At 43.2% G+C, this 72,089-nt stretch overlaps 2 protein-coding genes across 4 annotated transcripts; one reads left to right on the top strand and one right to left on the bottom strand.

The window, feature by feature from the left end:
* Window positions 1-16,192: 16,192 nt before the first annotated feature.
* On the top strand, window positions 16,193-25,294 carry C1QL3 (complement C1q like 3). Its single transcript, XM_081882837.1, has 2 exons — window positions 16,193-17,269; window positions 24,635-25,294. Exons 1-2 carry the CDS (start codon window positions 16,682-16,684, stop codon window positions 24,812-24,814), a joined length of 768 nt encoding a protein of 255 aa, XP_081738963.1. The 5' UTR covers window positions 16,193-16,681; the 3' UTR covers window positions 24,815-25,294.
* Window positions 25,295-30,283: 4,989 nt separating this feature from the next.
* PTER (phosphotriesterase related) lies at window positions 30,284-55,891 on the bottom strand. 3 transcript variants are annotated; one of them, XM_081882662.1, is made up of 5 exons: window positions 55,745-55,891; window positions 41,576-42,024; window positions 40,756-41,021; window positions 34,402-34,542; window positions 30,284-30,914 (listed from the first exon to the last, which is right to left on the bottom strand). In XM_081882662.1, exons 2-5 carry the CDS (start codon window positions 42,005-42,007, stop codon window positions 30,704-30,706), a joined length of 1,050 nt encoding a protein of 349 aa, XP_081738788.1. In that variant the 5' UTR covers window positions 42,008-42,024; window positions 55,745-55,891; the 3' UTR covers window positions 30,284-30,703. The 3 variants fall into 3 exon arrangements, with proteins under 3 accessions (XP_081738788.1, XP_081738789.1, XP_081738790.1); XM_081882663.1 differs by having other exon boundaries at window positions 55,741-55,847; XM_081882664.1 differs by lacking the exon at window positions 55,745-55,891 and adding an exon at window positions 43,942-43,991.
* Window positions 55,892-72,089: the final 16,198 nt, after the last annotated feature.

Below are 72,089 nucleotides of genomic sequence, written 5' to 3'. Positions count from 1 at the left end.
GTCCTTAACCTGAGATACCACTTTAGCTAATGGGGCCTCCTGCTGCCGCCACGCAATTTCTGTTCTCATCCTGAAGCAAAGTTCTTAACCTGAGGTATTATTTCTGGGTTAGGGGAGTCTGTAACCTGAAGCGTCTGTAACTCGAGGTACCACTGTAAATGCTTTGGTCCAATAAATCAATAATAATAATAATAATAATAATAATAATAATAATAATAATGTGAAGAGCCATTTCTTTGCAAGTGGCTCGAGGGTCACACTACTGAGTCCATCATCCTGGAGAGCAGACAATAGCTCTCGGTGAGGGAGAGGCCTTTAAACTCTGTAGAAAAATACCTCAGCATTCCACAAGCAGTTTAATGTTAACTGTGCATAATAGGCTGGTGTTCATTCTTCTGCTAATCGGTATCTCTCCCTTCCATTAACACTAACGGGATAATAGGTGCCATGCATCTTCATTAGGACACACACACACCCTTGCAATCGCAGCAGGATTAGGGGGAGACTATTGCCTCAGCAATTCTGAAGACAAAGCCACTTTCCGGACACCTAACTGTGGGTTTACGCTGAAACTTTGGCTATTGAGGCAACGAGCCTGGAAGGGCGAGCGACGGGGGGTGGGGGAGCTGTGGCACTCGCTGGCTGGCACCAGTCCAAGAAGAAGCGTTACAACTTTCTTTTCTCAGCCCATTCATCCACGGTAGACGATGGTGGCATCAGGGCAGGGCTCTGGGACAGGATCCTGCTCAGAACGAGTAGGAAGGCCCTTCAAACACAAGGTTAAGGGGCCATAGAATTACTGGGCTGCTACTCCTTAACTATTGAAACACCCGGGGGCTGTGAAGACCGTATGTGCAGACAGATTGAAATAATTTAAACTCCAAAGCCATCCAGGTTCTACAGTGACTTTGGTTAGGAAATGCATACAAACCTAAGAAGCTGCTTGATAATGAGTCAAACCATCAAGCCATTTAGTTCAGCAATGTGTGCACTGACTGGCAGCAGCTCTCTCCAGAGTTTAGGACAATAATCTCTCACAGGCCTACCTAGAGATACTGGAGATTGGGACCTTTTCCTGACAGACGAACTTTCACTTCAACCCCCATCCTCTCATCCAATGATATGTGAATTAATGATGGGCAAGCCCTCACCAACCTGCCTCATAGGTCATTTGCTTTTTGAAGCCCCTGGTCTTTGTGAGTGCAGATGCAAAAATCCTACACACATGAAAGCAGCCTATAATTAAAAGATTTTAAGAAAGGTTTCTTCCTATTCTTGACTATTATTTTTGTGACTGACCAACAGCTCTTCCTCCCAGGTTCACAGCCTGTGTATAACAACTTTACAACTAGATGGGATTTGTCCTTTCTATATTCAACAGGGCTCCAGAATTTAAAGAACCAAAAAAAGAAATATTTTACCTCATAAAAAGAGCTTATGTGAAGTCTGAGAGGTTAATTATAGTATAACATTTCTATTTTAATTACCCTGTGAGAGATGGCCCATTTTCCACAGGAGACTTCATCCCATTTGAATTAATTGATCCAACACCATCTCTAAGGGTCTTTTCTGGGATATATTGTCTGACGGAAGACTTTCCCTCATTGTCCTCCGAGGTCATGCACATGCCAAAAGCTAAGTGGAAACTGGTTATCCACTTATCTTTTGTTGGGATAAGGTCACATGCTTTTTATTAAACTAAGAACTTGTTTGCAGGATCATTACACCCCAGCTTACATAAATAACAATGCAGCATTTCTATGGATGCGTGGATTGCATTCTACACCTAAAAGGTACAGGACCCCTAAACGGTTAAGTCCAGTCAAAGGCGACTATGGGGTTGTGGCGCTCATCTCGCTTTCAGGCTGAGGGAGCTGGCGTTTGTCCAGACAGCTTTCCAGGTCATGTGGCCAGCATGACTAAACTGCTACTGGCACACAGAGGACCATGATGAGTGCCAAAGCACACCGAAACGCTGTTTGTCTTCCTGCCGCAGCAGTACCTATTTATCTACTTGCACTGGCATGCTTTCAAACTGCTAGGTTCGCAGGAGCTGGGACAGAGCAACAGGAGCTCACTCTGTTGCAGAGATTCGAACCGCCGACCTTCTGATCAGCAAGCCCAAGAGGCTCAGTGGTTTAGACCACAGTGCCACCTGCATCCCTACTATTCTGCACCTCCCCCCCCATGCAAGGAGCCACTTAATATGCACCAAGAGGAATACTTTTAATCAATCAATGTTCTTTTATCTGTTTGCTGTGTTGTAAATTTTCTATCCTGTACGCTTTTATAATTATAAGTTGTTTTGAGACTTTTTAAAGTGGTGCATAAGTGTAGCCAAGGTGAGGGGGGGCAGTTCAAATAAAACAACTAACTGACCAGAGCTCAGTGGAGGGAGGAGCCAACCAACCAGCCCAGTCTCAGGGGAGGGTACTTGCCTGGAGGCAGAGTCCGTAGGCAAAGTTCAGTCCAGTCCTGAGGTCAGGAGTATCTCAGTTCACATAGTCAGATGATCCGGGGGTCAAGAAAGCCGAGGGTCCAATGTCATGAGAAGCAAGCAGCAGCAAGCTCTTGCCAGGAACGACAAATGTTGTTTCCAGCAACTGACTGAAACCCTGCTTAAGAAAGCTGGAGCCAACTGGTTCTCATCAGGAGCAAGAAGGCTAATCAGCAGCAGGTGAAGTCACTTTGCCTCCTGCTCCTTCGGGCTGCTACTGAGCAGGTGAAGCCAACTCCAGGCCCAGGGCATACAATCCCCAGAATTCCATGGGAAGAAGGCTTGGCTTTAAGCACTGTGGGAACTGAAGCACTGTGGGAACAACTCAGCAGCATTTGACAAACTACAGCTCCCAGAATTGTTTGAGGGAAGCCATGACGGTTTAAAGTGGTGTCATAGTGCTTTAAATGTATGGCGTGAATGTGGCCTCAGAGTGGTGTTTTCTTCTTCCAGGAAATGTGGAGGGTTGGGCTCTTCCCCTCTCTCTTTCCGAGGCTTCCCATCTCATTGAATTCCCAACCTCAGAATGCACACCGTATTTCTAATAAACCTAATAAAGCAGGACAAATGCTATGAAAATGTTATAAATCACGGCTCACTGGCCATCCTGTCAAAAGTAACATCTTTGACTTACAGCAGAAGGAAGGAACTGAGTCAACTTTTCTCTCCCTCTCTCCCCTGAAGCATGTTTTTTTCTATTCTGGTGGTGTTTCTGATTTTTCATGTCTCAACTCACTGAGGCATCCATCTTGGGTAACAGTACAAACCGCACCTACAGGTTTGGACAAAAAGGCAAATACTCACCCCTGTCTCCCATCGGTGGCATTTTAGTCCTGTAACCTGGGGAAAATAGGGTGCCCCTCTTTCAGCTGTTAGTAGGAACCTGACTAGTCTTTTTCCCCCTTAGTGTTTTGCAGCAAAGGGTGGATTTCACACACATTTTCAAAGTCATCAATTTTGCAAGGCGAGATTACTAAGGAATCAGATCCTTGGATCATTGATTAGTCTGCAACAGAGCGATGTGTCTTATATGATGGCTGCAGAAGCTTAAAAATATCTTCTCCCAAAATGTGCTCAGACAAACTTGGAATGTTGGACCACCCACCACCTATCTTTGAAAATCAGATAATACAGAATGCTATTAAAAACTTTTATAGGGACGTGGGTGGCGCTGTGGGTTAAACCACAGAGCCTAGGGCTTGCCGATCAGAAGGTCGGCGGTTCGACGGGGTGAGCTCCCATTGCTCAGTCCCTGCTCCTGCCAACCTAGCAGTTTGAAACATGTCAAAGTGCAAGTAGATAAATAGGTACCGCTCCAGCGGGAAGGTAAATGGCGTTTCAATGCGCTGCTCGGGTTCGCCAGAAACGGCTTAGTCATGCTGGCCACATGACCCGGAAGCTGTATGCTGGCTCCCTCGGCCAATAAAGTGAGATGAGCGCCGCAACCCCAGAGTCGGCCACGACTGGACCTAATGTTCAGGGGTCCCTTTACCTTTATCCCCCACAAAAATTGTTCATGTTAGTAACAAAACAAAAGATCCCTTCTTGTCAGGATCTCACGGGCTCTTTCCTGATAAAGGAAGCAGAGCTATTCCTCAGGAGGTGCCTTGCACCAACCCACCAGCCTTGCTCTGATGCATATCCGACAGTTGCACAGCATTCCTGACATAAGTGGGCAGCTTTCAGTAACCGTAGAGTTTGGGGAAAAAAATAACAGCAAAGCACTAACTGAGAAGTATACTAATTATCTTGGGTAGAGAGGTCCTTGCCAGCTTTAAAAAAAAAAATCAAGGCATAAAAAAGCAATTATTAAAATTAATGCAACTTACCATGTGTTCCACTTCTTGAAAAAGCTATTTTTGGCTAGAGTTGCCATCTGTCCCATTCAGAATGATCGGCTCCCGAGTTTTTGCTCTCTGTTCTGCCTCCTACGATTCCCACGTGGAGGTCTCCAAACATACTCGCTTGGAAAGGAAAACTCAAAGAAGTTTGGGCTTCGGCACCAGCTGAACTTTCTTGAAACTGGCAACTGTAAAAGGGGATGAGAGGGAGGCGGAGAAGGAGAGGGAGACACCAGCCATCTAAGGAGCTATTGCTACTTTCCCAGTGAAGGTAAGATCTCCCTTCAAGGCCTACGTCAAAGGATCTCCTCAGGGCCTCTTTAAACATGATGGACCCTTAAATACATAAAATGTGGATGTGGCAAAGTGTATTACAGTATATGACTCATGGAGCCACTCTGTCAGTTTGTAGAGGTAACTGAATGGCATTCCTTATTGGGCACAATTGGAGCTAATCCAGTTTTGTTATTGCTACGGTTACTATTGCTACAAGAAGCATTAGGAGCTAGTCTGGCAAAGCGGTTAAAGAGATAGCGTGGGGCCTGGGAGACTGGGGGTCAAATTCCCCACCCAGCCATGACCTGCACCCTCGGATCCATCACTATCTCTCAGTCTCACCACCCATCTTGCAGAGTTGTTGTAAGGAGGAGGGGAGAGAACCGTGTGGCCAACCTGCACTCCTTGGAAGAAAGATGGGGATAGAAATCTAATAAATAAATTAGTACAGCAGCAACAAAAATATGTTTTCTCTTTATTAGACATGAATTCAAAATAACATATTGTTTGATGTAGCAGCCCTCAGTTCCTGGGGTCTGAATGTATGGAAGATGTACTAATATTAAGACTGTAACTTATTGGATGATCATTGCTTGCCTGATGCATATTGTTGTTGTTTAGTCATTTAGTCGTGTCCGACTCTTTGTGACCCCATGGACCAGAGCACGCCAGGCACTCCTGTCTTCCACTGCCTCCCACAGTTTGGTCAGACTCATGTTTGTAGCTTCGACAACACTGTCCAACCATCTTGTCCTCTGTCGTCCCCTTCTCCTTGTGCCCTCCATCTTTCCCAACTTCAGGGTCTTTTCCAGGGAGTCTTCTCTTCTCATGAGGTGGCCAAAGTATTGGAGTCTCAGCTTCACGATCTGTCCTTCCAGTGAGCACTCAGGGCTGATTTCCTTAAGAATGGATACGTTTGATCTTCTTGCAGTCCGTGGGACTCTCGAGAGTCTCCTCCAGCACCATAATTCAAAAGCATCAATTATTTTGCGATCAGCCTTCTTTATGGTCCAGCTCTCATTTCCATACATCACTACTGGGAAAACCATAGCTTTAACTATACGGACCTTGGGTGTTCAAAGGAAACACCTCGTGCACTTAATGAATCTAGTGAAAGCAGCTTTTGGCTACGCCATTCACATACCCTCAGTAGCTGCAACTTTTCAATTAAAGTGGTGTTTCCAGCTGGTCTTCAAAGGCATACACTTCGCATGTAGCACATCCCAGTAATCTCATCTGGACATTACCTGCATATGGATAACGGTGACCCTATTTTCTTCGGGGAAATGTTGGAGGGTATGGAGGGGTTGCACTTTACCAGTGGAAAGTGCTTATTGCCACTTGGCCTCCACTGACAAAACTGGACCAACCAGCGTTGCCAGAGTGGTTTTTTAAATAAGTAATTTATTGATTTTATAATAACAAAACAAAAGGAAAAAATGAAAAAATCATAAACACGTTTTTAAACCATTACTTTTTGCTTGACTTCCCTCCACCCACCTTCTTGGTTTCATTATTTTAGACTTGTTCAAGCACGTCTATAATGCCTTATATTTTTAACAATCCAATTTTAAAACCTTCTTCATCCTATTACAAGTGACTTAAAAAAGTTATACTAATGTAGAAACCTATACACAAAGCTTTAAAAGTATGCATTAAACATTGACCTTTTTAAAATAAACTCAAAGTCTCTTTCTTTCTTGGGCTTCAAATTGCTAATTTGTCCTGCATAGTTCAATAGTTAATTTTGCCAATCTTCTTTATCTTCTTTGACGGAGGCTTCTACCTTCTGCAGGAGCTGGTCTTGTCCTGGCATCCACTCTTAGCTACAGGCCAGAGTGATTTTTTAGGGCAGGGGTAGGGAACTTCAGGCCTGAGGCCCATATGCGGCCCTCCAGCCCTCTCTATCTGGCCCTTGGAATTATCTCCAGGCCACACCCCCTCTGCAGCCACACCCATTTTCTCTAGGCTGAACCCTTCACCAGCCTTGCTAGGCATCCTCAGGGTTTTTTGCCTTGCTGGAATGCGCCCTTGAACTCTGCTAAAGCCTCTTGTTCCCCTGAATGGAGGCTATAAAGGGGTGTCTGAGTGTGTGGGATAAACTAGCCCACTGAACAAAAACAAAATATATAGTTATCGCTCTGCCCACTCTTGCCTCTGGCCCAACCCACCCCTGGAAGACTGCTGGGAAGATAAAGAGGCCCCAGACTGGAAAAGTTTTCTACCTCTGCCTTAGGAGGAATGCAAACCCACCCAGAACAATTTTTGAAAACCCATCCATTCGAAATGTTTTGGTTTTTTTGCATTTAGCGGTTTGCTGCTTTCCTGCATGCTTCAGTCTAATGCTGCCATTTTATAGTTTTAATTGTTTAGTAGTTTTAAATGCAGTGTTATTAACTGGGTTTGTTGTGTTTTGCACTCTTGATGTTAAATTTTTTATTTTTTGGCTCCATAAGTACACACATTTATAGAAAAGCAGCAACAACAGTAATGATGGTGATGGAAGACTATCCTTAACCCAGTCCAGTCCTGCATGCTGCACCAGAATAAATTCTCCAGAGAGGCTGGGTGTATCATCCCTTCATGAGCAAAGAAAACTACACTAGTACTGATGTTTAGCATCAAGAGTGTAAGTCCAGGAAAAGGGTTCTTTGGAAGTGTTATGTACTGAAGTTCTCACCCTGGGCCAGCAGGGGGATACTGTAGATAGTTTTCACTCAGGTCCACATATGCAAATAAGGGACTGAAAGTGACGTTCAGTGATTGGATAGTTACAGAAGTTGTTACTGTTGCGTTGTAGTGGAGCTCTATATAATCAGGCTGACTGAACCCTTCAGTTCAGTTCTGTTCTGGCCTGTGAATAAACAAGAGCTGTTTGAAGAATCGCTGTGTCGTCTGATATGTTCACCCACAACCTAACAGGAAGAACTTTGCAAAAGTTCAAAATACCCTTGGCACTTATAGGGATCCAATCCTCAGCAGCTTAGTGGCCTGTTCTGTATCTTGAAAGAGGATTCCCTGGCTTGAAACACTCCGCTTTATTATCACCCCCACCCTCTCTTTTTTAGCCCTACAAATGAATAATTAAAATGATTGCAATTTGCAAAGTAAATTACACCATTAGCAACTCAGGAATTAATAAGCAGGGAACAAAGAGAATAATATATTGAGAGGCTGACAAGGGGAAAAATAACAATAAATCTCCTGGCAATTCACCACTCTTAGGATTTTAATTTTGAGTTCTCCACTCCCAGCTATCCATTCTTATTGCACATCCATCAAATTCCTGATGAATATAAAGGATTACCATATTTCATGTGTAAGGTTGCAGGTAGGGAGGAGCAATAGCGTGGGAGTCTAGAACTGCAGATGACACAATAGAGGGCCTTATCCCTCCTGCTACTTCTGAGTCCCCATCATCTCTGCTTAAAGGCACCAGTATCCAAATCTCCATTTCAAAGGCCCCCGCATTCTTACTTCATGGCCAACCACTCCCCAGGACTCACTTGTTAAAGTGCCGTAGCTTTTAATAAAAGGCCCGTGTGCTTTATGCCACAGTTTATTCATAGATTTTAGGGGTTCTGTTTAATTTCAGTACCTCGTAAGAAGCATTTGTCTTCAGCCCCCTTAATATTCACTGTTTACCTCCTAAGGGAGAAAGGAAAAGGAAAGGTAAGCAAGCAATATGTTCCCATTCGTCAGGTTAACATCCTTAGGCCTCAGGTAAAGAACATATCTGTCCTATTGTGTTGCTCCAAACAGTGAAGAATCCAAGCAGAGAATCACTGCATTGCAAAATCAATCCCAGTCCAAAGAAAGATGATTGAATGTAGGCTTGGAGGTTAGGGGAAGTTATTTCTTTTTTTAAAAAATCTATCTATCTTTACAACAAACAAAAACAATTTGAAAAATTACACCTGCAGTTTTTGATTACGGTAAATTGAAAGAGAAATTTAAAATATTTTTAAATGTTTGTGATATTTTTCAGAAGAGGTCACTTATAAACAACAGCATTGTGGGATATACATAGGGTGTTGGGGAGAACAATAATGAAGACTGCAGCTGTTTGACTATTTTATTGTCCCAGTCTCTTGTTGCTTCACTGGCTGTGCTTCTTATTTATTATGGGTGTGGATTTGACAGAAAATGAATGTCATGAGTAACAAATGTGTATTAATTCGTGTTTTTCCATTATCCTGTTTAGAATATTGTATATTGGGGAGGGGACTATTTCCTTTTTGGAAACAGCTGTCAATTTCAGCAGCTATCCCTTTGCAGTTGCCATTTTACTTTCCCAGAATGCTCTAGATGCTGTGCCCTTCCAGGGCCGTGCAGGACAAATTCAGGCCTAGGGGCCACATCTAGGGTCTATCTGGTCCTCAGGATTCCCCACAGGCCACACCTTCCCATCAGCAACACCGCTCACTCACTTGGCCTCACACCCAAGTGTTTTTGCCAGTCTGGAACGTGTCCTTAAACTCAGATAACGTCTTTTGCTTCCCTTAATGAAGGACAGAGAAGAGGATGTCCATGTCGAAACAAAACTGCTCTACGAAGACAACATTGATATGCATTGCTCCACCCAATTTTGCCCTTGGGTCTGCCCGCCAATGGTATGTGCCCTTGGACATTTGCACAGGAGAGAATGTGGTCATTGGGGGTATAAAATTTCCCCACCCTCTTCCATGGCTTTCTAAGGGAAGGGACTGTGACTGCCATTTCCCCCACCACCACCCTAGAATTCCTCAGAACAATGCAATAGCCAAGGCATTCTAGGAAAACAAAATGGCAGCCGCCAGGTGCTGACTGCTGAAAGCAGCTCTGCTGCTATAGCTCCCATAGGTGAAGGCACAAAAAACTGCAAAAGAAACAGGCAAAACGAATGATGAAGGCAAATTCAAGTGAAAGCTTAGGTGCTGTGCTTTTGCTCCTCCGGGCAGAGTGGGGCATAAGGAGACCCTGCAACACCAGTCCTGCCATGGGGAGCACAAATGATGAGTGAGTGAGTGCTTGTCTGTCTGTGGCATATGTGTATGTGTGACTGTTCAGCCTCCTGTCCTGTCCTCCCGAGCTGAGTGCATGAATGTGCTGTGCATGTGTGAGATGCTCACAGGTTGGCCTGTGACCCTTGGGACCAGGGCCAACCCTCAATGGGACCCTCAGAGGCTGAACAGGGTTAGACACCACCGGTTGAAGCAAAAGGAATGTAAACAAATGAATAATGAAACTAACAATGTTTTAATAATGAAAACAAATGAAACAAAAAATAATTTATGGCACACCCTATTATTTGTGTCGGCTCTCTATTTGTCTTTTATTTTGCTGTATTTTTTATCCTTTGTTATTATCACATTTATCTTGGATTTATTATTGTAATTTTTTGATTCTGTAAAGGGTAGGCTTTCTGCAGTTATTTAACATGCTGTAGTGCCCCACATTGTTCTAATCTCTTTGTAGGCTATCTAGATTATTTATTTCTTGTTTATAGAATAATTTTCCATTCCCTTAACTTGGCTCATTAAGTATGTGCTCTTTACCTCCTGACTGCTTAAGCCTAGTTTTGTATGTGTGTAGCAATATGTGCAGGTCCCAAGTATAAATGTTTCTATGGTATTCGTGTTTAGTAATTAAACTGTTTTTAAAATGGGTGGCATTTAAATGGGTGGTAATCCTATGGCCGCTTATCTGGGAGTAAGATCAATTTTGAGGTATTTCCCATTCAGCTCAATGGGAAATACCTCAAAAATCATGCATAGGATTGTGCATGTCTGCTGCTTTCCTATACACACCCCCTGTAGATGCAATATGGAACATCACAAGCCCCATTTCGGTCTATTCAAAGTATGGCCAATTCTGGATCCAATCCACTGAGTTTTGCCCAGTGGGCTTTTCTCCCTTGGAAGGAGGCAACACCGTGAGAAGAAGACTGCAGAGATATAACCCATCAGCTAGAATATATATTGTGTTTGATGATGATGATGATGATTAATTTCTACCCCACCCATCTGGCTGGGTCTCCCCAGCCACTCAGGGCGGTTTCCAACAAAAGATTAAAAATACATTTGAATCCCTCTCTCTATCTACTCTATATTAACAACATTTAAAACTGGATACAAATCACACAAGGGTCTCAAAAGTACAAATGTGAAACTGTCCTCACTCTGAATAAATGGGAGGTGCATTCTTAAAACAAACAAACAAACAAACAAACAAACAAACAAACAAACAAACAAGCAAAAAACCTTTGGCCAAAAAAGAGAGAGCTGGTCAGATAAGCACAAGGGATCGTACATTGTTTTTATTTTAGTGATAGTTGTAACAAGGGCAAACTTTAAAGGGAAAGAACTGAAAAAAGACTAGAATTGTAAATATGTACAACTGGTTGGAAGATCAATGTGGTAGTGGAGAGAGAGAGAGAGAACGGAGTCACGAGGACAGTAGTGGAAGGGGAAGACAGAGGAGGGAAATAATGCTATTTATAAGAGCAAAAGTATTCCTAAAACAATGGTTTGTGATCATTTCCCTCCAACCACTTTACAGCAAGCTCTGCAAAGAAACTTGGATTACACATGCTGAGCTCTTTTAGCATATCCAAAGTTAAAAAGGCAAAAGGCCTTTGAAAAGGATGCAAAAAACCCCCACTGTGTCAAATACTTCTTAATAAATGAAGCCTTTATCAAAGATTATGGATATCAAAGGTGACTGTAGAGATGAAATCAGAGGAAAAAGCAAGAGGGAGTTGCAAAGAGTGCCACATGTGCGCTTCAAAGAGGACTCTGAATTTAGAATGGAAGTGTGTACTTAGTACCTGTTGCAGTACAATTTTATGAATGCCTGTAGCCATCAAATATACTCCATGGCAAAGCAATGACATCAAGTTTGTTGTTCTGATGGCATCCATTTTTTGCAACACCTATTCAGATATTATTATTTTGAATGAAGCAGTAAGAGAATACTAGCTGCAGTAAGAGAAGAATACTAACTTTGCACATGACTGATTCATCTTCATGTGCTGAGTGGTTTATCGTGTGAAAGGTGGCTCCCAAACATTTTTATTAAGCCCAGTAAACCCCAAATTGTATATCCTAGGGTGCAATATGCATCCCATGCTAAATCTTCCGAAGGCGAGTACTTGTTTCTTCAGGTCATCTTGCTTCCTGTTGGTGGTTTAGAGGCCGTTCCTGCAACCTTTCAACAATAAATTGTGCTTTTTTCATGACACCAAATGAATATTTGGTTGCACAAAGGTATGAGCAGCAGTATCTGAAGTGAGCATAATATCTGAAGTGTGTGTGTGAAGACATGGAGGAGAGGACGGACTGAGAACTGCAGAATCAGCATTTGAAATGGTGAAATATCTGCCTGTCCATCGAAAACCCCTTGAAAGTGGGAAGAGGCTGTGCTCACTTGCAGGAGAAAAAGCTGCTCTTAGATGCTCAGGCATAGTCCAATACATCTTGCAACCACACTTCTCTAACATTGGACAGTGGTACCTCGGGTTGCATACGCTTCAGGTTACAGACTCCGCTAACCCAGAAAGAGTACCTCGGGTTAAGAACTTTGCTTCAGGATGAGAACAGAAATCATGCTCCGGTAGCGCGGCAGGAGCAGGAGGCCCCATTAGCTAAAGTGGTGTTCAGGTTAAGAACAGTTTCAGGTTAAGAACAGACCTTGGGAATGAATTAAGTACTTAACCCGAGGTACCCCACTGTATATCTTAGCAATGGAAGTATCTGAAACATTTCCTTATCCTTGAGGGCCACGTTCTTTACAAGCTTGTTGAATTAGAGCCTAGAATTTTTCCATTTGTCTTAATCAACTAAATACATAAAACAGGATTAACTTGAGGGTAGCACAGTGGGGTGGCTTGTTTGCCTAGAGCTGCTGCACTCTGAACTTAGATTAGTGCAATGGATGAGAGTGTGTGTGTGCATGTATGCGCACCTTCAGCTGCTCAGGCTCTTTGAGCAGAGATGGCCAAAGATACTTTGTTTCCTGAAGTGGACAAGATTCTCTCCACCCCACAAATAAAAAGCAACTGGGCTGACTGCTGGATTTTAGTTCAGCACTGGCAGTGGGACAGCACCTTCCTCTGCACCAGGCTAGCTGAGGCAGTCCCTGCGAAACAGGCACCCCCCCAAACTCTCCCCTCCAGATGTTTTGGGACTACAATTCCCATCATCCCTGACCTGTTAGCTAGGGATGATGGGAGTTGTCGTCCCAAAACATCTGGAGGGCCGAGTTTGGGGGTGCCTGCTGTGGAACATACAGCTCTATCTCCCGGCAAGGAGCTGCTGCTCCTGACTCCAAACATCTGTTGCCTGACTCTGTCTAATTGTAGAGCCATCCCTGACCCTGGCACGAATAACGTGGACATATATTTGGAGCCATTTCAACGTAAACACAGATCTTGAAACTAAAAAAAGGCAAATGAGATCTGCAATGAAAAGTTTCAGTGCAGACTAGTGCTCCTATTCAAAATTACAGCTAGTCAACTGTGCCCTTTCCTGGAATACTCCATTCCATTTCCCTCCCCCATCATTTGCCATTTCTCCTCCCCCAGCATCTCATGTATCTACTGATCATGCTTAGTCCACATTTTGATAGGGGAGTGGGGGCTGCCCTTAAAAAAAAAAATTGTTTCTACTTCTGCAAACCTTGGGATTCACCCAGCATGTGGATATTCTAATCACACCGTACAAATAGCATAGAATCTAGAACTCCCTGCAATACTGGAATCGTTTGTCCAACGTGGGGCTTGAACCCATGACCCTGAGATGACGAGTCTCATGCTCTACCAACTGAGCTATATTCTAATCATCATTCTTGTTTCTCAACAAGATGAACCCTTGACCCTGAGATGACGAGTCTCATGCTCTACCAACTGAGCTATATTCTAATCATCATTCTTGTTTCTCAAAATAGCCCCATTTGGGGTACCCAGGCATCCAACAAAACATTGCAGTGCAGAGTGCTCTCCGATGTTCCACCAGTCAGGAAGCCACGCCTTATTTGCCTTTCTCTTCTGCATTTTTTTCATCTTTAAAAGTCAGTAAATATCCAATCATCATTGAAACATGCTGTTTCCCCCCACGTTGCCCCTTAGATTTTATTCCCTATTCTCCCCCCCCCCCCGTTTTTTTGGTACTTCTGCAACTTGGAGGTTCTCTCAGCCTGCTGACACTTCCCTCTTATGTTTTGGCTACATAATGATCCACATTTGAGGAATGGTTTTGTCAGTAGCAGTGTGGCATAGTGGTCAGAGTGCTGGACTAATGCAATCCCCATTCAGCCACTGCTTCTCAGCCCTACCTACACAGGGTTGTTGTGAGGATAAGCTGTAGTGGGGGGGGCATGTTCACCCCCTTGAGCTCCTTGAAGGAAAGGTAGGATATGACTGCAATAATAATATTTAATGATAGATTGTGCATACTTTTTATAGCTAAATATGATGCTCTGAAAACTTAATATTGATGCAAGGAATACAAAAAACTGGTTGCACTTCTGACTTTTCCATCTTTCTCTTTCTTTACAAAGAAAACCTTCCTTTGGGGAGAAGTTGATGTAGCATAAACAAGACAGATGCCCGTTAAAAAGAAGAAGAAGAAGAAGAAGAAGAAGAAAGCCTTTCACAGGATGGCCTGGGAGCTTGAAGCAAAGGGATCTGGCAACTGGATTGTGTCTTTGCAAGATAACAACTTTATTAAAGGTTGAGCTCTGACAAAAATCAGAAAAAAGGGCGGCGTTGGGAATATTTACAAATGCCAAAAGCTGAGGCTTTTATCAGCAGCACGCTGTGGAGATAAGGAGCTGGGCTGGTCCATCTGTGGCCTGGTGTGGCCACACACTCTTTGCTTTTTGATTCTCTTAGGGAAGAGTGCAAGGAGCCGCTGACATTTCTACTTAAAAGGAAGAATCGATGGATCTTTGTTTCCCCACTGGCTGCTTCTTTGACCTTATTGTGTTACGGAACAGAAGAAAAAGAACGGGAGTCCACGGGGGGCGGGGGGCGGTATTATAAAGAAGAGATTCGTGCCATGCAAGCCCCAGACAAGATCACAGCTTTCTGATCAACACTCACCGGGGATGGTGTTATTTGCTTATTTGCTGCTTTTGCTCATTTCAGATTCTTGCCCCGCCGTAATAAGTCACACTCGTTCAGCCATCATCCCTGTATTGACAGGCAAATGTCACCTGCATTTGATTGACGTCCAATTGCTCCTGAATGCAGAAGTATGATTTAGGAATCAATTTGGCCTATTTGTTTAAGGCAGCCCTGTTCTGCCTTGTGCTTGGAAGGGAAATGGTACTAGCTTGATATCTGTTGCAGAGAACTACCAGTTCAAATTATGGAAAGCTGGTGGCTTAGTCACCTTGCCGGAGAATGACATTCACCCCATCTCCAGTGGGGAAGACAGGAAGGAGCGATGGAAGGCAGTATAAGAAAGGAGAAGTCAGTTGAGCAAACACTACCTCTCTTTGGGAAAACGTGCTCAGAGTTGGCACAGAAACTTCTTCCTTGTCTTTGATGTATATCGCCTTTGCTGGAGGGTCTCCTAGCCTGATATATTTAAAGAAGCACTATTATAAAGATATTTACAGTGTTGCCTAAGGAAATATTGTTAACAGACGACTAATAATAATAATAATAATAATAATGCAGTGTCTGGCCAAAGAGCAGTGGAAAGTCCTTTGTATCCTACATACTACCATAGTTCCGCATTTAATTTCCTGAGAAACAGACAGAGGGTATTTTTTCCATGTGTTTTAGATAGATGCAGATTTAAACCAGGAAAAACGTCCAACTCTGTGCATGACAGTGGTTGGAGCGGGTGTTGTTTCCAAATGGCTTTTTGCTGGGTGAACTGTAATACACTGCCCTTGTATTAAAAGTGATATTTCACATGACAGACAGAGACCGCTGGGGGAACTATCCAACAAGAAGTGTGGGTGACCTTTACATTCTGGATCAGTGATCTGAAGGTTATCCAAAAGGTGCTAAGTAGATCTCTCTCTCTCCCCCTCCTTGATCTGCTCCAGGAAAAAAAAAGAAAGAAAGAAAACGGGGTGGGGGAACTGTCATCACTCAGGGCTCAGCAAGGGAAATGCTCACAATTTCTCCGCTCAGCGAGAATAAAAAAAAAAAAAGTAAGTCGGGGAGGGGGGTTGTGGAGGGAGAGAGGGGAGGAAAACATTTCCCCACACTTGTCAGAGAGATGCCAAACTCTGGGCGAGTGGGATGAGCCGAGCAGATGCTGGGATGAGATGCCAAGGCAGCTCCCCTTTCCCCTGCGCTTTCGGGCGCTTATAAATTACCCCGGCGGCGCCTCTGCCAGCCTCCTCTCGTCGTGGCTGCGCGCGCTCCGACGAGCCTGTGGGCAGCTCCCGGCAGCGGCACCGAGCGGCTCGCGGATCCCGGCAGCTCCAGCCAGGAAGGCGGCCAAGGCGGACGGCGGGGAGCGCCCCTCTCTCCTCCATCCGGCTGTGGCGCGAGCAGGATTTCCCCAGGAATCTCCGATCCCGATCCCCTCGCCCAGCTGGTGTAGCTGACTGCTGAAGAGACAGAATGAATGAGTGACGGAAAGAAGGGGTTGGAAAAAGGAGAGGGGGAGAGGTGAAGAAAAAAAAAACCACGCGGGAAGGCAGCGAGAGGCGATCGGGAGGAGCAGAAGAAGGGAACTTGATTCGAGCTGGCACAGGCGGGGGGGAAAAGTCGATCGCCAGCAGCAGCATAAAAGTGTGCGCGGCTCCTCTGGAGGGGAGCAGCGGCGGCGGCGGCGGCGGCAGCCACAGGTGCCCCCGACGGGGAGCGAGGCTCTCGGGACTCGGCCTGGGGGATCGGGCGAAGGAGCCCTTCCGGCGCGCTCCTCCCGGCCGCGAGGAGGAGCACGAGGGCGAGCAGCCCCCTGGGACGCGGGGAAGGTGCCCCGCGAGGATTTCGGCTCGAGGAGGTTCCCGTCCCGCCATCAAGATTTTGTCCAAAAGCAGGCAAGAGGATCGCCCTGCGCTGAGCCGCCTGGTGGGCAGCAGGCGGCGGCTGATCGCGGCCGGAGCGCTGGGGGTGGTCATGGTGCTGCTGCTGGTCATCCTCATCCCGGTGCTGGTCAGCTCGGCGGGCACGTCGGCGCACTACGAGATGCTGGGCACCTGCCGCATGGTCTGCGACCCCTACGGCGGCACCAAGGCGCCCAGCACGGCCGCCACCCCGGACCGAGGCCTCATGCAGTCGCTGCCCACCTTCATCCAGGGCCCCAAGGGAGAGGCCGGCCGGCCGGGCAAGGCCGGGCCCAGGGGGCCGCCGGGGGAACCCGGCCCGCCGGGGCCCGTGGGCCCGCCGGGAGAAAAGGGAGAGCCCGGGCGCCAGGGCCTGCCGGGCCCGCCCGGGGCGCCGGGCCTGAACGCGGCCGGGGCCATCAGCGCCGCCACCTACAGCACCGTGCCCAAGATCGCCTTCTACGCGGGCCTCAAGCGGCAGCACGAGGGCTACGAGGTGCTCAAGTTCGACGACGTCGTCACCAACCTGGGCAACCACTACGACCCCACCACGGGCAAGTTCACCTGCTCCATCCCCGGCATCTACTTCTTCACCTACCACGTGCTCATGCGCGGCGGCGACGGCACCAGCATGTGGGCAGATCTGTGCAAGAACAACCAGGTGGGGAGAAAGAGAGGGAGGGACGGGGAAGGCCGCGGGGAGGGGAGTCCGCTTTAGGGGCGCAGCAGCAGCAGCAGCAGCTCGGATCGAGGCCCAAGAGGTCAGGCTTGCCATCTGTTTTTGTTTGCATGCGTTGTGTTTCTCCTGGTTGGCCAGCCAGGTGGAAATTCAACAGGTGAGGAGGCAAAGGCGAGAAGAGCGCGTTTGTGCCAAAGCTGCACCTGTTGAATTTCTGCCAGGGGGAGTTTGCCAGCCCCAAACCCAAAGGAATTCAGAGGAGCGCCGCCTGGAAGTGGTAGTGAGTAGAAGAGAGGCAGCCTCAAAGCCGGGGAGATGGTGAGATTTGGGAAGGTGCCCAGCGCTTAATTCCTAATGTTAAGAGATCTCTTTTGCCAAACTAGCTTGGAGACTTTTAGGAGCTGTGAGTGGTGAAGAGATGGGACTCTGCGTTTATATATACTTTAAGACACTCTTCCTTGTTCACGGGCTGAACCTGAACGTGGCGAGGAAGAGGGGGCGGGGTGCGACGGACAGACAACCCCGGGATCGTTAAAGAGGTCCCGGGGCTCCGCCTGCCCGCTCAGAGGAAGGAGGAGCTGCGGGAGGCTCCCAGGAGGCAGCACAGTCTGGAAATGGCAAGGAAAAGCCACAGGGATCGGCTGCAGCGTCCTGCTGCCCTTACACCCGAGGCAGCCCGTCAGCTCCGTATGTGCAAAGTACTGAGTAAGCGTCGCTGCTTCCCGAGGCGACTCAAGTTGCGCGAGCTGCTCCCTTCTCCCAGCCCCTGCGGCTGGATAAATGGCAAGGAAAGGCTTTTCCCTCCCCATATGAGGAAAGGCTAAATTAGGGAGGAAGCTGTGCCCACCCATAAGACAAATCCACGTGGACGCCTTTCCTTTCTCCCCTCCTCCGCGAGGGAAAACAGCGGAGGCTCCACGGGACGTCGGGCGCGCGTCCCTATGAAAGAGCTGCGGCTGGTGGCAACCCCAGGATGGGGGGCTTGCGACCCCCATCGACGCGAAACTCCAACTCCCCTCAGCCTCAGCTGGCAGGGCCAATGGCCAGGGATGATGGGAGCTGCAGTCTGGCACCCGAGCCTAAGTGGCGCGTTGGAAGGGGCGGTTCAGTCAGTCGCTGGTGCCTCGGGGGCAGAAAGGTTGGCAGGATGAGCCCGAGGGACCCCCGGTGCAGAAGGGCGGGCTGGCCGCCTTTCGCAGCAAAAGCGCCCCCTGCCCTCCGCCCCCCATTAAGTACAGAGAGTGAAAGTGCCTAATTGAGGGGGCTCAGTGGACCGTGAGTGGCAAAAAGCAGGCGGGCGCCGGGTCAATCAATTCATGGCGGGGAGGGGGAAAGCAGTCCTGAGAGAGAGAGGGAAACGGACTCGTGCGAAAGAGGAATCCGGGAATAGGAATCTGGGGCGGGCGCGTCCCCACTGGGCCACCCGCCTCCTCCCTTCCCGAGGTGTGAAGGCGGCGTCTAGTGGAAACCCAGCCCGCTTGTGCCCCCCCCCCCATGGTGGTCGTTTCTGAGGCAAGAGAGAGGACCCCCTCCCCCCGCCTCGTTTAATTGGGTCTCTTAATAAACGCTCCTCCTCCTCTCCCTGCCCCCAGCCGCCTTCTCAGTCACAAGTGAGCGAGGCCACAACAACAACAAAATGGGTTTACAAGGACTCAGTGGACGCGGCGCGAATCCGGCCGCGCTCAGTCATTAAGGGCAGAACAACTCACCTCGGGGATTTTGTTGGCCAGGTTGCAAAAAGCGAGGAGAAAGAAAGTAAAGAGCGCACGGCGCGCAGGCGTAGTTTTTACGTTTGTGGCTTTTTTGCGCGTGTGTGCTTTAAATGGAAATTAAAAAAATTACTGGTATGAAAAGCAGTCCCGTCGAGAAATGCTTCCCCTCTCCCCCTCGTCCTGCCTTCCTTTCGCGCGTCGCCGGAGGGCGAGGGAAAAGCGCGGGCCTTTTGCTGCGCGCCTTCCTCGTGGCGCCGGAGTCGGGCCGGAAGGAGAAGAGGGAGGGGATTGTGTTGGGGCGGCTTCCCGGGGGTGAGGAGAAGCTCCTGAGCAGTGGAAGAAGGAGCCATTTCGAGACGGGGGAGGCTCTCCATCTGCTCCGACGACGGAGCAGGTTGGAAAGGATCTCTCTGGGGGACCCACCCACGCCTCCTCGAGAAAGGAAGAAAATGGCCGGCGCTGGGAAGGCACTGGCCTCAAGGGAATGGGAACTTTCCGCCCCAGATTCGTGGCTTTAGGCATAATAACCTGGAGAGTGGCCAGGGTTTTGTTTTTTTTTAAAAAAAAAACAACAACACCAAAACTTTTTTTATATATACAAACGCAGCATTTACAGATGGAAAGACGGGGAGGGTAAATGCTAGAATGACAAGCATAAGTTCAAGATTCATGACGCCGCTGGCACTGCACTAAACATAACCCCCGGCATTACAACCCTATCAAAATATGCTTTTTATTTACTCAGCAACAAGTCCTGCGGTGCTCGGTGTGGCTTACACATGCACAGGGTCGCATAGGGGAAGGAACTTTCCAACCTCTGTTAAGAGGAAGGTCTGTGAAGAGGAAAGCTTTTAAAACAACGTCATCTTTGCTTCCAAGTTTGGCACCCCTTCCCAGCCACACTTCAAGGCTTCACTAGGCCAAACATTAAAAGATCACACATTTCTATAAAGTGAAAGGCATATGTAATCCATTTTAAGTAGTCAAAATGGTGGCACAACTGCCTGCTTCCTTTGGCTTTAAAGTGGCCCCCAGAGATCTGACATACATACCACACACAAACACACTTGCATTAATTATTGTCTTTGTAAGCAAGATTGATAATGGCACAGGGTAAGATAAAATGAGTCAGAACGTGAGCCTAGAAGGGCTTTGTTGATGCAGAAGTCCAATAGATTGTTTATGGGTGAAAATAAAGTATAATAAACATTACAGATGTATGCACAATCAATAAACATTTAATCCTAAAAAAGGGAAAACCAAAAAAGGAGTTTGATCAAACTATATCACATGCCGTAAGTTTAGAAATAAAGTAGCTTTTCAAACCTTTATCAGAAAGTATGAATTTTACATTTACTTCTAAATAGTTATTTTATATCAATAGGGTGCTAAATGCTGTCCAGTAAGCATAGATTACACCGTTTTTCCCCAAAGGGCTTGCTGGTCATTATTTTCATGTTTACAGCGACTCACCAGACTATTAGGGGTTCACTTTTAATAATTTATTTTCATTCATTACTTTATATAGCCTTAATTATAGGTAGCACAGTGAACATGATTTCACAGTATTCTAACCAAGGTTCCAAAAAAGCTGAAATATGATACTGCGTGTTTGTAGAAAGTGCCTGAGACTGAAGAGATTTTTTCCTGAAAGGCAGAATAATGAAGCTGAAATTGCTGAACACTGGTACTGGGGAATACCAGTGTACCGTAACCAGATGAGAGCTCTTTCAGTCACTTCAGCTTTGTGTTAAACGGCAGATCACAGATGGAAGCATCAAAGGCTGGTATATTAATCTGATACGCCACTTAACCTTTTGTTTATGGTTTCTCAAAAGCACTGTAAAAATGAAATTATGGGGACATCAGTAGAAATTAATCAAATTAGCAAACACCTGCCATAAATATTGCTTTTAGAGATGAGACCACATTGTTAAACATTAAATACAGCACAGCAAATTGCCATGTCTCACACGTACAACCATCTGGTTCAGGAAAAAAAACTTTTTAATTTTGGTTATTAAAAAGCATTATTAACACATGATAGAAATAAAAACAGAACACAGTAGAGTGCATGGCATATTTTTATGATCATAAATATTAAAATAAGCCTGAACATAGACTAAGTACATAATTCCAGACATTTATAAATTGCTTAATTTAGTCACTATACAAACAGAATAGACAAATATTGATCATGCAGCTCTGAACTCAGTTTATATTTATTCAGCCATAAGAAATTCTTAAGACATTTTTTTCATATTGGTGAGTAGCTTTAGTTTGGGGGACTGTTTGATCTGATGAAGCTGGCAGCTAATGAACTTGGACAATAGAGTTTTCAATACAAAATATTGGTGGGACTGGCCAAAAAGAGAGCAGGGTGTTAATAGATTCAGCATGGTAATGTAGGAAAGCATGAGTACTGAGAGTGAATATGACTCGCAGGGTTGGGGGTGGAATCATTCAAGAGCAACATTTATTGAATATCTCAAGGACTCCCATGTAACACATTGCCTTCCTTAACAGTTAGCTTAAATATAGAAGTGCTGAAGCTATAACATAATTGGTTTGTTTGCAGTTTTAATGTCCCTGTATACTTGTATAACTCAGTGAGGCGAGCCATTGTGAAACTTATGTAACACACACATTAATTGTTTTTAATTTTGAGGCACCTTTAACGTGTGCTGCAATTCACATAGGGTTTTTTCTAAGATTGTCCTTATAGGCTTTAAAAAGAAATTACATTGGTTGCCAAACAACAACAAAAGCGGCAGAGTCTTGCAAAGGTAGCACACACATTGTATGGGATCAAGGTTAAGTCACAAGGCATTGTAGCTACACACAAAATGACTGCAATCTGCAAAGTATTTTTAGGAGTTCAATCAATAAATCTTTCAATTCTTTTAGTGCAGACAATGTCCATTGCTGTGGAGAGTGCCCACTGCCTTTACATAGTGTTCATAGTGATATATGAAGCACATTTAATGCTAGAGCCAATAGCAAAATAGACCTCGTGCTTTTTTGTGGGGGAGTGGGGAGGATTCATCAGACTGTAACATGAAATGCTACATAAATGCAACGTGCAGCATTTAAATAGTGCATGAATGGAATTTGCACGATAATTTAAGCAGTCCAATTGAATAAAATGCAGACATTGGTTGAACTTAAAACGCTGTGATAATAATTCAAACCAAACCAATCATCCATTCTTCCTCTTTACTATTTGTAATATCAGTAATGATCTCAAAACAGGGTAATTCCTAGGGATGAATATTTCTGGGATTAATGGTCTGAAGTCACCTGCTCCTCCCAAGCACCCGTTAACCCTTAGGAAATACACAATTTGATAGTTTTTGCTTTATGAGTAGCCAAGGCAGATCACTTCAATATGTGTCATATTTCTGAAGGTACGAATCCAAAGTAGAATTGCCTAGGATATTATACAGTATATCAGCTTAAATTAGAACATTTGTTAAGCAATTACAAATCTTTTAAGCCTTTCCAAACCTTGCTATATGATGCACAAGAGGAGGTTTTTCCTGCCTCTGTGATTTCTAAGCTTCCTAATACCTTATGAGATCTAGCATGGTGAAAAATCTTATCCATTGTTAACATTTCTGAATTAATGTGGGATCATATCACATGAAAATTTAATTTGAAAACCTGTCATTTATACTTTTGAAAGGCATCTGTGTATTTATTATTTTTTTACTTACTGTACATTTTTCAATTCCAAAAAGATTTTTAAAAAATATATCCAGGAGATTGCATGCCAAGTTATGCATTATTTAGTTCAGGTTTGCAAAAGCACTAAATCACCAGCAGTCATGTATATCTGTGGTGGAATAAGAACAGGCAACAAGGCAGATAATGTGTTATACTAACATAAATCGCATACAAATAAATAGTTAAATATTTTGCTACTGAAACCAAACTATAAGTTTTCTAACAATTCTGTTAAACTGGTCTACGTGCAGTTCTGCTTCAGTGGGCTTAGGATTGTGGCCAGATTTGTTAATTATATAAAATTCAATATGGCATTCTTTAAAACTCCAAGACACTTACAACTCTAAGCTTGTAGACACTGCATAATTAAGAATTCAGGATTTTAAAAATATAATCTCAAATCAGAAAAGCTGGTGTGATGTACATGTTCCCTGCATTAGTTAAATTTTCTGAATGGCTTTCAAACTGCATATATTCCATGAATGTGGAGGTAGTTGATTTTGTAGCTTGCTCCTGCTCCTGTGTTGCATCTTCTTCGTACATCAATTTAAACTCTGCCTTCAGCATGATGTTCATTGATTCAAAGGCATCAAGGGGTGGTTTTATTATATACTTACCCCTCTTGACATCTCTATGATAATCTCATATCCTTTTTCCTACAATGGGCCTGATTCTGATCACGAACCAAGCCAACAGGAGTCAAGTGCAATGTTAGACGGATGCATACCTGTTGAATCTGATATGAAATCGAGACTGTGGCTGGCTTCTCCTGCCTCCCCCAACCCCCTCCCTCTGCTTAGGCTCATTAGGTGGGATTGTGCTGGCCCAGTGGAATGCTAGCTTATTCCTGTTTCATTTCATATGTTCACAAGCTGCTTTGAAAAATTCCCCTTTGTGTCAGAAGCAATTTGTCATGCATAGTGGGAGGCACAGTTCAAGGAAAATAAGGTGCAAAGCACACCAGGCTCACAGAACTCAGCATCATTCTCTAACCAACTGAACTATCGCTGCTTGTTTCACAATTCTGTATATTTTGGCTTAAGTCTAGAGCACTGATCTGGTGAAGAGACTAGTGTTGTACTGGTTCTGAACACCTCTTAGCATTACAATTCTTGGGTTGACCTTGGGCCTGTCTGTTTCTCATCCTAACATGAGAATAATAATCCTCACCTATACTACCCTGAGCAACCAAGAGCATGGGCTATGTACAGTGCCGGATTTACGTATGAACTAAACAAGCTACAGCTTAGGACCCCACCCTCTTGCCCCCCCCCCAAAAATGTAAAGAAAAAAACCCCTAGATGTACATTTCCAAAATATAAGATAAAAAGCAAATAAAATAAAACCTACATACAGCAACAGTGTTTTGTGTTGTGTAGGCTCCTATGATGGAAATAATGGGCCCTGCCTGCTAGCCTTTTGTTATGTCCAAATGGCTTTAGATACCTATTAGGTCCATAAATTACTATATAGCATATATTCAACACAAAGAACAGCGACAATTTGTTGACAAAGAACAGCTGGACATATAAAGGGCCCCATTACCTTCAGTAGCTTTGGCCTCATCAAACCTAAATCCAGACCTGGCTATGCATATGGGAAACGAATACATAAAATAGTGTTTCTAGTTATTAGAAGTGATTTTGCGAAAGGTTACAGGCATATGTTGATAGACGGTAGTCATGTATTATTCAGTCAAACAAGCTGATGTTGGGTGGCGTAAGTTAAAATATTTTGCTATGGCTGACTCTTCTGCTAGTCTGTAATATGTCAGTAGCCACAGTGGTAAAGGCAAAACCTTTTTCTACCAAGAGCATTGGAGCAAGCCACCCATGCACTTCCGTTCCAGAGAACTGACGAGTATTATAACTGCAAACCACATATTCTCATTGTGTTTTGTTTCATTTAGGTGCGAGCTAGTGCAATTGCTCAGGATGCAGACCAAAACTATGACTATGCCAGTAACAGCGTCGTTCTACATTTGGAGCCTGGAGATGAAGTCTACATAAAATTAGATGGAGGGAAAGCACATGGAGGAAACAACAACAAATACAGCACATTTTCTGGATTTATAATTTATGCTGACTGATAATTAAGTGAAACACAAAATCACATTCTTCTAAGTGATGGATTCATGTGGCAAAAAACACAAAATCGACGAATCAAGAACCCCAGAGGATACTGGCCGAGGGACACCTCATTAACGTGGGGCAAAATGCTACCTGACTCACATCTGTACAACCCAGAGAGTGTGTTTTAAAAAAATATAGAGCAAGTTAAACAGATGTGTGATCCACAATCGCCAAAGCAAAATACTCCTTGTTGTTAGTGTCCATGTGAATGAAGTCCTATATAGATCACAACTTTTATAGAGGGGGAAAAAAAAACCTTTAAAGCACTGAATTATTTCTTCGGCATATATGATACTTTTGGTGTGCTATGATCTTGCTGCTTTTATCCATCCATCAGCTTTGGTACTTGTGACTTACCTGCTAACTATGATGCGTGTGGATCCAACTCATAGTATGTGGTGAGGAATGATTTTACAATAAAAAGAAGATGTAATTGAGTTTTTGCTTATTCCCTCCGAAGGAATTATTTGCCTTGTCCTTATATGCCCTTAACTACCTAGAAATAGAAAATTAACCTGCTTCAAGCCTTAGCTCTAATTTAACTGTATATAGATGCAAGTCAGGGGTTGAAAATGATTGTAGCACAGTTGTGTCTCGTTTTCCATTTTTCTCTGTTGCTCCAGTCCGTTGATTTCTTACACACATTTTGTAGCTCCAGCATATGCAGAAGGAGTTGCATCACCCACAAGGGTTGACCCATTCATCTCAAGAGAGGGAGCAAATCTCTGTATAAACTCCTTTATGCAAATAATTCTGCTGCCTCCACTGAAGTGAATGGGCAGACTCTGCATAAGCAAAGGGGCCACATGCACATGGAAGCACTTGCAGTGCTCTGAATCAATGTGCAAAAGAGAGAAAACCATAGAAGAGTCCAGTTCTGTCATGCAGTTTCCATTAGGTAGATGATCTGGTGTTCTACCTTTGCTTTAAAAGCCTAGTCAAGTGTTACAAAGACTTCTTCCCACCATGTGGGCCATCTTTTTGGGGAGACCATACCCTATTTCCAGTATCATATGCCCACTATCAGCAGTGTCTCCAGGTGCAACATTTTTTTCACAGGCACGAATAACCATTGGCCTATAAGGAAAAACCCTAAAAGTGGATACTCGATGCTGGGGGAGCAAGTGTTGTCCCAACATGTTGCCAAATGCAGCCCATTTGCTTTGCCCTTCAGAACTTGATGACGCTTGAGCCTGATCCTACCTACATTTCTTGGGCTCCATCCACACTTAGCTACTGCTGGATGGGAGTGTCTCCTTTATGGTGCTAACACACGCAGCATGTAAGGTCAATACAAACAGGTACAACTGTTTATATAGCTTCTCACACAGGCAGCAGGGTGCCAGTCACACTGCCAATGATCCAGTGCAGTCCTGTCTGTAGGGTTTGGTATATTTGCACACATAAAGTTAAACATTTCGTGCAGGTACATGTGTATGGGTGCATATACGGAAAGGGGGCCTTGAGCATAATATTCTATGCATGTCATCTCAGAAGTAAGCTCAAGTATGCATGCATGGGATTGCAGCCTTCATCATGTTAGAATGTGAGAGATATGATTGTTGGTGCCTGGCTATTTATCAGATGAGTAAACCATTTTTACACCCTAGTTGTAGAGCAAGCTGTCCCAGCATGTGCTTAGGATGGTTTATGCAAATAAACTGTTCCACTGCAGCGTCAGAAAAGTCCTACAGTTCGATAGACCATCAATTACATTTAGGATGGTGTTGTTCATGGGCAGAATGCTTTTCAATCATCTTATTTCTGTAACAAACCTATAAATTAATAGCTATGGAATTAGAAGGTGGAGTATATGGTATGCCAAAAGCCACCAACAGAACCCATAGCTAAGTGCTGGAATATACAGGTCCGCTAGTGTTAAAGCAACAGTATTTATCATTATTTATATATCATTTTCCCCTCAAGAAGATCAATGATGTGTGGTAAATCACTATAAAACATAAAACATAGAAAGCAGCAGCCTGATTAAACTGATTTGCCTTCCTAAACACATGTAGTAAAGGAGCCAATTCAACTCATTACACCCTTTTTACCAGGGACACTTGCTCTCTCCTGCACCTGTTAGTATATAGACAATTTCAAGACAGCTGTTCTTAATGGACTATTTAAAGTCCGACTGAAATGTGTGTTCAAGAAACAAACAATATTGGATGAAGGCTTCTAGTTTCTATTTCTTTTGACATAAATGTTTTAAGATTTTATATACAGTATGACAAAGCATCACTGTAATGATTACAAAGGGAGTAATGAGGATATATTAAGATGCAACCCTTCTGCCCACCTACCCAAGATACTACTGCATGGGACTTGCTTCTGAGTAGGCATGCAGGATTGCACTGTAAGAGTGCCAAACTAAAAGGATGGGCTACTTCTTACCATTAGTCCAATACAAAGGCCTTCAGAGTGCCAGATTGCAGAATAAATAATAGGATTGTTTAATATATGTATATTATTAAAAGGTAATAAATTATGCAAAAGGAGATGTTCTCAAATGTGAAACAAAAAAACCATGTTTACTTTAAACCTATTTTTGTTATGTCAAGAGGTTAAAGAGACTTTTCAGTTGTATTTCCATGAAAAACCATTTGACACAATTTATGCTTCTGACAGTTGTTGTTTTTAAACCCACTAAACAATTGAAAGCAGAAATTATAGGGGGAACTCTAAATTGGACTGCTCAAGTCCACCTTTGAAATGCTTTCCTAATTGCTTGTTGTATTCACTCCTAAATGCATTTACATGAAAGTAATTTCCACCAAAACCCAGTTGTAGTTAACTCTGGGTATAATGGTTTTAGGATCAACACGTTGCAAATATGGAGCTCGCTTAAATGAACTTATTTTAATATTTTGCTTATAAAGAGAAATAACAGCACAAGCCCATTAACAGAAACCATGAAAGCTCAACTTCCATTTGAAAGTATGTTCAAGTTTCCAAAATATCATTCCCTTATTTCATAATGCAGTCTTATTTTTTAAATGTTTGTAAATCAGATATTAAAAAGGTAGATCTATTCTCCAAAAGGAACTTTGTAATTATGTCATTATTCCATTCTCTTCTCCCTCTCTGGAAGGCATTCAGATTCATGATGCTCCACCATGCTATTTATATATAGCAAAATATGTATCCAACAGCACATATTCTTCTCTCAAAATAAGAGTACTTTTCACTAGATTAGCCGATTCTGATTAAATTATCCTAATGATTGTTTGTGAGTTGACGCAGTAATTTTTATTTCATTTTAATGTAAGCATATATGAACTGAATGTTTCTGCTTTGATGAAAAATACATCTGACTTCATCTACTGATTTCACAATTGATTTGATGGCGAGTACACTTGGTATACATCAATTGACCGCAAAACATTGGAGATTTTCCCCATTGTCAAATAGCGTGTTTCAAGCAAGACAAAAGTCATGAAGGAGCAGATTCACCTATGCAGAGGGGCTATTCCCCCACCCACCCACCCCCTGGAGAGAAGCTTCCATTGCAACTCTGGATGCAATAGAGAGTGCTGCTTTTTTTGGAAATGTAGAATAATGTTTCCACTACACAGGTGCAATCCCTTTTTCTATGCAGTTCACTCAAATGTGGCCTATAACTAGACATGCACAGCCAATATGAAATAATACAAGAAATTTATTGCCACAGGATATCAAATGCTGTGCACGCTTGGAAATATAATAAACGACGTTAGATCACCAGACTGTCATTTTAAACAGATATAACACTTCTTCTTTTTTTTAGCAAAATCAGCATTTTTCTTTGGTTAGAACCACAGAAACAATAAAAGGCAAACTTCTCTTTTAAATCATATCTTGACAAACTGATTTGTAAATTATAAGCTTTGTTACATTAGTTCGTTATTGTTATTACATATTTTGATTTTGGGCATTGTCTCCACAATAATTTGTGACACAAGCATTTCTAAAAGTGAAATCTTGCTCAACTGCTTTGTTTATAAAATACATCATAAATGTTGGGGGGGAGGAGTTAGAAGTAAAACAAAAGTTTAGATCACCTAAGTCCATGGGCCAATAGCTGATGCAGAAATGAGCATGTTTAAGCCTGTTGAAATCAAAGCAAGGACACCTCATTCTGTGTGCCTGTGGCTGCTGATTTTCAATGAGATTGAAGTGCATTCAATTGAGGTTAGTGTGTATTGGAGGCTTTTAAATGCTTTTATTCACCCTGATAGGGTTTTGCAATCCAGCCCTTAAAATGCTATTTAAAGATATTCTCAATATGTAATTATACATTGTGAACATTTTTAAATTTTGAACATTATTTTGTAAAAAAACTAATCATTAAATAAAGAGCAAATGGATACTTAGTAGGAGCATCGGTATTAGGGAAAAATCATTTTGGAGGGAGGTAATTTTAGCCAAAAATAACCCTAGGCACACCTACTTGGGAGTATGCTCCATTAAACTAAGTGGATAAAGATTGTGCTTTTAAGTGGAAATCCTGAAACTACAAGCGCTTTACTTGGGAGTAAATCCTGAATGTCTGAATGCACATGCATAGAAAATTCCTAAAGTAATACAGCCATTACATCATCTTCAAAAGACCCACATTTTTTTAAAAATGCAACCTCTATATTTTATTGGCGCCCCAGTCATATTTTTTTTGCTTTCTTTTTAAATTTCAATTCAAAGTAGCATTCACACAAAAAATTAAAAGGGAAGGTCAAAGGAGGCACAGGGGTTAAAGTGTTTTGACCATAAATATCAGGAATACAAATATACTGGGCAGCTAACTTTGATGTATGTTTCATGGAAAGCTGACAAAAGTATTGTATTTCTGCTTCTATTCATGGTTCCTCCCTTCTCTATAGCAGATCTCCTGCAGATCAGTGACACTAAGACAGGGATGGGGAACCTTTACCCATCCTTATATTATTAGGACTCCACTCCCAGCAACCCCAGTTAGCATCTAGCCAGTGGTCAGGAATGATGGGCATTGCAGTCCAGCATCTGGAGGGTAACAGATTCCCCACTCCTATTTTCAAGTGTCACCTGACACATCAGAGTGAAGTTGAAAATAAAAAACGAGGAATTTCCTGTGCCTGTGCAGAAGTGCCTTAGGCATGCAGCTGGGGTTTACAGGATCCCAGCTAGGATTATGCGTAAATGTTCCAGCAATGGTGCTTGGGCCCAACTCCAGAATGAGTCCGCAGAAGCCATAATTACCATATTTTTTGCTCTATAAGACTCACTTTTTCCCTCCTAAAGAGTAAGGGGAAATGTGTGTGCGTCTTATGGAGCGAATGCAGGCTGCGCAGCTATCCCAGAAGCCAGAACAGTAAGAGGGATTGCTGCTTTCACTGCGCAGTGATCCCTCTTGTTGTTATGACTTCTGAGATTCAGAATATTCTTTTTCTTGTTTTCCTCCACCAGTCTTGTGGTCTGGTGCGTCTTACAGAGCAAAAAATACGGTACTCCATCAGTCTAGGCCCTTGGCACAGCATGATGCTGTTCTCAAGGCTGTTGTGAGTATCCGCTAAAAGCACTGCATGAAGGCATCCCAGCAGCTTTAAGCAGTTTTATGGTGATTTTAGAAATAGTATGTGGAACAGAGCTATACAGTTCTACCATACTTGCCAAGCAAATACTTATTACAGATAAAAATTGCCCCTTAGCGAAGCTGTGTAACTGCCCCCACTCCCTGTATCTGAAGGGACCTGGACACAAACAGGTATACTATGGCTTATCCTACTCTTAAGACGCCAGATTTGTAGGACTTTAGTTTTCTTCAAAGAATTTAGGTTTCAAATTTCCAGTTTCACAGAAGGAAATCTAGCCACAGCAATACTTAGAACTCCCTACTTGAAAGTCAACCATCGTCTGGGATTTCCTACCAATAGCTTATCAATCTTTTCTTGCGATATGCCTCTGATTAACATTTTTGGTACTATGTTTTCAAGTATGTGAGAATATCCATGACCCCCATATTTCTTCAACCTATTTTTTGTGTGCACGTCATGAGCAAGCAAAACTCTGTCTTCGTAGTCTTCATCAATCAACATCCGAACCCTGCAAAAATACAGACAATACACCTCTGTCAATGTATAGTTCATATTAATCTGATAGTAATGCAGAAATAATTATCAGGTACAGACTCACACTATTTTAAATTAAATGACCTACTCTTGTGTGTTTTAAAAGAAATGTAACAAACTAACATTTCCCTCCTTCCTGAGGAGGAACAGTTTGGAAACTTTTGCTTCTGTTTTTGCTTATCTGCTGTTTGTCATATCATTTGGACCAACAACTGCGATCAGTTTCAAATAAGCAGTCTTCAACACAACAATTACTGAAAGTGGCTTGTCTGAAACTTACCACAGTTTAAGATGGGCTACAGGTCTGGGGTCCAAGGGACATGGCAGATGACATGGCAAGCTGTAGATAATCAAAAGTGGAAGTAGTAGCTTCTGAACTCCTCGTCCTGGTTCCATGGGAGGAGGAACAGGGAGACTGCACAATCCCGAGGCTTGCTGTGGCTTGTCCCTGCTAGTTGAGCTAAACTATAGTTTAGCATGATATGCAAACACAGCTGCTATGCCTATAAATTGGCTGAAAATGATACTCGCCCAACACTTTGGTAATTGCCTGCCTAGGCACCAGCTATTGGCAGAGTTGTTATGACATAATGGAATATTTATCCAAGTTATAGAATGCTTTCAAATAATGCAGCTTCTGTGAGGGAAGTGAAAAATCAGTTTGGCTGGGAAACATCTAGACAAAAGGAGAAGTATGCATTTGAGGCCTGGCAGCTGAATGGGGAGGGAAGTTGTCTAACAGCTAGGAAAACTGAAGATGAAATGCAATGCAACACAGACAGCCACCACCCACCTCCTGAAAACCTTACAATGCCTGTGAATGAAGTCTGAGGTTTGGCGATTCCATGCCCAAGATACCAGCAAACAGAACTCTGCACACTCTCAATGCATGAAATCTATAAAGAATAGGCATCCAAGAGTATTCTGTCTTAGATCTGACTACATAAACCTATGACCAAATACAGGTGTGATGAAGCAACAAGACCTAGTCAGCCAAGGGCTTATTCACGTGAGAAAGTTTGCTTCCTGAAATCCTGTGTATGAGATGACAGAGCTGGATCTCTTATTAGCACCTTGCTAATTCAGAAATACTGATGGGTCAGCACAGTCCAGAGAGCAGAATTCTGTAGTTGGACATGGGTGGTTTGGGGATACTCCGTTATTCGTTATTATGAACACTGTAATCATAGTGGAATGAATCAAGATTATCTGATCACAAGCATTAAGAGTTGCCTATGTTGCTGACTATTATCAGTGAGGCTGAGCTTTACGTGATCGCTGTAGCCACATCTGAGCTAATAAGCAGCAATATATTATTATGAATGCAGTATTACAAGAGCATAATCGCTTCACCCACCTCAAACATCCTTAAATTGACAGATTAATAAATAAGCAAGCCAGCAATGATTTTTAAAGAAAACAACTTTCTTTCCACATAATTGCTCTCAAAACTCACCATAACAGAACTATACTTTTGAATATTTCAGTAATAATTTCCAATAATAAAATGTTGAGAAGTTATCGTAAGACACTCCCCCCCCCAAAAAAAAACTCTATACAATCCTATGCTGTCTCAAGGGACATATTTAAAGATGCACATGCAAATCTGGATATTTACAAATCTTTTATTCAGCGTTAGTGGAACTGAACATGAGTGAAGTCTGAAAAATACCTTTCCCTCTCCCGTGTTTATACAACCAGACACAGAGGTCAGCTTGATTTGTATGACTATGATGAATACAAGTCAAACATGAGCTGACTATGAATTAATAGTAGCCTGCCAGTTTTCCTAGCATGCTCACCAACAATAAACTGAATGCACAAAAAGAAGTTTAATGGCATCTCTAGCATAAATGCGCAAATCGTTCTGGGTGAAAGGCAATCTTGTCTCCCTATAAAAACCTACTGCTACTTTTGTTCAATGCCAGTTTCGGGAAGGAATTATGAGGGAATTGTCATGGTGAGGTGTATTGTGAACTGTCGCCACAATCAATAGCAAAAGCATTACTGATAATAATAGCCTTTCTACCTGCATAACTTCCAGTCGTATCTGTCCAAGGAGCGCTTTCATTCATCACAAAATTGGCTCCAGATTAGTCAAGAAGCAGAGGTTTTAGGAGCAACTTCACAGTGTGTTTATTTAACTCGGCATAGGGCAGGTTGACAGAGTAGCTGAAACAAAGCTCAGTTTTACCTAGCTTAACTTATTTTCTAATGAGAGCGGCAGGATTTTAGGCAATGTGTTATTATTCTGTGATGCGCAATCATGCTTTTTTTACAGCGTCCCCATACACATAAGAGCTAAAAAGACGACGCTGGTTTGTATTGACAACCAAATAGTTAAGTAATGTGTGTCAACAGCCAGAGTGCCAGTATTTATTTTGTGTTGAAACTTCTGTGGAAACATTTGTTCTTGTCCCATCGGTTCTTGATTCGCTTTGCTTTTTGTAACGTTGTGAATTTAGTATTGATAGGTAAGCATAGGGGAGAGGAACAGACTTCCTACATTAAGAAGGTCTACTGCAGATGTACGAATCCCATTTTCTAACCCTGGTTAGCAGATCAGGAGGGGGCTGCAGGACTGCACATTCCCTCTGCTTCCGCATTCATTGTGCCTGCACTTCCATGTACAGCCTTAAGGCAGGACTCAGGATTGTGACTGTGGTCACCTTAACCATGATTAAATCATAAGCAAGTTTTGAAGCTGATTTGCTAACTGTAGTTAAGGAAGATCTTGGTTGGCATTAACCAGGCATAGGCAAACTCGGCCCTCCAGATGTTTTGGGACTACAACTCCCATCATCCCTAGCTAACAGGACCTGTGTTCAGGGATGATGGGAGTTGTAGTCCCAAAACATCTGGAGGCCAAGTTTGCCAATGCCTGGCATTAACCCTTAACCATGAAGTCAAAATGGAAGCTTAAGAAAGTTACAACCTCTGTTACAATGCTGGTTGTGCCAATTTCTTATCAAACAGGGTATATCTCCTGGCTGAACCCTTCCCCTATAGATGCTTTCTCCCCATATATTGTCTCCTGGACTTTTGGTCTCAGAAGTTTGAATTCCCCCTTTATGCCACAGCTGTGCTTTAAATGGTTCTAGCATTGCTACAGGATATTGAAATTACAGGACATAAATATTGTGCTGCTATAACACCTGGTTTGGCCTATGGTGAAAGATCTCAGGGAAAGAGAAGGATAAATTTTAATGCAAAGGAATGTGGATGGGCTCGCCACTTCTTATTTCTTAACCATGCTTAGTGACTGAGTGTTATGTCTGCCCTGGACCTTTGTGATTTAAGACATTAAACTAAGTAGAATACCTATCCATGGAAGTCAGGGACAATGAAATGCCATGCTAGCGCAAGTTACACACAGGCTCAGTTTGTGGTACTTTCAAAACCTGGACACTAACAACATTGCTATCTCCAGCAGACGTTTCCATGTATATCGGAATACATACCTTAAAATTCTTTCATTGTCACTTGGCATATCGATATCAGGATTCATTTGGTACAAAATGAATTCTGTTCCAAAGAGGTCGTACTCTAAGTAGCATCCAAGCTCAGCAAACTCCAACAGTTTCTTCTCATCAAATATAGTCCTGTACAAATCACAGTATACACTATAAACTTGCTCAATGCAATTCTCTCTCGTAGCTGACTTGAATCATTTAACCTCATTTGACAATAGCCTTCAAACACAGCAAATATTCCTTCATAACGGATTCATTCATTAGAAGTCAGCTGCACAGCACAATCCAGCATATACAGGGCGAGTCTTTTAAAAGAGGCCCCGTGGAACATGTGTACTCTATATCCACTGGGCCTCTTTTAAAGGACTCACCCTGTATGTCTGCTCTGATGTAAGTCCCGTTGAGTCCAATGGGATTTACTCCTAGGTAAAAAGAATTGCAGCCTACATTACATAACTGCAGAGTTTCTGACCCCAGATATGCTTAGAAATATATATATATATATATTACACATACAGGTATCAACAGACTAGCTAGTCATCATAGTTTGATTTCTTACTTATTTTTTACTCTTCAGCAACATTTATAGTGTAAAGTCAATTAGCAAAGAAATTGTAAACACTTCTTAAAATAAAATTAATTTCTTGAACTTTCTCCCCATATTCCTATTTTAGGTTGGTTCAGAGTATTTCCGGTCTCGTCACCACCGTAACATTTTGCTGATAAAACTTTTTTTTAAGGATTCATATACATAACCAATAAGTCTCAGGTAGAATTACAACCTTGTTTAATTTGTCACCAAGCCTTGAAATTTGAAAACATTTCAAGCTACAACATATTTATCCTTATAACCATCAAAACAGTGGACTGTATTAAATTACATTTTATCTTTCCATTTTGTGAACTATTGGAAGGGATAGACTTTGTTGTGGAATTCTATGTCAATATGTTTAAAAACAAAAATGGATAGAGACAAAATGTGCAGTCTCTCAAACAAGAAGCAGAGACTATCAGTAGTATTCAACTAAGTTAAAATTAATCTACAGGACTAAGTTAGGTCCATTAATTTGGTTGGTCACTGTCAGAACAAGATAGTGGACTAAATGGGCCACCGGCCTGATCCAGCAATCTCTTCTTATGCAATCACAGTGTGTCTGCTCTGAGTAAATCTTAGCTGAATGTCGCACAATATTTCTAGGTTAAAAATAGCAACCTATAACCGTCAACCCAGTGGCATTTAAACTCAAGTTGCCCGACAGCATGAAGATACATCCCTACTTTCACATTACAGGGAGGGTTGGGAATTCCCGGGAAGGGAGGGAGGGGTTACCACCCACCCGTGGGTAGAGGAGAGGGAACTCTGTAACGAAGCTACGGAAATACTCGATTCGAGGTGGCAGGGTCACCAGGTAGAGTACTTGGTAGCCTGGGAGGGAGAACCCAGGTCGGAAAACACTTGGATCCCTGCTGAATCAATCACTGACGGGTATCTGGTGGAAGAGTTTCATGGTTTGTTCCTGGATAGGCCTAAACCATTAGCTAGATTCTGGGAGGAACAATTTGGACCCACAGACGATGAAGGGGACTTTGTGGGGTTTCCCGCCTCCGAAGAGGAGGAAGGGGATGTGTCCGAGGGAGAAGAATCAGACTGGGAGGTTCAACCAGCTGGAAGAGATCCGAGGGAATGGGAGGCCGGTTTTGAATCCTCAGAAGATGATGACAGTTCTTTCAGGGGGTTCCCCGCATCCTCGGTCGAAGAGAGAAAGGAGGAAGTATCGGAAGATCACTCCGGGGGTGAGGGGGGTCCTGAGGAGGGGGTGGATGTCAGGGAACTGCCATCAGTACTGGAGGGAGAGTGCAAAAGCCAGAGGGATTCCAGAGAGCATCCAGGGATCAGGAGAAGCAGCCCATCTTCTGGGGAAGAGAATCAGCGTGGCACCAGTGGAGAAGGGGGCAGGTGGGGGAAGTGGTGAGGCGGTCCCATGACTCCGTCCTGGGACCAGCGGGGAGAGTAGAGGTCCTCCGTTGCCCACGCCCTCCCTGCGCAGAAGGCTTCCGTGCAAAGAGGGTAGGCGGAGACTAGGTGTCAAAGAGCTTCTTTGCTGGAAGAAGTTTAAGAAACGCCCACTCACAGATTCTGCCAGCGACTGAGTCAGCCACGGGTGAGTGGCGGTCTGGACAGATAAGGTTCACTTTGGCAGCCCAGCCAGGTGTTTGCACCCAGCCAGGGAGATAGGTATCTGCTTACGCATGAGCAACCCCTTAGAAACCATCACAGGATGTTTATTCAAAACCTGCCGAGGAGTCCAGTTCGCTTTGTTGCGTCTTCAAATACTTTGTGAAAGGTTCCCATTCATCCTTAAAGTCACAGTTATCCTTGTCCCGTAGCTTATGAGTCAATTTTGCCAGTTCTGCATAATCCATCAATTTTTCTTGCCATGATTCTTTAGTTGGGATTTCTTCAGTCTTCCATCCTTGTGCTACCAGAACTCTTGCGGCTGTTGTCGCATACATGAAGATGTTTTTCAACTTTTTTGGCAGGTCTTTCCCTACAATCCCCAACAAAAATGCCTCGGGTTTTTAAACAAATGTGAAATGGAACATTTTCTTCAGTTCATTGTATATCATTTCCCAAATTTTTTAAATTACTTTACAATCCCACCACATATGATAAAATGTTCCCTCCTTTTCCTTACACTTCCAACATATGTTTGAACTAGTTTTGTACATTTTCCCTAACTGCACTGGTGTTGTGTACCATCTGTACATCATCTTCACATAATTCAATAGGGAACAATCTGTAAATTTTAAGTCAGTTTTCCATAATTTAACTCAATCCTCCATCATAATGTTGTGACCTACATCTTGTGCCCATTTAATCATAACTGATTTTAACTCGTTCCAGAGGTCTGTTCTTAGCCTGAAACTGTTCTTAACCTGAAGCACCACTTTAGCTAATGGGGCCTCCCACTGCCGCCGCACCGCCAGAGCACAATTTCTGTTCTCATCCTGAAGCAAAGTTCTTAACCCGAGGTACTATTTCTGAGTTAGCAGAGTCTGTAACCTGAAGCGTATGTAACCTGGAGCATATGTAACCCAAGGTACCACTGTATATATATTGCCAATAACTTACTGCGTACATTTGGCATAAATGTTGGCAACGGACAGAGCAGAAACAAGGAGGGTTTGCCCTTTGCCCTCCATGAAGTGCTGGATGTGGGGTGTTGTCAAACTATTTGCATTCTTCTACCCTTTCTCCTTTTCTTGCCTGACTACCCAAAATACTATATGGGTGAAACTCAAACAAATCATTCTCACCCAGGTTACCTTGGTGCTCCTTCTACTTAATGCCACAAAGCCATTAACAGTTAATTCAGTTGCATCATAGTCTGTTGCTATGGAAATGACTGATGTCACAATTTCAATATTGTGACTTAACAGCAGGATTAAGTAGAAGGAACAGATGGAATGAGTGAGAGAAAGCTCTTGTTCAAACACAACTGGCACCAGCAGGACACTCATTATTGCCAACTGTAATTAATAATAAAAATCTTGTTTAAAAATAATAATAGTCACAGTTTACATAGAACCACAGATTCTTATCCAATGGACTTTCAAAGTACTGTGCAAGTAGTATGGCTTTCATTTACAGCTCAACACTAGAAGCCAAAATTGCTATGTAAATGTACTTATACGCTGTAGTACCATGGCAATATTTTGTATTATTATAATTTTAAAATCACGTTCATAGGAATATGCTTTTCTAGGTATAGGTGTGAACATATATTAAAAGAGTTGGGGATTTATTTAAATTAGGCCTGTCAATAGCAATCGGCATGGTTACCTGAAGCAATCAAGAATTAATTCTAGGCAATCAGACAAGAAAGTAGTTGCAATCTGGAAGAGAGTTTGTGTTTTTTGTTTTGTTTTTTAAAATCATTTAGGCTTCTGTTTTCTCATAAATGCCTAAGCATGAGTGGAAATGTAGGTAGTAGCATACATTGTGTTTCATGTAAAGCACATTTAAATTATACATGTATGATCAGTGAAAATCATTTTACATAGTGTGCTATAGAGCACTCACAACAATTCAATGATAAGTCATATGACTACAAATAGCTTCCAGCCTTCAGCAATGCTAATCAATACATGGTCATCTGCCAACTAATCATCAACCACACAAGGTCATATAAATGTGGCTTAGCAGAACAGATAATTTTTTTTAACTGAAGGCGTGAAGCATCCACTACTTTGCTCTCCATGGACGTTCTGTGACTTTTGTTTACAGAGGTAGTAGCAACATCTTGCAGTTGTAGCAGGAGAGGATTCAACCGATGTGATGTAGCTATTTAAGGAGGTGTGGAATTGTTGCAGTTTGGGGTTTTTTTGCAACATAGTCTGGAGAAAGAGGAAGATCCATTCTTATCCTGCTCAGGGAAGAGAGCCAGGCTATTTAAAGCTATCTGATCTGCAGATACATAGTTCTCCAGCGTGCCCATGCCAAATGTTGCCACGTACTGGAGGGGAAGGCAGATGGCCTTTATGCAGCAGGTGGAACCAGCTACCAGTTAGGAACATGGGAAGCTCTTCTTACACAGAATAAAACCTTTGGTGCCAAAAGCTCAGCACCGTCCATATCCGCAGTTCTCAAGCTTCTATTTGCTGACTATCTGAAAACTGCAGAGGGTCTTGGTGTACCACTTTATACCAGCTAGCTGACAAAATGCAACCAATTCAAATATAGGTGGTATTTACCTAAAACTATAGTTAAATTAATGGACATTAAGTTTGTTGTTGTTGTTGTTTAGTCATTTAGTCGTGTCCGACTCTTCGTGACCCCATGGACCAGAGCACACCAGGCACTCCTGTCTTCCACTGCCTCCCGCAGTTTGGTCAAACTCATGCTGGTAGCTTCGAGAACACTATCCAACCATCTCATCCTCTGCCGTCCCCTTCTCCTTGTGCCCTCCATCTTTCCCAACATCAGTGTCTTTTCCAGGGAGTCTTCTCTTCTCATGAGGTGGCCAAAGTATTGGAGCCTCAGCTTCAGGATCTGTCCTTCCAGTGAGCACTCAGGGCTGATTTCCTTAAGAATGGATAGGTCTTGCAGTCCATGGGACTCTCAAGAGTCTCCTCCAGCACCATAATTCAAAAGCATCAATTCTTTGGCGATCAGCCTTCTTTATGGTCCAGCTCTCACTTCCATACATTACTACTGGGAAAACCATAGCTTTAACTATACGGACCTTTGTTGGCAAAGTGATGTTAAATAAACAGGTTGGCTCTGAGAAAAACTTAGCAGAATACCCCATTTGAAGAACCTCTATTTGCAGCACCTAAAGGGCAGCACCTGTTCAAGAATTCAGACAGAGGTTGAACCTGGGACATTCAAAGCACATGCTCCACCAGTAAGTTATGGTTCTTCCCCTTGCCGCTTCAACTAGCATGCATGCACACAAATGGGCTTATGGTGCAACCCTATGCATACTTACTTGAGGGAAAGCTCCATAGAACTCAGCAGAACTTGCTTCCAAATGAACATGCACAAGAAGTTGGAGAAGTGACCGTGATGTGACATTGATGTTCTAATAAGTTTTGAAGGGGGTTGTGCAACTTAATATAGTTCAAACACTGTTATAAGTGTTGTATCTCAGCACAATATCTTAGTTATGGTGCTGAACGTTTCTCTGACATAAATGGGTCTTGATAAACGCAAAGCAGACTTTGAAAATGTGATGATTTATTTAGGTGCTCAAGGAGCGACTCCCCAACATGAACATGAACTCTTATTCTAATGAGCACTGAGATCTACAAACCATTTAGACTGCCGGCATTTTGGAATGAAAGATTTGTAGATGTCAGTAGGACTAAGCAGTTTTTGCACATACATGCCACTTTGAGGATTGTCACCAACATCACTAGAGTTTCAGTCTGGCAGTATGGTATGTATCTGCATTAAAGTATTCCCTGCAATTGCCATATTTTGGGTACTGCAATTGCTTGAACTGTTACAATGCTTGCTGTAATGAAGTATCAGAACACTGATAAAACCTGTTTAGGTTCAACCTGCTGTGGGTTTCTTAAAAGTTCCACTGTCCAGGAACAGGAGTAGTCAACCTTTTTATACCCACCGCCCACTAATGCATCTTTCTTGATGGTAAAATTTCCTTACTGCCCACCAGCGCTCGATGGAAGGAGGATTCAGCTTGTGCCATAGAACCCCCTACCGCCCACCTAGAATCCTGAAACGCCCACTAGTGGGCAGTAGGAACCAGGTTGACAACCCCTGGTTTAGAAGCAGAAATATTTACAAACAATCCAACACCAGAGTGGCCCATTTACCTGTCCATGTGAGACATGACAGTTTTTGAGGTATCAGCTCCAGCTTCCTGCAAAATTCGAATGATCTGGAAAGGTGAATCACTGTTCCTGCCAGGGTGGATGATGACAGGGCAGCCAAGCTGTGACTGAGCATGTGCCGTTGCTTGTAGTACTTTGTTTTCACTTTCTGTCAGAGGCCACGAGCAGCCAACTTCTCCTATGACCCCACACTTTATGTCGGTTCCATCGGCTCCATTGAGAATTTCATTAACTATAACCTCTGTCAGCTGTAGAAAATAAACATTCTTTTAGTTAAAGCTCTCTGTGCTGCATAGTATCAAAACTTAAGTAAAACAATGTCGTTCCTAATTTCAAGGTTGCCATGGTCAGTATCTTTCGGCCTTCAAATGCCTGAGTGAGCGGGAATGTTTTTATATTTCTCCTGAAAGTCAATAGACACACCTCACCAAGGATGGCATTGAAAAATGGCAAACCATCACCAGAGGGTGTGGGCAACAGAAGCTTAGCTCACACATGCATCCTAAGATACTGTGCATGAGATTGCAGGGTGCACTGTGATAACAGCAGCCAACCTACTGGTTTTCAGTTCATTTTCTCATGGAAGGATCTTGCCGTGTCAGGAAAAGCTCTTCTACCATAGAGGTGAATTCCTCTGTATCCAACCCGGTGTATTATGCGCGCGCACACACACACACACACACTCTTAATTCCCAGTTTCGAGGGATTCTATTTTAATTATGTTAAAGGCAAACAACATATATTGAGGTATTCAGAGGTTGCCAATAAGAGCGCCCAACTTTCAGTACGTTTTGAGACCCACCTGCTCCACAGACATCGCTCGTGTTTCAGGAGAATGCGTGGCACCCACATAAAAGCCAGCGCCAGCAATAATATGGACACCGGTTTCTTCCGCAAGCTGCTTTAGGGTCTTCATGTCTCTCCTTATCCCTGTGGTTGTATTTTCCACTATGGTCCCACCACCGGCAGCTTTGAACTGCAGCAGTTCTTCCTTCACAGCACTTGTTTCTTGATGCAGCAGGAGGTTCTCTTTGTGGCTGTAGGGATTCTGTTTCAGCCAAAACAAGTTCTTCATCTCAATGGATGTTTCAGAGAGTGATTCTTGGCCTGAAGGAGGTGGGTAGTAACAGCAAGTGTAATCCATTGTCAAGTGCTCGTGGGTCATTGTGTAGCCAAGCTGGCTAGGCTCAATAAGGCCCCAAACAGTCTGGACTTTGCCCTTCAGCGAAGGCATCTTTAAAAAGGCGTATTCTAGGAAAATAGACAGAAAGATGTTAAAGACCCTTACACCAATTTTGCTCCATGCATCAAAGAGCAGACTAAACTAGTTTCGATGGTGAGTTCCCTTCTTTTGGCTGAGAAGGGTGGTTTAGACCACAGCTTAGACCATTGGGTAGGCTTTATTTCGTAATCTTTGATTGCAGTGAGGGATTCTGTAAGGTCTTAGAGTAATATTTTGTATATTGTGGATACCATCCCCTTGCTGTGTCCCTCTGATGTCAGGAGAAGTTTTTCAAAGGTGGCCAGAGGCCTAGTAGTTGCTGTTGCTTTTACTGTTGGGTTATTTAAGAAGGTGCGCTGTTGGTGATGGGTCAGCCAAGGTATTTGAGTGTCCTCTAGTTTGTCTTATATTTCTGGTGTTGGTATGGGTTTGCCATTTTCACTGCATGTCTATGACAGCAGTGTCTCACACCAAATGTAACTGACCTATAGAAAGGACTCTATGAACTGAGAACAGAGATGTTGTATGTACAGTGGTACCTTGGGTTACATACGCTTCAGGTTACATACGCTTCAGGTTGCAGACTCCGCTAACCCAGAATTAGTACCTCGGGTTAGGAACTTTGCGTCAGGACGAGAACAGAAATCGTGCTCTGGCGGTGTGGCAGCAGCAGGAGGCCCCATTAGCTAAAGTGGTGCTTCAGGTTAAGAACAGTTTCAGGTTAAGAACGGACCTCCGGAACGAATTAAGTACTTAACCTGAGGTACCACTGTACCCTCATTGTCTATGAAAATCCTTCAATAAAAGAAATCTTTTAAAGAGCCAGAGAGAGGGCAGGCTACACAAAATGAACAAGGATACTTTAGAAGAAAATCAAGATTGGCTGGCATAGCTTGTCCTTCCATCTGAAGATTCTTACTAAATATTCAAAAGAGTCATCAAATCTATGTCATGTAGTTATAATGCTGGCCAAATCTTTTTATCAGTGTACAAACTAATGCACACTGATGAGTCAAAGCAAAACTCAAGGCTTTATGGAAGGACTTGTCACCAAAACTGGATGATGAGCCTTTTTGTTTTGCAGTCAGTTCAAACATTACTAAGTCTGTATATATGGACTTCTTCTCCCCACCCACCTCCAAGTCTGTAGCTTTATAGTCCCAAACACAGTATCAGAATAGTTTGTCAGGCTTTGGGGTACTTTGGGAATAGTGAAGCACAAGCAAGACATCGGTACAGAGAATAGCTGATAAAATAAGTGAATCTAGGTAAGGCGAAAATTCCTTTTAAATTATTGCCTATACCTCTGTCCTGATGCTGAAAGTACTTGCTGGCTGTTTCTGTGGTACAAGGGAGAGGAGAAAAATATGAAGCAATCTTAACATCTTCGCTCTTGCTACAGCATGAAAACAACCGGGGGGGTGGGCAGAAATTGTGAGGATGAAATACTGGCTTCTCTCCAGAATTTTTGTTACATTTTTCTTGCTTCGATTCAAAGCCCTATGGGAGGTTCACACCGAACTGCTATTGTACAACCACAAGTCCTTAAAGATTCAGTAAAGCCTAAGTAGTTGGCCTTGCAACAGCAAGACTACCCAAGTGGGAATGCAACCGCAGGAAAAGAGATTGGGAATACAGAAAAGGATGCCAGAGCATTAGAGACCTTGCATTTCTAAGTGAAGGGAAAAATACATCAATATGCCATTGTGTTAGGCAAGCTGTCATCAAGGATGAGGAAGAAAATCTGTGCAACTCAGGAAAAAAAATTAGATAGGAATAATCAAGGAGAGTATGAACTTACAGAGAGCCTTCAGTGCAGGAGACTTTTCCAAGACAGATGCTGTTGCTTTTAGGACACAACTGAGTTATGGATACTAGTATCATGGAAGCACCATAAATTATGCAAAACAAATGTCTGTATGCAGATTTGTTGAACTTGCACAAACCTTTCTGACAGATGAGTATCAAGGCTTCCTTAGCACCAAAGGTGGATCTTTCTTTTCATTAGAAATGAAACATATCGCAGAATTAATAATGGATTTAAAGAAAAACATTATTGCAATTTATTCCAGAGTTCTAAAAAGTCAAGGGCTTAAATAATTAAATAAACAGCAACATTCGTTCATTCAGTACTCCTCATCAACTGTTAATGTCATTGGCTTTCTCAGCCACAAGCTAAAAAAAGTTGGTAATTGCCTGGTTCTTTCACTTTATCTACCAAATATCATTTATCACTAAGAGCCTGATCCCACATGTTTAGTTGTAAGTAGAGCCCACCAAGTGCCATGTAACTTATTCCTAAATAATCAGAGTCAGACTGCAAGCCTAAGTATCAACGCATCTTAGGTGTGCATCTTTCCAAGCTGGTGAGACATTATGGTAGATCTGTTTAATGGAGAGCATTTGTTAATTGATACTGCTCTATTGCCAATTAGAGACGTGGGTGGTGCTGTGGGTTAAACCACAGAGCCTAGGACTTGCCAATCAGAAGGTCGGCAGTTCAAATCCCCGCAACGGGGTGAGCTCCCGTTGCACGGTCCCTGCTCCTGCCAACCTAGCAGTTCGAAAGCACGTCAGGGTGCAAGTAGATAAATAGGTACTGCTCCAGCAGGAAGGTAAACGGCTTTTCCGTACGCTGCTCTGGTTCGCCAGAAGCGGCTTAGTCATGCTGGCCACATGACCCAGAAACTGTACGCCGGCTCCCTCGGCCAATAAAGCGAGATGAGCGCCGCAACCCCAGAGTCGACCACGACTGGACCTTTACCTTTATTGCCAATTAACATTATTAAGTAAACCTTGAAACTACATTTCCTTACCATTTAAAAAAAATGTAGTGTGCTTTAATTTGGTTTTTAATATGCAAAGTTTTTAAGCTTACTAGTAAAGCTCCTCCATAGTAGGCTACAACATTTAAACATCAAGCCTTACTGCTGCTGTCTGACTGTGTTCAGAGGCATGAGGTCTGCTCTTGCATACCCTCCACTTCTACTATTTATAATTAACTCCCAACTCTCACTTATTTTTAAGTTTACTTTCCACATTAACACTAAACATAGCTGACTGCCTTGCTCAATTCAGATCTGCCTGATGGTAGATGCAAAGGCTTGAGGATATCTAGTTATAAACTCCAGTCAGCCAAAATCATCAGTTATGAAACAAAATACATGTTTAATGATGTCCAGAGGATAAGACTAACTGGAGCATACATTATTGATTAAACAGAAGCCTTTCCTGTCTGCCTTTTAGCGCATAATACCATAAACATTGGTTTGTTACTGGTAAAAAGCCCTCCAAGCAGATAGTCTGTGGTTCCCCTTCCCTCTGAGAATGCAACAGATAAGCTGGAGTCAAGAGGGCAAAGAGCCCAAGAGGCTCGTTTCTCCAGCAGGCCCATTTTTAGGGCTGCGGAGAAACAAAGCATCAAATTGGCACCCTTCCATAGCGCCATAGGATGACCTACTCAAAGTGTACCACTATAAATATCAAGCACCAGCAAATAAGCAAATGGGAGTCTGTATCACCCAGCAGTCAGTGAATGGTTCAGCTGTTTTCTGCGAAACCTCACCTCATGCAGAAAGAACACCTGCCGATTTGCCGTTGCATTTATCTCTTGCATAGAATCATACAGTACTGCATGGCTTATCTACCTTAGAAAAAAAATGCTTTTATTGGGAATGAAAGGGCAGGTGTGCCTGTCCTCTTCTAAAGAAAAATATCACTGGAGGACAGAATGAAAAAGGAATTTGAGTCTTAATTGGAAGGGCTCTCAAAAGGTAAAGATAAAGGGACCCCTGACCATTAGGTCCAGTCATGGTCGACTCTGGGGTTGCGGCGCTCATCTCGCTTTACTGGCCGAGGGAGCCGGCGTACAGCTTCCGGGTCATGTGGCCAGAATGACTAAGCCGCTTCTGGCGAACCAGAGCAGCGCATGGAAACGCCGTTTACCTTCCTGCTGGAGCAGTACCTATTTATCTACTTGCACTCTGACGTGCTTTCGAACTGCTAGGTTGGCAGGAGCAGGGACCGTGCAACGGGAGCTCACCCCGTTGCGGGGATTCGAACTGCCGACTTTCTGATCGGCAAGCCCTAGGCTCTAGGATTAACCTACAGCGCCACCCGCGTCCTGTCTCAAAAGGTGCTCTAGTCCAAATCACTGCCAAGGAAGGGAATCTGTTGCTACACCATTCCTCATATGGGTAAGCTTCCAACCTCTGCTTTAAAATGTCTAACAAAGTAGAGTCTATCACCTTCTTTGGAGGCAATCTGTTCACTGCTGAACAGCAAACGCCACCAGAAAGTTCTTCCTAATGCCTGGTGGAAATTTCCTTTCTTGCAATTTGAACACACTTGTTTAGGCCCTATCCTCTGGAGCAACAGAAACAAATATTTGAAGATGGCTACTATTAATCAGCCCTTCTGTTGCTAAACATACACACTCCTTCAACCCTTTCTCAAGGGATTTAAGCTTCTGTCTCCCTTGCAGTATGTGGGTCAAAGTACTGATTTGTTTATTGAAGGTAAAGAAATATTGCTTTGCTAGCGCAGATTCCTGGTTCCAGGAGCAGACAGAAGTTAGGTCACAAACAGTGCTTACAATCAACAAGATTTCCAAGGGGATTTCTCTAGTGCAAAGCATTAAAAGCAAAATACATCTCCTGTACATTCTGATTAAACTTGAGCTGTCTGCCCTGGCTATTAATTGACTACTTTTGATGGGAGCTAACATTCTGTTAGAGCAGGCTGTAGTTCTGGTGAAAATTCAGTGACCCTACCCATGCTTACAGTCAAGGCAAATAAGGAAAGAAAGGTTAATGTGATTGCATAACATGGAGTGGCTTTCGTCATTTAAAAGAGATGTTCTCATTTTTAAACAAACACCAACTGGGGAGTTAATTAGATTTAAACAATATGCTGAGCTCAACATAACTTATTCTGCATGGCTCCTTTTCATCTCTGATAAAACTACACTGCACAAAAACATTTTAACCACCGAGGTGTGTGTGTTTTTCATCTAGTTTTCTGTAACAATGAAGTCAACAGCTGCCCCACTATTTCGGTTTGGGAGATTCATGGTACTTCTAGCAACTGGTGGGCGCTTGTATGTCTTGAGTAAACAGCATAACCCATGTGCGAGAACTTGCACAATCTGCCTTGAGCACCGATTTCTGCCACTGGATCTCATCCTGCTTCAGAAGTCAAGTTTGAATCATTACATATGCACCGTTTCTCAAATGTTACACCATCTTTGTGGGTTGTTTACTTGCACATACTGTCAAATGCAAATATCAGTAGCTGAACATAACATATGAATCAGCCCAAGTGTGAAACACACACACCCCAACTACATTCTGTAGTTCTGACTTGACCCAAAATTCTATTGAGCTTCCTGTGAATTTTTCCTATAATTAAACATGTACACAGCAGATAAGGGATCAGAAAAACCTGACCCTAAGCCAATACTCACATTCCTTTTTTGTCAAGAGAGTCATACTTGAACATGAGAAATTGTATGTAAGGTAACTTAAGAATACTGATGCAAGCACATGCAACTTCTTCTTGGCACAAAGCTTGATTGTGTACGTTACTGGAGAAAAATGTAGAACCATAGATTTGGAAGGGAACAAAAGGACATATAATCCAAACTACTGCCCCCAAAGAATGATCCATTTGTTCTGACCAACCTGTCATAGGTCAGTCCATTCCGGTGTTTTTTAAAACTTGGTTGCACTGCAGACCACTCTTCTACAGTGTTTGAAATTAGCCGGGCGTCAGGCACGTTTTACACCTGGCTATCAGCCACTTGCAACCATGTGAAGATGCCTGGGCACTAAAACGGCACCTGACGTCACCACCTCCTGGAGGTGCATGCCTGGGGAACACTGGATCTTGACTGTTCCCTCACACTAATGCCACAACCTGTAGATTTCTATCAGCTATATTTTATCAGCACAATCAGAAGGGATTTCAGGAACCAAAATGCTTTCTCTGTGCAGTCTCAGCAGGAGCAGGGAACAACATAACAGTGAATGGTTGTAGCTTGTATTCGTTTACCCCACCCCACCGCCCTGCTCACGGTTGTGAAGAATATTCGTGTCACCATTAAGAAAAGGATGTTGGAATAGGCTAATATATTTGTGGACAGTCCCTGGATAAAACAACCTTTCTTCTTTCAGTTCTCAAACTTCTTAGCCTAGCTCAAGGTTGTCATCTGAACTAGCCAGACGTTTAACTGATAATCAACCGCAGCCAGTCCATCATTTGAAAAACAAAAGATTAGAACTGTCTTGCCTCAAAATGACAATTGCATATTCTGTTTTGGAGACTGCAACCTTGTTTTAAGGAGCCATTTGCTTCGATATCTCAGTTTCTAACACTTCTCTTCTGGCTAGACAGTTCTTTGCAGATCACATTTTCTTATGTTCCAGCCACCACATAGGAGGCTAGTAAAATATTTTGAAATTAAAGCTATATTCCTTTCTATTCCCACAAAGCTGCTCTAAATATGTAGACCCTACATAGTTAGCAGCAAAGGAACAAGAGAAGCTGGTATTCTTTGCTAGATTCATCAGACGAGACTAATCTGGCAAGTTAACACTCTGATCTAGAAAACCCCGCAGACAGAATCGACCTGAAAGCACACCACAAACAATTGATCAGTCACCATAGTTTAACAATCTATTATAAATATAATCCAGAACCATGCCCACAGGCAAAACACTTAGGTGACAGTACTTTTTATTTTCAAACAGGGGTATTAATTTCCAATGAGAATAGAACGGTTCCTCAAATTATTATAGCAGCGCAAACATCTCTCTACCAAATAAGGTTTGTGCCAGTGGAGTAGTGTGAATATCAGCACCGAGTCATTATAATGCTTTTGTAAGGAGTACACTCCCTAGGTTAATTTCCTATAGTAATCTCTTATTGCTGTACTATAATAATCGCGCACACAGTCTCTGCAGTCATTTCAGCTTGGCAAGCGCATTTTAATGCTGTTAGTCCAGGCTCTCTATAGTGGCATATTAAAAATGCATTTTGTTGTAAATGCGATGCAGAACAACAATGCTAAATCCAGATTGCTATGACCCAAAATGCTCAGTACAGGCATGTCCCAGTAGCTATTTATTGCCTTCTATGGGGTGGAGAGATAATTGCAGCTTGCTCTTTTGGAAAGATGAGTTGTCCTCAATCCGGCCCCCTCCCTGGTACTTTCACAGAGTTATTTACATAGTCGTGCAAAAAGCATGTCTATGCAAAGTATTGTATCTTGGTTTAGAACTGTTATTTCTTAGAGACAGCAGTAAATACTTTAATGGCAGGCATGGCGCTCTGTCATTGACATTTAATAAGACCTGCAAAAAACTGAAATGGCTTGAAGAAATTTCACAGTGGAACTTTACTGTACATATCAGTATGTTAGTAAAGGTGTGAAAAGCAGTGAAATGCAAACTGTAGAATGGAAAAGTCATATTGTGAGAAATTGCTTAATTTTAAAATTGCATAATTTCAAAATGCTTTAAGTTCAAGCAAAACAAGGACCTGTGAGCTCATGGAGACATTACATTTTTTAAAAGTACCATGGGCAGCAGCTTAACTAGCAGAAGTTCAACCCCACTAGTCAAATTCTGGAGCAATTGCATGATTATTGTTTCATCCTAATGGTGGGAGAGTGTTGCTGAGGGATAATACGTTTTTTCCTCCCATCAGTAAGACTATTTGCTATTTTAGAGGCAAGCCAACAAAACACATGCTCCCCACTGCTGAGGTGAAGTGGGACATTCACTGTCAAATAAAATCTTTTTAAAACAATGTAAGGGATAGACTTATTGATTAAGTCTACACACCCACACCATTTTTTTAAAAAAAGAAAGAAAGCATGCAGTAGAAGAGGTAAGTATTCATCCAGAAACCTGTTTTAATAAAACCCAAAATATACTACTTCTTTTTTAAAGGCCAACTTGCTCAGGTAGGGGGCGAGGGTGGGGAACAGAAACTGTGTCCCTTGTAAGATTAGGACTGCAACCCTATAGCTACTTGCCTGGGAGAATTCAGTCCCCACTGAATTCAGTGAGATTCTCTTCTGTGCAGGCATATATAGGATGGTGCTGTCAATTAGAGCTCCTTACTTAACGCCACTATGTTTTTCCAGCAGCAGCACCCCCGCACTTATACACATTCCACTTGTGTGCAACCATGTTTAAGCAGGTTGTCATTAGATAGACAGACAGACAGACAGGTGTTATTTCGCCAGGGGCTGCTGCTTGGAAGTGAGCAAGGGAAGGCATACTGGGCTGCTCTGCAGTGAGGGAAGGCATGCCAGGCAGTGGCCTGAGCGAGGGAAGACTTGGGACAGGCTGAGCAGTGGTCCTGAGCAACTTCCAGACAGCAGCCCCAGCAGCAAGTGAGTTTCTTTCTCTCTCTCTCTCTCTCTCTCTCTCTTCTCCCTGCACACCATCCCTATTAAAGTGGGGTGCTCTCTACTTTACGAGATTTCACTTATGCTCACGGAGGTTCAGAAAGTAACCTCCGCATAAGTAGGGGGCTGCCTGTACTCCCATAGTTCTAGTTTTTCTCTGTCTCTCCTTCAAGCCAATCCAAATTTGCAGGCCTTCTCAGAACTCCCTGCTTCCTACTCCTGCCAGAAGCGCACCATGGCCAAACTACAAGCCTTGTCATGATGCCCAAACCCAGGTTCCCCCCCCCCAAACAAACCACAAACTGCAATTGGATGACATCAACAAGTCACGGTTTGTGGTCCTGCCACAGCACAGCCAGGAGAAGGGAAGGGGTAAAGTAGGAACTTTTGAACAGCATGTGAATGAGCAAGCTGCTCATCACATTAAACAAACCCAAATGGAGCCCCCGAAATGGGGTAAAGTCAACCTGTCAACACATTTATTGAACCAGCCAACAGACCTCCAAATAAAACTTCTGTAACTGTTAACACGCACAAATGAGATACAGGATCAAAAAATCTATTGATGGGTAAGACAAAGTTGTTACATTTATTTGGATGCAGATGTAGCTTGCTCTCAACAGGAATTTTGCTACAGTTTCTGTAATAAACTTATTTGTATCAGAAAGAAAGGTTGGGGGAAACATAAAGTACACATATCCTTCTAGGATACAAAATGATTACTGGATCAAGCAATTCTTTCCAGAGATTTCTATAAAGGTTGCTAAACAACAACAACTATAAAGGTTGCAAAACAACAACATGGCTTACTGTTTCTATTTATTCTGAGCCACAGGGACATAACCTTATCAGAGAGTTTCCCTAAATCCAAAGCAGAGGAAAGGCTGAAACCGAATGGTACAGCACCTGCAGAAAGTGCCTGGTTCAATTTTTTTGCATCTCCAGGTAGCGCTGGGAAAGATTCTGATCTGAAAACCTAGAGAGACATTGGAAATCAGGGTTGACAGCATTGAGCTAGTTGGAAAATTGGTCTTCCTCATTATATACAGCTTCTTATGTTCTCATCACCCTTATAGTAAATTAAATAACTCCATTTTTGCTTCTGGGACTGCAAAAAGAAGGGGGATATTGGTAGGATGTCCAGATGCCAAAGACAGGACTCCTGCAACTCCAATAGTTGTAGACAAGAGGGTATTTTCAGCAGATAGACTAAGCTACAACTGAAATTCCTTCTTTTGCATCCTATTTGTTAGATTATGTTTGGCTTGATTTAAGTTGATTTAAGCTGTGCAATTCTGGAGTAATATTCAGCAGAAAGTAGGCTAAACATATCTACTCAAATGTAAGTCCCACTGAGTTCAAGGGAACTCAATCCTACAATCCTCCCAAGTTTTTGTAGGATTGCAGCAGAATGGCAGAAAGCACACCAGCTGCGAAGAGATATATCACATTTCACGCTTTGTCATAAACTGAAACATTTCACTCTCTCAAACACCTGCGGAGTTCCTTTTGACTGGGAAGAGAGACAATGAGTCCCAGATCTGGTTTAGCCAGAATAGTTGAAGGTTCTCTTTAGCAGGACTGCATCAATTTAACAACCAAATGAACCAGAAGTAGCAAAGAAATGGTAACACTCAGAGTGAAAATATATTTGGCTATAGAAATCAAGATGGCACAAATTTATTTCCTCCTAAGATAAGTTAGAAACTTTTCTCTGAATTCTTAGCCGGACTGAGATAGTACAATTCAAACAAACAATGAATTATTTGCTTGTGGTTTAATATTTAATTCCTGTAGGTAATGCTAACAGCTGGCTATTTGGGACAGCATGTTAGGTTTCCAAAGAATAACATGGAGTCATTTGAAAAAATTAACAGCCAGCCAGAAGATCTGCACTGAATCAGATAATGAAACAAATTGATTCAGTTCCTTCAAATGGCTTCTTATTCCATTTTCCTCTCTGGCACAGCACTCATCCTGGATTTTTCTTCTCTAATGGACTTCGTGACCACTATTTTCTTCTTCCTAACTATGGTCAGAAGCAGTCAACTTTGTGTGCACTGCATTAGCCGCTAATTTTATGAGTTAATTCTGGTCACCTTTACAAAATGTAATTAAACATCTGACTGCCACTGTTGCCACCTCTAATTAAAACAGCAGAAGTGATTGTGACAATGGTGTCACTACGGAAAACAGTATGTCCATTAAATCTTCTAATGTAGGAAAGAGATTAATAATAACAATTGACATTTATATAGCCTGTTTAATACAACACCACTTGACAGGAAAACACAAAAGTCCAGATCACAAGTTTTGTTTCCACCATCCCTGAAGCATAGCCACATAGTGCAATCTTGTTTGTGTTTACTCAGAAGTAAGTCCCATACTGTGTTCACTGGGGCTTGTTGAGGATTGTAGACTTAATCTCTTGAAAGCAGTGATCAGACAACAGCTTAGGACAGAAAATCGAAAAGGATCACAAAAGCTGTAGGGAGAATCAAGGTGAAAGAAAAGGAACTGCCTGTTCCTGATTGATCTGTTCCTTTGGAGCATGTTGTACCTCTCTGTTTCTACATCCCATTCATGACTATCATCCCACCAGGTTTCAGGAATGCAAGTTCTTCTTGCTCGCTTCCCATGCTCTGTGCATTCATGTAGAGACAACTGAAACAATGAAACATTCCTCCAAACACTGTTGCCTCTGTCCCCCTCTGATGGGAGTCCCTTGCCACAACCACGTCTCTTCCTTCTCTGAGGAGTGATACGAATTGTTTTGCTCACTGCACCTTCCACAGCCACCTCTGTTATTGTTCCTCGGGCTGAGAATCAGGTGAGAGCATGGAATCAATTTTGCAAAGGCACCATCTGCCCTGCACTGTGAGGAGGAAGGGAGGGAAAGGGAGGCACAGACAACATCAGGGCCAGCTCCTGCTGGGCTGCATACCACCACCCTGCCAACTTACTGGCTGGGGTCAGCAGATATTGTTAAGAGGCCCTTCAGCATTAGTTTTAGGATCTATGACAACATTAAACACTTTAGCATTATTATTATTATTAATTTTCTTCAGGCACACATTTGTGCACAGTACATTTTAATTACAGACTGTCCAACAAACCCAATATGTTTTGCTTCTGTCCTTCAGCTCTCATTGTTGCTTGCCTCCTATTCTAGACAACAGGCACAGCAATCAACTGGTTCAAACTTCCCTCAAATTCTGGAGCTCTCAGGGCCTTTACAGACAAACATTTTTAGAATAACTTGCATGGAATACTCTTTGGAAACATTAAAATGATGATAATAATACTGGTTTTCCAGTTCCAACATAATGCTTTCCATAACATTATTCTAAAAGAAATTCTTCCCAAAGCACTCCCAGGAAAGACAGCATGACATCAGAACAGCTCTTAATCTTATGTCATAGGATATCGATTTTATGGGCCACGTTACCTATATACAAAAAGATGACAATGGTAGATATCTAGTCTAGTCAGGGCACCTGTTTTCCAATGTTATCCACAAGGGCAGCATTCAATCAAGGAGTCAAGGTTGTAGCATTTCCATTTATCTGCACCTCCGACTCTCATGGTGGCTGAAACTGAAGAAGTGCTAGCTAGAACAGAAGCATTTGGTCCTGACGCAAAACCTGTTGTTGACATACGAGTACTTACAAAATCATTAATAATAGCAAGCAGCTTTGTTCATTACACTACCATTCATCTTCATGTGACTCAGAGTGTGTCCATAATTCAGCTACCAGATCTTGCATTCTGCGAAAACCCTGCCTATCCTACCAACGTCATCGCTTTCCAGGACAGAAAGGCAGTCATCTATTCCAGGCAAACCATGGGGCTATAGTCAGTGACAGCTAGTTTGTCAAATCCCAGCTATGTTTAACTGTAAGAATTACCCTAACTCATCATGTCCAGTAAATAGTCTGCTGCTCTGGACAATCCCAAAGCCTGAACAGATAATGGGGACAATGAAAGGCTGCTGTGGGTCTCAGCACTGGCTCTCGACATCACCTGCAGGGGCTGTGAAGCAGCAGGTCTGCCCTGGCAGGGAACCCAACAGCCTCAAGCTGGCAAGAAAGTGGGGTGGCTGCAGCAGCCCCAGTGGCTTCAAAATGCCGCTGACAGGCAACACAACTGGGGGAATAGCTGAGGCAGAGGAGCATAAAAGGACTGAGCAAAAGGTGGAGGAAGAGAACCACAATGAGTGGGTGGCATGCAAGAGAAAGCATGCAAGATGGTCCATGAAGAAAGAACGAGGACAGCCACAGGGAAAAAGGGAAGGACAGTGGAAATAAGTAGGTAGGGACAAAAACCTGGAGCTGGGTCTGCCTCCACCACTTGGGCACGACAATACCACTTTCTTACTCCACTGTGAATTAGGTACAGGTAAAGGGACCCCTGACCATGAGGTCCAGTTGTGGCCGACTCTGGGGTTGCGGCGCTCATCTCGCTTTACTGGCCGAGGGAGCCGGTGTACAGCTTCTGGGTCACATGGCCAGCATGGCTAAGCCACTTCTGGCGAACCAGAGCAGTGCATGAAAACACCATTTACCTTCCTGCCACAGCAGTACCTATTTATCTATTTGCACTTTGACGTGCTTTCAAACTGCTAGGTTGGCAGGAGCAGGGACCGCTTGGCAAATAATCACTTATAGTCACCCACATTTCGATCACTACATTTTCATCAGTTGCATGCTTTAATTACTTTGGGGGGGGGCAGGACTGGTAAAATGATAAGAGTTTACACTTACACACACGCACACACCCCAATCCTGTTACAGTGGGTTACAGCATAAATTCTATTTAGTGCTTTTGAGGAACAAACACAAAGCACTTTGATATAGTAATCCAGATTCTTACAATATCTTAACAGCAGTTTATGACGATTGCAGGTTCATAATAAACTAACAACAATCTCAGCGGTGACTGATTACAGAACTAGGGTCTGCAATTCCAGATTAGGTTTTAAAAAGGAGGGGGAAAGTACGACCCAAAGTCCACCACGATGAGGAAAGCCACGAAGAGATCCCTGCGCTCACCGCCACTAAGCTAGTGGCCATGAAAGGCCTCAACCCCGCAAATATATCCGAGGGGACTAGTTGCATGCAAGAGAATCGAGCAGCGGGGCCGGGGACCCTTCAGCCGGGTTTCGCGCCCTTTTATCAAACCCTGGGCGGGGAGAGAGCCGAGTCCCTACCAAACAAAGCAGGCGAGACTGACAAAAGCGGCGCCCTAAACTTCCCGCCTTGCTAGCGCGGGTGGGTCTCGCAAGGCCCCCAAAGAAACTTATTCTTCACTCCTTTTTCCCCAGGCTCACCCACCGTCCCAGGTCACTCTCTGCTGCTGCTGCTGCCGCCGTGGCCCTCGCAGCTCCCCTCCCTGCAAGGAAGTGGACTTCACTCCGGGCCCCGCTCGTCTCGCCGCGCCTCTCCGCCTCCTGAACTCCGCCCTTCTCCTGGGCCAACCAGGGCGGCAGCCGAGGCCCCAGGCCGGAGCCTGCCCGGGGAGGCGGTTCCCGCCTAAAGCTCGAGTTCCCTTTTGCTCGCCTCAGGACCTGTCAGAAAGCGGCGCGCCCGTAGGAAGGGAAACGCCAAGGCGGCCTCAGGGAAACCCCGGTTAAACCCGCAGGAATGGGGCTTGGTTGCCTTGCAAAGCACCCGATCTTATGCACGTTTACTGAGGGAGCCCGCAGCAGGGGAAGAGCTCCGTGCACCCTCTCGCCATGCGGACAAGAAGGAAGCCACACTCGTTTCTCCCTCGCCATATGCGGCAGGTGCTGTGACGATCAGCAAGGAATTAAGCTGTGGGCACGTCACGGGCGCAAAAGGCAGCCGGCTTGTTCTTTTCCCCAATTCGAATCGAAGCTGCTTGTTAACCTGTTTTAGGGTCTGAAATATACTCGGAGTGGAGAGTGGATTTCATGCTCTTTATTCAGTTCATAGTAGTGAGGAGGAATGGAAGTTCCCCCAAAATATCTGCTTTATATACATTATTTACACAATGGGCTGCACATGATTGGCTAATTCCGGGATTCTCCTGTAGGCCAATCAGGTTGCGGATTCACTTCCACCTGGAGCTGGATTGGGTGGCTCCTGCACACCAATCATGCTGCTGCATTGTTCTAGGACCAATCAGACTGCTGCATTTTGGATCCTATTCAACTCAGTACATAACAGGATCCAAGCCCATTTGGCACAATTCTCCCCTCCCGTTGAAGCCCCCCCCCCCCCAAGCTCCATCCCACATTATTGCTGCCAATTAGCTTGTAATCCGTATATGTACAACATGGGGCTCATATGCACAACTGAACATGACATTCTGCAGAAGAGAGCATCCTAGGAATGGATGTAGCTGGGGGGGGCAGGGGGGAAGCTGCCCCCCACATAATCAATACAATACAAATATGAGGTGCTGCCCCCCCTAACAAAAGGTTGCACCCCCTATCAAAAATCTTGCCTACACCCATGATCCCTAGGTATGCCATCTTAACGGGCGGCCTGATCTGCACAATGTCAGGGCAAAAGGCAATCTTTAATGAGAACAATAAGTGCTACGTTAATCAGTGCCTTGTAAACTCGGTGGCATTTTATATAACCAAACACCAACAACAGTTTTAGAGCTTTAAGTGCATTGTGCATCTAGAAGCAAAGCAAAGGAAAACCGAAAGATTTAGAAAACAGCCATGATAAAAATGGTTTCACACTTTACATAAAGAACATTTCCTGTGGCATCATGTTCACCTTAATCCAGTTTGGTGAGGTTGCATGCCCAAAACCTGCAATGTGCTCAAGATGCTGTTGCGTGGCAGGTGTGGAACATAAATTAAGCATAGGAAGCTATTGCAGGTGCTTTCATAGCATGTATGTTAATATAATGCATTGTCAGAAGGCAGACAGATGGATCTGAAACGATTTAGATCAGTTGAAACTGAAATTTCTCAAGCTGGTGTCCTAAGACTATACCGTACTAAATTGAATTTTAACTGTGACAGGGTCCTCGTGTGAGGCCTTTTATAATATTGTACTTTGTCCTTATCTGACTTGATCCAGAGAGACAAGCCTGTTAATACTTCATTAGCACAGCAAGGTCGCGGGGTGGGGGTGGGGGGGGAGGAGCGAGATGGGAAGAGCTGCGGTGGGGCGAGAGAACTTTAAGCCTTCACTTTTCAGGCTGAAGTTTGTTAGCTTTGATATGTATTATATTTCTATTTCTAGTAGGGGGTGGTTATTGGGTTGTTGTTTTTATTTTGATTGTGTATTTTGTGGTTTTCTATTTTGATTTTATTCTGTGAACTACCGTGAGACCTGTGGGTGTAGAGCAGTATATAAATTCAATTAATAATAATAATAATAATAAAGTGGCATGCCCTCAACCAAAAGCAACCCACTCCAGGAGAGTTATTAATAAGATCAACAGAGAAGCCCCATCAGTATCTACTCATATTGCCTGGACGAACAATTCTGTGTGGATAATGTAGGTCAGCGATGACTTTCAAGGAAGAATTCTAGGGTGCCCATGACTATATTAAACAAATGATCATTGCCTAGTGGGAATGTTACCAGTTTACATGGTCAAATGGGGGAAGTATTGTCCAACCATGAGGAATCTCTTATTACACTTTTGCACCTAGTAAGAAATCAAGAGAAGCAATGGGATTGTTTAAAAAAGGAAAGTACTGCTCACTACTTGGCTGAACAATGCAGACAACCAGCTTGTCAAATGGTTATGTGAACACTGTGGTAAATGAATACTCAGCATTGGTTGCCTATATTTGATCACCTATTAAGAAAATGTAGCAAATGTTTTCCTGACTGTAGGTGTATAATTTACAACAATAGAAGCTTTTCTCCTGGGGAGAATATAGCAGTTTGGAAGAAAGGGGTTTGTTTCTTCTTCTTCTTCTTCTTCTTCTTCTTCTTCTTCTTCTTCTTCTTCTTCTTCTTCTTCCTCTTCTTCCTCTTCTTCCTCTTCTTCCTCTTCTTCCTCTTCTTCTTCTTCTGCAGGAAGAAGGAATCAAACCCTCTTCCTTGCATATTGTGGTCTTGATCCAGACCAGGGGTAGGCAACCTAAGGCAGTGGCATAGCGTGGGTTGTCAGCACCCAGGGCAAGGCAAGTAATTTGCACCCCCTAACCCATGAATTTGCGGCCCCTAACCCTAACCCCCAGATGTTGCGCCCCGTGCGGCCGGCCCCCCTGCACCCCCACGCTACGCCACTGACCTAAGGCCCAGGGCTGGATCCGGCCCAATTGCCTTCTCAGTCCAGCCTGCAGACAGTCCAGGATTCAAGGATTCAGTGTGTTTTTACATGAGTAGAATGTGTCCTTTTATTTAAAATGCATTTCTGGGTTATTCGTGGGGCATAGGAATTCGTTCATCCCCCCCCCAAAAAAATATAGTCTGGCCCCCCACAAGGTCTGAGTGACAGTGGACCAGCCCCCTGCTGAAAAAGGTTGCTGACCCCTGATCCAGACCCTCTTGGCTGCTGTTTATCATGTGCTTAATATCACATATGCTTGCAGCAGCTTAGATATAAGGAACTCCTGGACTTGTGCTCCAAAGGTATCTAATGCTGCTTGCCTCTGTGTATATTGAATATAGTTTAAATTATTTTAAAAAATCACATCACTTAAACAGCCCATATTATTCCCAACCATTAAACATTTGCTTAAATATAATATAAAGGACTTTATCATTGCTAGTAGATATTATTGTACTCTGGCAGCTCATGAAACCAAATGAGTATCACAGAAATGGAGGTGGGATTTTAATACTTTCCCTCCAATATTTACATGAAGCTTATCCAAAGAAAATTAAAATAGTCATCTTGGGCAAAATTTATATTGGAAAAACTACCCCCAAAATTGGCAAGGCCCTCAAGAGCATCTGCAGAATAGGGGGCCATTTCCCCCCCCCATTTATTTGCTTCTCAAGTGTGTGTATAGGTTGTAGTTCCGTGCACATTTACTTGCGAGTAAGTCCTCTTGAATTAATTGACTTCTACTCTTTTTTAAAAAGTCATTTTTATTAAAGAAAAAAGAAAGCCAGTTTAATAATTGTGCCTTACTTCTGAGTAAACTTGCCTAGGATTAAGCAGCATTATGTGCCTTCCATTTTGGTAATGCATATTGTAAACTCAAAATTGTTGACACTGTCACCTTTAGTGCTAATAAATTTCAGAACAGAACCAGAAGTTGCTATGTGTAGGGAGCTTCATCCTCCTACTTTTTTATTCATCGAGGGTTTTCCATTAAAACAAAACAACTGTTCCCGAGAGCAGACGTTCTAGCTTGATTATTTAGTATGTTCTTAAGTGTGTATCCTGACAAGGAAAGGCAAGGTCTATTTTCTTTTAATTGAAAACAATCACCCATTTGGCTGCTGTGTTGCTTTGATTTATTGCCTCTTGGGCTCCCCTGGGCAACAAAGAAATTTAGACTTTGCATTGTGATGCTATTTGTTGATCTTGGATAAATAAAATCTATTACATTTTAAGGATGAAATCTGCACCTTGCTGCTCTTATGTTTAGATTAGCTCAGCCAGGCGAACTTGAGTTACAAAGAAGGTGGTTAGTTCTGCACAAGGAAGCTGGCAGCATAGAGAAGAATAGAGAAGTATGCAGATAGCCCCAAGTGCCCAGAGCTAAGCATCTGGAACAAAGTTTGTGCGTAATGTACTATGAAAGGTAGTTATCAGACGATTAAAAAAAAACCAACCCCATCCAGTGCTGTTGCTTTTAGACTCATTTTATAGCTGTTAGCAGGCACTAAGGAGTGAGCCAGGTACAGGCAATCAGAAAGGCGGCCATAATAACATAAGACCCTGCTGGAACAGGACAATGTCAGTGGCCCATCTATAGTCCAGCATCCTGTTTTCCTAGTGGCCAGCCAGGTATCATGACAGGCCCCAAAGTAGGACCTGAGCTCAACAGCACTCTCCCACCCTGTGGTTTCCAGCAGCTGGTATTCAGAAGCATACATCCTCTGGTGGTCACATACTGATTTTGGTAGTCACACCCACACAATACATTTAAAACACCTTAACAGTCATGTTTCTCCCTTGGAGCTGGAGCTCTGTATAGGGTACCCAAACAACTCTCTCTCTTCTCTCTCTCTCTCTCTCTCTCTCTCTCTCTCTCTCTCTCTCTCTCTCTCTCTCTCTCTCTCTCTCTAACTTTTATTAAATTTTCTGTTTTACAATTTCAAACAAACATTTTACATACTTAAGATATCAGTGACTTCCCTTCTTCTCTTTCCATGGTTCATTTTACATATCTTATATCCCTTCATATTTCACAAAAACTATAACAATCCATTTTCCATTACTGTATTGCATCTATCAGAACTTATTTACACTGTTAATGCTGCTGGTGTTTTCAGCTGTACACAATTATTTTCCATATATTCAATCAATGTTTTCCAATCTTCTTTAAATGTATGTTCTTCTTGTTCTCTTATTCTATACGTTAAGTCTGCCAATCTTCTTTGGTTGGGACCTCGCTTGTTTTCCATTTGGGGGCTAACAAAAACATGGGCCACAGTTGTTGCATACATAAATGGGGGGGGTACCAAAACAACTCTCAGCACCCTTAACAAACTACAGTTCCCAGGATTGTTTGCAGGTGGGAAACCATGATGGTTGAAATGCAATAAATGTCTGGCGCATAGCCGTCAACTTACAGATTTGAAAATAAGGGACCAGCAGCCTCGAAAATAAGGGATCAGCAGCCAAAATAAGGGATTTTAGTCAACCAGCAGCCAAACAAAGCCTCAAGCGGTGGTTCCCATAGTGCAGCAACCCGGCAAAGGGGATGCAGCAAGGAAAACCACCGTCACCTCTCTGCTGGGAAGCGCTGAGCAAAGGCGAGTCCCCAGGCAATGTGGCCGATTTGATCGGCACAAAGCATGCAAGCTCCACCCTCCCAGTCATACTTAGACTCCTTATTGGATGAGCAACGCAGCCAAGCAACACAGTTGGAGCCTCCCTCCTTGCTGGCCGGCAGGGAGGGAGGGAGAGGAGCTGCTTCCTTTGAAACCCAGGAAATTTAAGGGACATCATCAATAAGGGACAGCCGCGGGACACGGCGCTGGGATAAGGAACTTTCCTGCCAAATAAGGGACGGTTGACAGCTATGGTCTGGCATGGGTGTGACATCAGTATGGCCAGACTGGGCCATATGGGCACATAGTCTGCCTTAATAGAGTTTCGGATATGTTTGTATCCCAGAGCTTGGTTGTGTATGCTGACACGGGAAAGATGAGTGGGAACGGGGATGGTAGCACAACAGGAAACGCTTCTAGATTGTGCCTCTGATGATTTAAATCACATATGACGTCCAAAGCTAGACATTCTGTATATTGCAGCGGTATGTAATATTATGTTCCATCTGGCAGCTGCTGTTGAACTACTCCAGTGAGACAAAATCATGGCTCGGTGATAGTATGCCCATTTACAATGTTTCACTATTAATCAGTGAGTATAACACACCATGATCCCTATGAATAAATGCAGGCGCCAAAGGTGTATATCAGCTCTTGAAAGGCAGAATTCACAACAGATATAGGAGGAACCTTGTAATGAACTGGGTTATACTTTGGTCACACCCACATCATACATTTATAGCACATCCATGCCACACTTTAACAGCTGTTGCTCCCTTCGAAGAATTCTGGGAACTGTAGTTGAAACCCTCGCAGAGGTAAAATTCCGAGCACTGTTGACAACCTACAGATTCCAGGACTCTTTGGGGGGAAGCCATGTGCTTTAAATGTATGACCTTGGGTGAATAACAGAGGGAAGAGAACAATTTGGAGGATAAAACGAGAACCAGGATAATGTGGCGATCTGTTTATAGCAAGTTAAAAAAACCTCTGTAATCAGTAATATGAAAAGCAGCAGGTCCATCTAACCATACTAAAATGGGAATGCATTGTAAGACTTCTACTTCTCTCCTTAGTCCCCCAGAAAAGCCCTATTATGTCAAAGTAAATTGTCCCAAGTGCCTTAAAGTGGTGCCTGTCTCTTCTAATTTTACTGATCTAGCAAGAGAAACCCGCATGTAATAGTGATTGTAGTGTCTTATTAGGGATGTAAATGATACAAAAATGCAATTATTGCATAGAGAAAGAGGAAAAACAACAACTTTATTTTGATACCGGTGCCAAAGAAATACATTTATATATATATTTCTGTACCAGTGCCATTCTTTGCAAAAGCCATAGCACTACCATTGTTTTCCAATTACACAAAGCCTCTGTAAGCTTACCACTAAATTTAAATGGGGTTCCTTTCAGAATGCCTTCGTCCATCTGGAAACACTACCAGAATAAATTAGTTTTGTTTAGTGCGCTGCTCCGAAAACATCTTTTCAACGGCTCTGAAAATAGAGCCACTTCCCCAGTTTTATTGGTTTATTACAGGTCTCTACAACTCAACATCATTTTATTAAACCAGGCTGTGCATTTTCCCTTTTTGCTTCTTTATGGTGCGAATTTAGTTTTCATGAAAAGTGTCAGATTAACAGCCCTAGAGACTTAACTCTATTTATCTAGAGAGCAGCTACAGTATGACCAGTGGCAGGTCAGTGTTTAGCACTTTGCTGCAGCAATTGCACGTAACATTGATGTGAACAAATGAACTGCCATAGTGTGTCACATCAAAGGCCCACCTAGCCCAGTCTTATATATGCAATAATGGCCAGTAATGGATGCTTCAGAAGAAATGTACGAACCTCCATAGTGCAATAATAGCATCGCCAGTTGTTCCGTCCTCTCATTCGGCAAATGGAAATGCTGTGACAATTTGACTACAAGCTACTTATTAGGTCATTGACTACTGAAGGACCTGTCTTCTTCAAACTCACCTACTTGTATTCTTTTTTTTAAAAAACCCCCAATAATGTTAGTCTTTTAATTAATATCACATAATATTGTAACATTTTTATGACCTTTTCTACAATGTCAGATCAGTCATTTAAACCAGGACGACTAATCGGTGGACCACCAAATATTGTTGGACTACAACTCCCATCACCCACAATCATTGATCATGGTGGCAGGGACTGATGGGAGTCCAACAATATCTGAAGGGACATAAGTTTCCCAAGCCACAACCAACCGTTGCAAACTTCTTTGGCGGAGCATCCTAGGTATTGCAGAAAAAAAGGAATTTGTTTTTGGTCCACATTCCAAAAGGTATGCAATGAGGAATGTTAAAATGTGTATATAGGTTGGACCTTTGCCTATGTTATGCATCCAGCCTCCCAAAGACTCTCTGAATTTACCTGGGTCGCCTCCAAGTAGCTTGTTTCCTCCTCACATACAAAAAATTATTGCTGGTATCTGAAGATCCAGCCAGCAGCGGAAGAAGCCGCTCATGTGCCCGGGAAGGTGCGCCCAGGGGAGGGCGAGCTGTCCATAGGGGCAGGGCGAGCCACCCAAAGGAGCAGGGCACACTGCAGGGCCTCCGGAGTCTACCTGCCTCCTCCCACTCAGCTGCCCTACAGCTGAGGGGGGAGGCAGCAGGCGGACCATTTGGGCAGAGCGGAGCCTGCACATGCCTAAGCCACTGTGTATCTCCCAGGAGACAGCCTAAGCCACAGCGTATCTCCCAGGAGAGACGTGTGGCTCTGGCACACTGCAGGTCCTACAGTGAGTGCCACCTGGCATTTTGTCACCCCCCCCTCAGTGGTGACACCTGTGGCAACCTGCATCCACCGCACCCCCCGTCCTCTGCCCCTGGATCCAGTATTGCCAGCAGATGCTCTTGTCTTTGAAGATAGGATTGATTACTATCTACAAATGATTAATTTGGGACCCATCAGTATTCCACAGAAACATTGTGTGTGAGTTGCCAAGCAATGGTTGTGGATGTTGGTAGTGTATGCTACACAAAAACCTTAATTGCAATGGCATGCACGTTAGATCATTGTGCCAAGCAAACACTAACATTCTTTCCCCGCTGAGGTCCAGCACAGAGGGCCTTCTGGAGCTTCCCTCACTGTGAGAAGCGAAGTTACAGGGAACCAGTGGCGCTTGCCCTGTGGAACACCCTCCCACCAGATGTCAAAGAAATAAACAACTATATTACATTTAGAAGGCATCTGAAGGCAGCCCTGTTTACGGAAATTTTTAATGACATGTTTTAATGTATTTTTAATCTTCTGTTGGAAGCCGCCCAGAGTGGCTGGGGAAACCCAGTCATATGAGCAGGTAGAAATAATAAATTGTTGTTGTTGTTGTTATGCTTATAAATTTCTGGGACTGAATACTGTCATCTCTAGATCTATCCTAATCCCATCCAAGAATGCCATTTTAAGAGGAAATGTCCCAGTCTTTTACATTTACTTTATGAAAGCATTTCATTTGATCATTATGCATACTGGCCTGTGCTGGTCAGTATGCATTTCATCAGCATGGGCCTTGCTTTGTTTTAAAAAAACTTTTAAAGCACTGATCAGAATTGCACATAATGCACAGAACTGACAGTGTTTTATTGTACTGTTTGCATTGTTTTCTGTCCATTTTGCTGCATATCACATTTATTGACTACTAAAAATCCAAGTACAGTCAACTGGGCCATATTAAGGAATGGGAGGTGCACAAGAGCACAGAGGGAGAAGTAAAGTTACCACTGAATTGTGCGCTTTTTCTTCCTAGCAACTCTCCCCCTTTAAATCAGTTGCTGGTGCATTCATTATTAAAGCTATCTCCTCCATTATGAAAGGGTTTCTGATAACCCAAGTACAATATATAGCTCAAATGACCTGTATCCATATACTCACTGGCATTCTCAAAGAATAGGGAGAACAAACAAGGAAAAAATAAAAAAAAATTCCTTCCAGTAGCACCTTAAAGACCAACTAAGTCAGTTCTTGGTATGAGCTTTCGTGTGCATGCACACTTCTTCAGATACACTGAAACAGAAGTGCATGCACACGAAAGCTCATACCAAGAACTGACTTAGTTGGTCTTTAAGGTGCTACTGGAAGGAATTTTTTTTGTTTTGACTATGGCAGACCAACACGGCTACCTATCTGTAAAAGGAAAAAATATTTCAGGAAAAAGAGCTGCATAGCAATCCCAACCCCGCTTACACTAGAGTAAGCCCCATTGAATTCAATGGGGCTTCTGCATCTTGAGTAGGCGTGGTTGCAGCCTAATTTTCCTTCCCCTCTTTTTGCCCTCTAATATTCCAGTTCTAAATTTCTTCACTTCCTCCCCTCCCCCCCCCAAGTTGCAAGCTTGGAATCATTTTTCAGTGTCACTCCATAATCAATTTTTAAAGGCTTTGAATGTCCTTTTTTAAGGTTAAATTTAGACTTTTATTATTTCCCTAGCAGTACATTTTACAATGTTGCTAGGATGTTCTTGAAGCTGTTTCTGCTTGTTACAGAATGACATGAGATTCTTCTGCTCTTGGGTGCCAGTTGTGGAATTCCAACTGTGCTTTCAGAATAGCAAAATGACATGGGTAATTTATTTTGGACCTGAATAAATGTATCAATGGTCTGATTATTTGTTTAGAAATTAGGAACCAGATAGAGTTTCCAGGAGCTAGACTGGAAAGAGGAAATAGCAGAGACCTGATAGCACCAACAGCTGTTCATGCTATAGGATTGGCCTTGCCCCCAACTTACATATGTTCCAAAGAGCTTGACAACACACTCTGTTGACGTACAACTCTGTGACAGTAGGCTTGCCTGCATATTTAGGGATTTTGTTTTTTACAAGGTTCTAGACTCCACATACAAAGCCTATATAGTTTGTATGTACGTAGAGTCCTTTTTACAACCTCTATTGAAAACACATAGTTAGGGATGTGGGGCAAGCAATTCAATTCAGTTTATATTTAAAGACAACCCTTCCTAATTTGCACTTTCCAAACAATAGTGTGTGTGTGTATAAACAGCCATTCTTTGAAATTTGCAGTTCTCCAAATTTTGAATGCAATTATCCAGTCAAATATTATGTACAAAAGGGCATATACTAGTGGAATGTGTGCATATTTCCATGTATTAGTGAAAATAACATACATAAATTTGCCAAAATGTGTATATGAGCAAAATTGCGTAGAAAAACGTATGTCCAATGAGAAATTCACAGTAAAGTGTTGATGGATTTTGATGAAGTTTTCCTTCACAGACTGATGTGAAATTTATAGGACTGAATTTAGGATTGGGAAAAAACAAGAGCTGGAGAGAAAGCAAAATTTACATATTTTCCTATCCCTAGACAGGGTGGGTCCAACTGGGCTCAGTTCTAACATGCATTGTTGTTGTTTAGTCGTTTAGTCGTGTGCGACTCTTCATGACCCCATGGACCAGAGCGCGCCAGGCACTCCTGTCTTCCACTGCCTCCCGCAGTTTGGTCAGACTCATGTTGGTAGCTTCGAGAACACTGTCCTACCATCTCGATCTCTATCGTCCCCTTCTCCTTGTGCCCTCCCTCCATCTTTCCCAACATCAGGGTCTTTTCCAGGGAGTCTTCTCTTCTCATGAGGTGGCCAAAGTATTGGAGCCTCAGCTTCAGGATCTGTCCTTCCAGTGAGCACTCAGGGCTGATTTCCTTAAGAATGGATACGTTTGATCTTCTTGCAGTCCATGGGACTCTCAAGAGTCTCCTCCAGCACCAGAATTCAAAAGCATAAATTCTTTGGCGATCAGCATTCTTTATGGCCCAGCTCTCACTTCCATACATCACTACGGACATGCATAGCTTTCCCCATGTTCCTTGCACATGCTAAGTTGCATGTGCAACAGCGGGAGAGTGTCTGTCCTTGCTGGGGTTTCTGATTTGTCACCCTCTCCTCTCTCCCTAAGCAGCAAGGTGTAAGATGAAGAAGTGGCCAGCTCCCACATACAGCGGCTCATACCGGAGGAGAAGTAACATGCTTTATGACCTCTTTGGCAACCAGGACCATTTTGTCAGCTGGATGCCTGGATTTTTTAAAAAAAACCTGCTCCCATCTCTCTCTCTCTCTCTCTCTCTCTCTCTCTCTCTCTCTCTCTCTCTCTGTGTGTGTGTGTGTGAGAGAGAGAGAGAGAGAGAGAGAGAGAGAGAACTATTTTTATCCCAGGTGAGGGCAGCTGAAGGCTATTTCAATTTAAACTTCCCAGACTGGAAAGAGAGTGTTTGCAAACCTATGCTTTGAAATATGACAGAGAAAATGCATTTGCAGAGTATGATCACCCCAAACCCTCTGTCTGAGCTGTGACTAGATATGCAGTACAAAATCATAGATGTTTTTTTCCCACAGGCCAGGTGAAGTAGAAGCATTTCCACTCTTACTTATAAATAAATCAGAAATGGGAATATAAATTGATACCCCAAATAGCTTTATTATCTCCCAGAAAACATTCACTTTTAACTCATAGTTCATTAGTATTTGTTACCCGAGTTTCATTAGGTTATGATCGCAACCCAGAAGTCCAGAAGGAATAAAATGTGCTGCAAAAGGTAAATGCCTAATTCAAATTCATGGGAATGAACCAACACAGGAGTCCAAGAATTACGGTAAAAGGAAGAAAACCAGTTATACTTTCCTCCCCTGAATAATATGTGTTTATATTTCAAAAACCAATATTTCCCGTATCTTCTTCCTCCCAGTTTTTATTCTCCCTTCTTACTGGGGGTTTCTCTTATCTGTGTGTCTTATTCACAGCTGTTCATCTCCATGGACTCAAAAGAAGATCCCCATATCTCTCTATTCTGATTTATGTATAACTGGGAACAGGGAGGGAAGAAACAAGAAACAGCATGGGTGGTGGCAGAGGAGGAGGGGAATTGGTGCAGGAAAGGTATCCAACAGGCAACCTTGCAACTTTTTATTGACACCCCCCCCCCAATAAATTCATCATAGTCACTGCCAAACAGTTAACTCAGTTGGCAAACCAGCAGGACTGGAACAGAAAGATACACTACAGAGAAAGAAGAGGTGGCTGCTAAGCGTGATGTCTCTGTTGGAGGCAGTATGCTTCTGAATACCAGCTTGCAGGAAACTGCAGCAGGAGAGCATGCTCTTGCACTCAGGTCCTGTTTGCAGGCTATTAAAAGGCCTCTGGGTGGCCACTTTGAGAACACTATGCTGGACTAGGCAAGCCAATGGCCTGATTCTCATGTATCATGTGTGTTCGAGAGAGCAAACTCCCGACGAGAGCCTAAGGAAGACTGGCCATGCTCAGTTGCCACAAGTGGTTGAATGAGAATTGGAAAGGAAAAACAGAATATGGAGTGGGAACACAGGGGGAGTAGAGAGCCTGTTTTCGGCCCTTGTAACTTATGGTAACATGGCAGAGGGCACAGGTGACTGGAACCCTGAACAAGAATACGCCTGACAATACGCAAGCAACATCTTGCAATACTACTATTAGTGATTAACATCGTCTTCCCAGGTTATTACCTAGTCACGCTCAAAGTAATCATTGGCTTCAATGGTCTTAAATTAGTCATGACAAACTGCATGGATTTCAGTGGATCTACTGCGTATTGCTCCTTGTGGAACACCCTCCCATCAGATGTCAAGAAGATAAATAACTATACAACATAACTATAACATGACAGCCATGTATTGGGAAGTTTTAAATGTTTGATGTTATTGTGTTTTTATGTGTGTTGGAAGCCACCCAGCCAGATGGGTGGGGTATAAATAATAAACATAAAAATATATAATAATAGTAGTAGTAGTAATAGTAATAGTAATAATAATACTGTAATAATAATGCTAGGGGACGTGGGTGGCACTGTGGGTAAAACCTCAGTGCCTAGGACTTGCTGATCGCATGGTCGGCGGTTCGAATTCCCGCAGCAGGGTGAGCTCCCATCGTTCGGTCCCAGCTCCTGCCCACCTAGCAGTTCGAAAGCACCCTTAAGTGCAAGTAGATAAATAGGTACCGCTTTATAGCAGCGTTTCGTGTGCTGCTCTGGTGCCGGTTCGCCAGAGCAGTTTCGTCACACTGGCCACTTGACCCGGAAGTGTCTTCGGACACCGCTGGCTCCCGGCCTCTTAAGTGAGATGAGCGCACAACCCTAGAGTCTGTCAAGACTGGCCCGTACAGGCAGGGGTACCTTTACCTTTAATAATAATGCTGTTTTTTGTCATTGGTATCATCACTTCAAGGGGCAAAGCATATGTAGGAGAGATTAGAGAATAAAGCAGTGCTAAAAGTTGTTTCTCCTTATGAGTTGTAGCCCATATTGATACTACTCAGCTTAGGCCCATTGAAATTAATGGTCATGACAGCGTTTAGGCCCACTAATTTCAATTGGTCTACCATGAGTAGGACTTTGGTGGCTACAACCCTGTGCTCACTATGGCAATCAATAGAGGCAGAACCACACAAAAATAGGATTTCTGGTTAGAGTGGGTTATTCACTTAAGCTGAGCCAAGAAGGTCCACAAATTGTAGCAGTGACCAAATAGAATTAAACATTGTCTATATTCAAAATGTGTTACTTTTTCAGATTTAAACGGATTTAAAAACAAACAAGAAATAGCTGTTTTTGCCCAAATAACATGACAAAATTCTAAAATGTATTTTTCAAAAATGGAACTCTTCGATTGAAATTTTTTATATTTGAATTTCATTTCAGCTTGAACATGGAGTTGGTCATGACTTAAAAAAAACCAAACCCCAATGCAAATGTAGTTCTTGATCTAGCAGGTTCAACTTGCTTCATCATCAAGTCTGTCCTATCTTCAGTGAAGGGATGCCTTACATTCAGATGAGCTAATTATTATTGTTCCTGTGAATACCAAAGCAATTAATAATGATTAATTGCTTAAGTTAAATGTCACCATCTATATTTGATTTCCGAAAAGGATTTCGGATGGCAACTTTGCTTGAAGACGATGGCCGTGCCTTTGGGGAAAAGGTATCGAATGAATACTGAACAGATTTCGGAAGTTGGGTGTGTCAAAAGGCCAGGAACGGAAAAGGCAGCTCCAATGTTTACAGTTGGATTTATGGGCCGTGCTGGAGACAGATGATGCTTTCCTTGAATGGCTCTTGCTGAAAGGCTGGGACCAGAAGACAAACGTTCTCAGGATCAGAAAACTAGTATCAATCTAACTATGTATATATATAACATATGTACCTCAGAGCCATGAGGTCAGTAATGCAAGGAGAATGCGCGCAGGCAAGTAATGGCGGCTCTACCCAGAATGCCTTGGGTCAGTCTTGAAGATATACAGTGGTGTTGCCCCCCACCTCACATGAGTTTATACCCAATAATACTTGGCAAGGATCACAGAGGCCACTGCAACATACCATTTAAAGTGTTCTTATAGCACTTTAACGGACGCGGGTGGCACTGTGGGTTAAACCACAGAGCCTAGGGCTTGCCGATCAGAAGGTCGGCGGTTCGAATCCCCGCAACGGGGTGAGCTCCCATTGCTCGGTCCCTGCTCCTGCCAACTTTGCAGTTCGAAAGCACATCAAAGTGCAAGTAGATAAATGGGTACCGCTCTGGTGGGATGGTAAACGGCGTTTCCATGCACTGCTCTGGGTCGCCAGAAACGGCTTAGTCATGCTGGCCACATGACCCAGAAGCTGTACGCTGGCTCCCTTGGCCAATAAAGCGAGATGAGCGCTGCAACCCCAGAGTCTGGACCTAATGGTCAGGGGTCTCTTTACCTTTATAGCACTTTAACACTTGTGACTTCCCCCAATTCTGGGAACTGTAGTTTCTGAAGAGAGTTGTTAGGAAACCCCTTGCAGCTCTTGGGAGTGGCAGGAGGCAAGTCTTACTTCATCACATTCTTGCTGCTCAGTTCCAAATGTATTTGTTTCCAATGGCGCTTGCTCCAAAGTGGATAGAGAATAGCCGCCTTAGAGGATTATATTTAGAAAAGATCATAAGAATACTTAGAGCAGTCTTTCTCAGCCTTGGGTCCGTAGATATTTTTGGCCTACAACTCCCATCATCCCTAGCTAGCAAGGCCAGAGTTCAGGGATGATGGGAGTTGTAGTCCAACAACATCTGGGGACCCAAGGTTGAGAAACACTGACTTAGAGCATACCGATATCTATCAGGGTACAACATATTTAATTCCTAGCAAAGGGACTGTAGATCAGTGGTGGGACACTCACAGCCTGCTCCACACCTCTGCCAGAAGACCCCTGGCATCTCCATTGAGAAGAATCAGAAGCTGCTTCCAGACAGAGTAGATAACACTGGGCTGGATGGAAAAATAGTCCAACCTGCTATATGGCAGTCTCCTAAGTACTGCAATTAATAATAATAATAATAATAATAATAATAATATCACATACATGGGTGGCTTCTGGCTTACCAGATAATTTCTGTGTTTTATATTTCACCCAATGTAAAAGCCGCTTCTGAATATCTAGTGGAATCTAGTAGAAGCTTAGTGCCCATATCCATGTTAATCACTTCCCAAAAAGAAAAATGCAAGCCTGTTAACCTAGAGTTTCGTGGAGTTTTGTACTATAATTTCCCCAAGGTTTTCATGGATCATGCCATATGATGACATTTGGGTGGTATTCTAGCATAGCGTTTTTCCTGGCCATTTTTATGGATGAATCATCATAGAATCATAGAGTTGTAGAGTTGGGATGCTGATGATCATCTAGTTCAATCCCTTGCAAGAATATGCAGCTGTCCCATACGGGAATCGAACCTGCAACCTTGGCATTATCAGACCATG

This window comes from Podarcis melisellensis, assembly GCF_964234715.1.
Source record: "Podarcis melisellensis genome assembly, chromosome: 12".
NCBI lineage: Eukaryota > Metazoa > Chordata > Lepidosauria > Squamata > Lacertidae > Podarcis > Podarcis melisellensis.
This window is presented reverse-complemented; position numbering and strand designations above follow the sequence as displayed.

What these genes read in the sequence shown, in the direction of transcription:
- C1QL3 (XM_081882837.1), top strand. Translation starts at nt 16,682, where the DNA reads ATGGTGCTGCTGCTGGTCATCCTCATCCCGGTGCTGGTCAGCTCGGCG. An exon ending in ATCTGTGCAAGAACAACCAG is followed by an intron (nt 17,270 to 24,634) that starts GTGGGGAGAAAG and finishes TGTTTCATTTAG; the next exon opens with GTGCGAGCTAGTGCAATTGC.
- PTER (XM_081882662.1), bottom strand. Translation starts at nt 42,007, where the DNA reads ATGCCTTCGCTGAAGGGCAAAGTCCAGACTGTTTGGGGCCTTATTGAG. An exon ending in GAGCGATGTCTGTGGAGCAG is followed by an intron (nt 41,022 to 41,575) that starts GTGGGTCTCAAA and finishes TATTTTCTACAG; the next exon opens with CTGACAGAGGTTATAGTTAA. An exon ending in GACAATGAAAGAATTTTAAG is followed by an intron (nt 30,915 to 34,401) that starts GTATGTATTCCG and finishes GTATTTTTGCAG; the next exon opens with GGTTCGGATGTTGATTGATG.